The following is a 60,948-nucleotide window of genomic DNA, read 5'->3' as shown; positions in this document are numbered from 1 at the left end:
CCCTTCTACTTTACAAAAAGCACTAAACTTATTATAGATCGAATAGGTTCTCAATGCTATTTTGGTGAAAGTACACCTTCCTTGGATTCACATGTCATCTGAGTTCATGCATTTCCAATTAATCAAAGACAAGAAAATGCTAAAGCACCTCCCCGGCTGTGAATAATGTGAAGTGTAAACACTTCACCCAGTGCCGTCATTATACTAAGTCTTGCCATTTGTTAAAAATACTTTTATTTACACATTTGTAAATTGCACAATGTGAACACTATTGTGCTGACAAGTAAACTCAAATAGTAGCTGGATGTTAAGTGAGTGATAAGTGGATAGAGCCTGCCCTGTGTAAAGGAGGAGGGCACAGTTACAATGGAGTACAAGTGGATCATTTCAAACAAAACATGTCTGTTTCATGCGAGTCAGACCCTTACATGCAGCAACTGATTAATAAAACCTAGCAGCTGTATTTGTGTATTATCTCTGCCACTCCACAGAACCAAACTCCAAGAGCCGGCCTTGCACCCACCATCTGTAAAGAGGCGCTGCTAATCGAGGTATGCAAAGCCTTCCGTGACCAAAGCACCTACAAAGCATAGTTCTGCTACGATCTGTCACTCGCTGCTACTGAAACGGTCTGTTTTCTATCCAAGATTGGAATTTTTTAGTGCTGTAATTGGCAGGCGAGTGGGGGGGGGGGGAAAAGACACTCCTTTGCAGAAACATAATTGTTCAATGATGCCGATAGTAGCACTGTATCGGTCATGAAGAAATATGGACTCGATATATTACAAAAAATAAAGAAGAAATAACTTCCATTCTTCACATGTCATGGTCACTCTTATTGTGCTTGGTGCTGATTCCAATTGGCGGTACTGCCTTACAGGTTCGGTGGCTGCTTGTTTTGTGGGTTACCCCCAAACATTCCCACCAGCTTCTCCCAAGCATTTTCGACCTTTGTTTGTTTCACCCATCTGAAGATGATGTCTGCTTCCAGATTGCGAGCGTTTCTCACTGCCTCACTGTCCACTGGGTTATGGCTTCTGAGGGCAACAAAGAGAGAGATGATTAAATATTAAGGAAAACAAGTACAATACTAGCAATGCTCCCAAATTGGCTTCCAATTTACTAGTGAAACTTTTACAACCTACTTCTGTGTACCAAAGGAGTCATTTGGTCGCATCTTTTGATAAAAATATAATCCAAGCCTGCTAAATGTCATATTATGCATCTTGTTTGAGGGATCTGCAGAGCATCTGTAGCCTATATGGTGTCCATGCAAGGCATTTTAAGTAAGCAAAAATAGAAGGCAATATACCAAGGTATGCCATACTCTGTACCTCATGTTAATGCTCACTCTCTTTAATGCATTCTGTTTGCTTCCTAGTGGTAGTTGCCCCTATAAAAGACTACCTGTTTCCCATGAGAAGTAATTTTCAGACCTACTCTACAGCCTTGTGGATGAATAATTGTCACTTCTGGTTTAACATAGTATTTCTGTCTTTGCTATTTCATGAAATTAGGGCTAATGTGTATTACAATGACAAGCAAGACCATTTTTTATGCAATACGGGGAACGGGCTGATTCTCAAATCACATGACATCATTCAAATATATAATTCTGACATTGTCTTCGGCCTGCCTTTTCTGTACCCTGATACATACCTCAAGTCCAGCTGCTGAGCTGCTCCCAAAATGTTGATTCCGATCAGAGTAGAGCTGAGGTTATTCTTTACCTGAGCATAAGACAATTACGATAAGTTAGACACGGAGGACCAGACCGTATTTACAAAGCCCTCTACTGCTATAAGGCACCTCTTACTGTGTTGTCAGACAAATGATAGCCCAGTCAAGTCAATGTCTTCCAGTCTTGGAAGGGATATTATAGCAGGAGACGGCTCAGTAAACATGGGCTATAATCCTTCAGCGATGAATTCCTGCTAAATTTCAGCAGATGTAATTTTAAATGTAAAAGGTCGAAAAGTAGAGACTACAAAGTTCAAATTATGGCTACTAACATGTGAAGAAAAAAAAAACCCCTCAATGAAAAGTGAGATTGGGTAGATTATGATATTAATTTACAATTATTACATTCATTATTCTTCAGTTCTCTTGGCATAAAACAATGAGGTATTTTTCTGCAATTGTACAAACGTTATAGGGAGTTGGTATACTTTAAGAACTCTCAAGTACAGTACTGAGGTATTAAAAGAAACTGGACTGCAACATTATAATTCAAACCCGTTTAACAGTGGGCCAAACTATTTTTTCTCTCCCAATTTAAATAAATGACCAGTTTACACCGCTCATCAACTTACACCACAATTGGCCCATGGATCCAAAGCTCCGTTTGAAAAGATAATGTTGCTTCCTGTCTTCAGATCTGAAAAGGAAATATTGTGCATTGTATGCTGCTATACGTTATTATTGATTACATTGGCATGTGCATATATGTAATAATAGTTTTTGGCCTTGATAAGACAACTACCAAGTCATGTATAGCAATTGATTACGCCTTTCAGAGATGTTTGCTGTGCTACAGGGGTCTACGTAGTAAGCAGGAAAAGGTAAAGAAGGCAGAGCACGTAGTAAGGCAATATTGGAGCAGACTGTGACGGTGCTAGTCTCCAATCAGGAAGCGGACCCGCAGGGCTGAGGTAGGGATGCCAATTAACCGACCAGAGTCCTGTTACAGTATCCGTAGTCGGTAAGCAGGCAAAAGGTCAGGGCAGGTGGCAGTGGTGAAAAATCCAGGCAACAGGCGGAAGGCAGCGAGGTCAAGGTCACAGTCCGGGTTCAGCAACAGGAATTCCAAATGAACAGGGAAGCCACAGGAGTGGCTCACAAACAAGGAAGGCTTCGCAACAGGGGAGGCACAGGAACAAGGAAGGCTCGGCTATTAGAACCCAAGGTGGCCAGGGAAACATATACAATGCTCAGGCAGGGGCTGGAAAACACTGGCTGCTATTTAAGCCCTTGAAAAGGTGCAGCCAATATAGCAGGCTGCCAGTAATCAAAATGTCCACAGCAGCCAGGTAAGGGCGGGTTCCAGCCAAAGCCTGGACTGGAACCCTTACACAGAGAAAGTGTGTTCTGACACATTGCACCAGAAAGTTACAGAACCTTCACCTTGTCGTGTTTCGATGCAGATTGAAGGGTGAAACTGTGGCATGTAGAGGAGCAAATTCCTCAAAGTGCAGGTATCCTCTGGGGCAGAGGATACAAGGTACTCACAAGCTCATAGTGCAATTCTTCATTTATTGTGGCACTGAAGAACAGGAGAAAAACAACGTTTCAGGTGCCACATGGACCCACCATCACTTGATGAAAGGTCCATATGGGACCTGAAACATAGTTTCTCTGTTCTTCACTGTCACATTAATGTTTCAGGTCCCATATGGACCTTTCATCAAGTGATGATGGTCCATGTGGCACCTGAAACGTTGTTATGCCTCTGTTCTTGGCTGTCCCAATCAATGAAGAATTGCATTATGAACTTGTGAGTGGAGCTTTACTTTGTACCTCTGTCCTAGAGGAGACCGGCACTTTGAGGAATTTGTCTATGTTGTGTTGGCTGCACAAGCCGGATTCTCCTCGCCTGAGGCTGTTTCCCCGCACTTTGGAACCACATGTACAGGATCACTATTTAATAAATCAGACTGTGAATCAAGTAACATTCTTATTAGTTTCTTCTTTTAAATTTTTTTTAGTACATAGTATTGCAAGGATTTGACTACAATCAAAAAGAAAAAACCCTGATTATCAAGCAAAAACCCCCCCCAACCCGATTATTAAGCAAAAAAAATACCTTTTTGTTTAACAACTGGCATTTCTAAATGCATGGGTTTTGCATCAAAATTAACAGCCAGCCAATAAAGGTATTATCTTCAACTAATCGCTCGTTGGGTTTGTTTTTCAGGCATTATCAGTGATTCATTTAGATTTGAACAGGGAGGTCGAAGAATACAATGGTTCATTACCGGTGCCCCCGAATTCTGTTTTCAGCCAATCTAGTCTTGAACGGACCTGCCATCTGTTGAAACAGTAGTGTTCCCTCACTGTGTCTGTGAAAGGGATGGCGGGGAACATGTCGGTTATGTTGTTACTTGAAAACATAAATGCTATTTCTGTGCAGGTCTGGAACAGAGAGGGAGTGAAAATAATTTAGTTTCCTTTATAGAAGTTTAAATGTTATCTTAGTTCAGGGCTCTTCAACTAGTTTTCCAAAGAGTCCGGGCTAGACAAAATTAAGGAGCAGAAGGGCCACAAGCTGATTGTAATTTAATTTGATACATGGAAAATTATAAGCTGTAAACATTTAAAAGCGTATTAGAACATCTGTACTATCTACATTTACTTAAATAAATTACAAGTGAGTTTCAGTGGAAGAACCTGCACTTAAGATACTTGAGCAACTAGTATGAAAGTCCAAGGGTCACACCAAAGTCCTTTGTGGGCTGGATTTGGGACGCGGGCTGGCAGTTGAAGAGCCCTGTCCTAGTTAATGCTTTACAGATCTCAACAAATACATGATGAAACACAAAAAACAACCTGCAACATTAAGTGCAAGAGATCTGTGACAACACTTTTACTTGCCTGAAAGTGTTACTACTGAATCAATACAATCCACTGGACTAAAACTGGACTATGTAGACTTAAGGGGGCTATACAGATACAATTTATATCAGCCTGGATGGCTGCTTGGAAAATAAAGCACTGTCTTCTGCAGGGAGAGGCTGAGCCAGTCCTTTGTAAACACAATATATCACATCTCTTTAGTGTAGAGGTTGATCATACCTGTTTTATTCTATATATACTATATAAGAATATACTTGCATCATGTCAGGGGTGGCACTGGCATGTTATAGCTATTGTTACAAGCGCCCCAATTCTCTACTAGGTCAAGATGTTCTACCTGATAGTCCCAAGCTATAGCATCTGACCCAATGCCACATCCGGTGGGATCAGAGCACTGCATAAATTGATTGTGCAGACTGTAGCAGGCAGTAGTTCCGGTTGCATTGTAATATATTCCTGGAAGACAGATGGAACACTTGCAGCAACACACGTGGCAATTTCTCAAGGTATGCCCAAAATGTCCTACCTTCTATCAAGTTCAAAAACGTATTCCCTACACCGTCCCCCTAATCGGCTTCATTTTGTGAACAAACAAGCATATAAAAATCGCTTGTTTTAATGGTTCAATTACAGTACTTTTAAAAATGTTTTAGTCTCTTTACCAAATAATTATACAATATCCATTATGCATTCCTTAGAAACCCATATATATTAATATTGTTGGTTGAGTTTGCAAGTGTTTATGTAAATGAAGACCACAAAAATGGAGAGAAAGAAGTGGATATGCCCCTTTGGCAGCAAAGAGGTTAAAATAGGAAGTGCCCCCATATGTTTAAGTGTTATAGTATGTATTACAATGTATCAGATTACATAGAAAAGTGAGTGTTTAGAAGGATTAAGCTAATCATTAACCTGCAATAGTGGCAAATCGGGCAACAATCTCACAAACGTCTATTAAAGTCAATAGGAGTTTCCATAGGCTAGTGCCCCGATCAGCACTATCACAGGTTAATGAGTAATATCCAAAGAAAGGTATAAATTAATTTTCACTTCACTTTTCAATGCATCTTTTAGATAAATTGCACATACTGTAGAGGAAAAGAAAATTGCAATTCAAACAAGAAACTAGTACTGTTGACCTGCCTTATATGACATTCCTTTTGTCTTTGTAATAGCCATGCAAGCCTAGACTTGCACCTATTTACTACCTGACCCTGCTAAATCAATCAGGCATTTTCAAAACAAGCAACAGGGGTTATTGTGTTTCTGTTGTAAGGATTGGTGTGCAAGAACATTGCCAAGCACTGGAGATCTGGGAGATCGGAAGAAACTGTGAAGCATTCAAGGGCTGTGACCTACCAGACTAATCAGACAGGGCACAATATTTCTAAAGCAAACACATGCAAATGAGTAAATCTTTTGTTGGCTTTTACAGTACTGGTCTGTTGCATTCTGTCAAACTGGGTGGATTTAGCTTCCTTGAAAAGACTGACAAGTTATTCGGAGCACCGTGCAAAAGAGCAAAGAAGGGGTCTGAATTGCTTAATTTTCCTCCTTTGCTAGTGTGAAGGAAATTCTGCTGGCACAATATTAAGGATCAATGTATTCCAACATGCAGAATGGCTCTGATATCTACAGCTTTACCTCTGAAAAGTATCCGGAGAAATTGCTTGATAGAATCTGCCAGATTCGTTCCCAGAATGCTTTCTGTGATGTTACATTGGAGGCTGATGGAACCTTATTCCCTGCTCATAAGATAATACTTGCATCAGCTAGCAATTATTTCAAAGTGCTATTTGATTCTAAATCTGATGACACCATCAATCTCAGGGATGTAAGTGCTACGGGACTCAAGAATGTTCTTGGTTTCATCTACTCCAACAAGCTGGATCTATCCCTGGAAAACATTGAGGACACCTTAAAAGCAGCAGAAGTCCTGCTAGTTCGTGAAGCAATAAAGCTGTGCTTTCAGTTTTTAGAAGATGGTCTGACCCAAAACAACTGTCTGGGCCTCCTGAACATAGCCAAACAACATGGCCCAGAAGCACTAAAGGAGAAAGCCATTGGATGTGTGGGTCACCATTACAAACGCATATTGGAGCATGCTGAAGAGCTGAATGAATTGGATAAAGTTGCACTCTGTGAAATATTGGATAGGAAGGATGTCCCAGAATACAGTGAGCTGGATTTGTTCAATTTTGCAGTGACTTGGTTGCAACATGACAGTTCAAGGCTCAAGGAAGCAGGGGACATACTGAAGAGAATAAGGTTTCCACTGATCTCTCTGGAAGATCTCCAAAGATATGTAAAGGAAATGCCAATCATGAAAACAGACTCCAGCTGCTTCAGGTACCTGCAGGACGCGCTAAGCTATCACACCCAGCTGCATGTTCAGCCTGAGCTTAGCTGGGAGAACACCTCAATCCGCTCAAGTTCAGACAAGTTGCTGGTTCTCGGTGGTAGGACCACCGACAACCAAGTCTGTTGCAGTATGTGGGTTGGAGACCAGGGTGGCAGTACTTGGGGCAAACTTGGAGAGCTCAGCACTCCAGTGTACAATCACTGTGTGGCTGTCATTAATGATTTCCTTTTTGTTATTGGAGGACAAAGCAGATTTGACCCATCGGGCAAACATCCGTCAAATGAGGTAACAAAATGATACCCGAATTACATGCAAGAAAATGTTTTAAAGCAGCAGTTCAAGCAATATCGTACGTGTTTTTTTTTAAATAAATCAGTTCTGTACTATGAGAAAATACTTGTAGCATTTAAAAAATGTTTTAGGAAGACATTTTATAATGTTTCTAATGTAGGAAGCATTTCCAAAGTGACAGCCCCCTTCCCCTTTCTGATAGTCTCTGGCTCTTGAGACCCGCCCTCTCTAGCAGTGAACCAATTGTATCTAGTAACTGCCTAGTCAATCATATTCCAGGAAGCACTATTGCCCAAAATGCTGTGCAAGAACTGAATTAAATAGCCCAGAGCAAGCGATTGATTACAGGAGAACGGATCGATCTGAAGCTTAGCTAATCACTTGTCAGTGTGCAGATTGTATTTATGCACATATTGAATGAGAAAAAATATATATATATATATATATATATTAAAAAAAAAACCGGCAGCTAGAACTGCAGCTTTAATGCAGACATTATAGGGACTCTGCTAATCCAGGTGAATAGAAGTTTCCCAGTGGGACATCGCTTCACTGAAATATAGAAATATTGTAGCTTGAAGAGACCAGGTTCAATAAAAAAAGTTACTTTATTTCAACACCACATCTAAACATGGAGACCACCTATGCGTTTCTCACCATTCAGTACTTTGTCAAACGTGTAGGAGGTCTCCATGTTAGACCTGTTGTGGTTCAAATAAAGTAACTTTTTTTTATTGAGCCTTCGTCTCTTCAAGCTACAATCTTTCTAGTTTTCACTGAAGACGATGCCTCTCGGTGGAACTTCTATTCATCTGATTACTGAATCATGCATCAGGGAAACGCTGACTGGAGGTACGGAACTGCGGTACTGAATCACCGAGGCATGAAACACAGAATATACAGCCAGGGAAGACAGTCGGATAAAGGTATATGTTTACACTATTAGTAGTTTATGACATGACCTTGGCTTATGTGTCATTGCTTATAGTTGATATGGATTTATATGTTCAGTGCCAAGCACCCTCAATTGAATACTAAATCACAGGATGTTTGTAATTCACACGGTAACACTGCTTTCTTTATTTTTACTCTGCTAACAGATGTGTCGAAGGTCCTTCTAGATGGTTACACTGCTTTCAAACAATAGTTAGACGTGTGTAGAAAATAGTATTTCTCAGAAATGAAAACTGGATGAAAGAGAGTAGTTTGTAGGGGTACAGCAGAAAAAAATAGTTCTTTGTTTGTCAAATAGCAAGGTCTGCACCTTACAGCAAAAATACTGCTTGTGCAAGAAGATTCCAAGGAAATTACTGTCCAAGAAAATATGAAAAGACAATTGTGTTACCCACAGTGGCGCTTTAACCAAATCTGTGATATTTCTTATAATAAGAATATATACAAATATATAAATTAGAGTATATAAATGGTGATATTAGTGCTTAATTCAATTGATATCGGTGCATATAATCACATACAAATAGTGAGGTGTAAAATACAAAAAAGGAGTGTTAATCCAAATACAAACAAATGTGATTTGCAGCTGAAACCCTATTGTAGATTGCTTTCTCAATCCATACTTTTCTCAGATGTCCAGGTTTTTGGGGGGCCGTAGGTATTTGTGAAAGTAAAACTTAAAACAATAGTGCAATATTTTGTAAGATGATTTTTAGGAGCTTGTTTCTCCAAAATCCAACGGAGTTTGTACCAACAGATTTCCAAATCTTTTAGTGCATATCCCAATTAGTGGCAATGTAGTATCTTTGTGGTGCTGTACCCAATGTATCCACAGGTGTAGGGACCTTCGTAGAATAAGGTAAAGAGACCAGAGATAGTGTAGACTGATAAAAGCTTTATCTATAGTAGATATATGGTAAAACACACTCACATGGTGTCAAATCAAGGTACGCATTTAGATCAAATATCTTGCGCAGGCAGCTGGGATCCGAAGTGGTCGCCTCACTCTCCTCCTCAGCTGGGCACACGTCGCCGAAGCACGGAGACAGGCAACACGTGCCCAGCTGAGGAGGGAAGTGAGACAAACACTTCGGATCACAGCTACCTGCCCAAGATATTTGATCTAAATGCTTACCTTGATTTGACACCATGTGAGTGTGTTTTACCATATATCTACTACTAGCTGAGAGACCCAGCGTTGCCCGTGAGTTAAATTTCCTGCTCCCTCCTCTCCCCCCTATTTGTGTGCTCCCCCTCTCCCAGCCCCCAGAGGGAAGGAGGGACAGTGGACAGGAGGGGGGGGGGGACAGTGGACAGGAGGGAGGGGGGGCAGTGGACAGGAGGGGGGGACAGTGGAAAGGAGGGGGGGGCAGTGGACAGGAGGGGGGACGACAGAAGACAGGAGGGGGGGACAGTGGGAGGTGAGGTGAGTGAGCGCTGGGGAGGGAGGTGAGGCCTTTTTTATAAGGGGGCTGGTAGCCATGAGTGTTTATTATAGACAGAGGGTGGCCCTCACCCCACACAAAGCATGTCCGCCCACTCTGTCTGACATTGACACACCGACTGGCTATGTCTGGATTCTGATTGACCCCGCAGCGCGGGTAAATCCTGTAGCCTCTCTGATAGAGGGAGCAACCGTCACGCGCCAAGGGGGGGAGGGGGGGAGGGGGGCAGGGGGTGAGCACCCGGACAGTGACGGGTCTTTGGGCGGGAAAACACGCACCTGACAGGAGCTGGGCGGGAAGAGACCGCCTCAGTATTGGCAACGCCGCCATCTTGTGTGACCTTACGCGAGTGCCCAGCAGAGGGGGTGAGAAGTAGTGAATAATTTAACAGTTGAGCAGAGCGCATAGAGATATGCCTGTGCGGAGATATGCTGTTGCGGAGCGCAGATAGAAAACGGGACATAAATAATTGGTAAGTGCGTAGGTAAAGCAAGAAATGCACAGCGTGGCTGGCGGTGATGATTTAATGAAAATTAATAATATACTTTACACAGGATGGGGAATAAATAGAAAACGGGACATATTGTGAAAGTGGCCATTGAATGTAGCGACACTTGTGCATGAGCGTATAGAGAAAGGGACATTTGAGAGGAGCGCATAGAGATATGCATGTGCGGAGCGCACATGTCAGTTGGTGTTGCGGCCATTTTAGAAAATCTTAATGAAACAGGACATATTAAAATGTTAAGTGTGTGTGTGTGTGTGTGTACACACAGGGGTGAGCGTGTGAGATGAACTTACCAAGGACTCTGCAGGGCTTCTTTGGGGGTATGCTGTCAGTGCAAGTGTGTGACAGTGAAGTAGGTGTGTGTCAGTGATGTCAGTGTAAGTTTTGGCCAATGACAGTCGTGTGGGCGGTGTGTGTCACAGTCGGGGTGGCCACGGACCAATCACATTCACCGCAGCTAGTACCAACCTTTGATTTTATATATTAAGATAGATAAATCTTTTATCAGTCTACACTATCTCTGGTTTCTTTACCTTATTCTACGAAGGTCCCTACACCTGTGGATACATTGGGTACAGCACCACAAAGATACTACATTGCCACTAATTGGGATATGCACTAAAAGACTGGGAAATCTGTGAGTACAAACTCTGTTGGATTTTAGAGAAACAAGCTCCTAAAAATCATTTTAAAACATACTGCACTATTGTTTTTATGTTTTCTTTTCACATATACTTGCACTCCCCAAACAACCTGGACATCCGAGAGAATATGAAACATCTAAAATATGTTTATATGAGAAGTTCAAAGTTTGATCAGCTCTGTAAATCCTACAGAAATGTAGACTTGTTGTAGATTGTCATACCTTTTAATGGACCAACAGGACCGCTCATTAAATATTAAATAGTGTACAAGGCGTTTGAAACCTCAAGTGTACTTATGAAGAAGAAACCTGCAAGGTTTTCGAAAGTTCTCATGTTGGTCCATTAAAATATATCTGAACCAACAACAAACCTGATATGAAAAGAAATGTGTGTGAAATATTACCAAAGTTTTCCTTGGATATAAATGTTTAATTTGAATTTCAGATACCTATAACACTCTTTCATTCAGGTGTTTCGTTTTGATCCACGAAATGGATCTTGGCTACAAGTTGCAGGAATGCTGGAGAGACGGACACGGTTTCATACCGAGGTGATCTCTGATCACATCATCGCTGTTGGTGGAGGGACCTTACTAGGACACCTCACTCACACAGTTGAAGAATACCAGCCATCTGAAAACAAATGGGAATTCACAGCTCCATTCCCAATGGCTCTGGCAGATCATGCTGGCACAACCCATAAAGGCATCCTCTACATTTCAGGTGAATAATGAAATGTTTTCTAGAAAAAGAATATGCTATATAAACTACTAAAGCTCTCGCATTTACAGAAATAACATTGTGTGTTCCGACACGTAGACCCTTGCTTGGTTTCTTATGTTGGATTTGTGCAGTGTCACCACTTTTTACGTAAGACACCATTGTAGTTGTTTTCAAGAGATCAAAAGCCACCGAGCGTGGTTAGTAGAGGCTCAGACGTTATGAGTGGAAGAGGCTCCGATATGGAAAGATTCATAGAATAAAATAATTTCTGAATATAAAAGTTTCCAACCTATTTAACAACCAGAATATTCAGGCTTAGAGGTAATGAGGGACAATGTAGAAACAAAAAGGTAAAGTGGCTGCTCATTGTTGGATGGAGCAAACCTCGGGTTGCAGTATGGTCCATCCCAACAGCTAATCCCATTAGGTTTAAGGGTGGGGATGTTAGGGGGTGTTACATAGCGTGGAAATTGGTCCAGCCGCACAACTGGTCCCAATGGGGTTGGAGGGGTAGGCGTTGGATGTTAGGATTTTAGTTGCATCATTCATGAGTGAGAAAAGGCCGTATTTTGGCGGTATTTCGGAGGTGGCAGGACTTTGTGAGAGATTGAATGTGAGAAATAAAGGAGACATCAGGAGTTCCCTAGACAGCAGGCGTGAGGTGTTGATGAGATTGTGGTGTTCTTCTTGTACCGTGCTGCGGAATATGTTGGTGCTTTATAGATTAAAGGATGATAATAATAATAATATTTACTAGTTCAAGAACAGTAATAAGCTACCAGGCTACAAATAATTCTTATTCACATTCATAACTCCAGGGAAATGAAGGCCATGAACTATTACGCTATGGACGGGTTAAGCAGCTGGTCATCAAAACAAGTGATATTTAATGATCACTTTTTTGTTTACAGGAGGTTATTCCACAGGTAAAACTTTAAATGATGTATACAGCTATCTCCCAAGACTCAGACGCTGGGTCGTCAACCGTGCCATGATTTTTGCTCGATGTGACCATGGAATGGCTACCATAGGAGATAAAATCTTCTGCGTTGGTGGACGCACGTTAAATGCGGTAAGCAGGCAGGATGCAAGGACACTAACAATATCTTTACATCTATTACATTTTGGCTTTTTTTTATTTATTATAAAAACTTTAAATTGGGGGTGAAAACCATGGGGGGAGAAAAAGAATATACAGTGTAGTTTAGTAGTTCAAGGATAGAGTTAGTATTGATCATGGGTATAGAATACACTCTCAAACATCCATGTTTGTTTGGCCTTCAGAAAATACCTCTAGGTGATTCGAAATATGAAAAAAATTAGAAAGTGCATATAGTGTAACAGAGTTAATAGGCCCATGCATACCGGAGTTTAAATATGCCTGTGCGTCACCCAACACCGCTATAGGCGAAACGCATTGGGTGATCGCTTTCTCATCCGAGTCGACCGCAGAACCGGAAGTGAAGTCAGAGATTGGAAGTTCAGGAGCAAGTGCTGGACGACAGGGCTTTTGAGTCTCAGCAAGTTGGAATTTTAAACATTCTAAGAGGGGATAATATTATTATATACAAATATATTTGGGGACAATACAAGGAGCTTTCAAAATAACTATTCATTCCATGAGCAGTACAAACGACACAGGTCATCCCTTAAGGCTGGAGGAAAGGAGATTTCACCAACAACAAAGGAAAGGGTTCTTTACTGTAAGGGCAGTTAAAATGTGGAATTCATTACACATGGAGACTGTGATGGCAGATACAATAGATATGTTCAAAAAAAGGTTGGACATCTTTATAGAAAGGAAAGGTATATAGGGATATACCAAACAACTAAACATGGGAATAATGTTGATCCAGGGAGTAATCTGATTTTTGGAGCCTCTAAGGAATTTATTTTTCCCCTTTTGAGATATCATTGGATGACATTTCACTAGGGTTTTTTTGTTTGCCTTCATGTGGATCAATATACTATAAGTACAAATATAGGATAAGTATCTGTCATCTAAATTTAGCATAGGTTGAACTTGATGGACATATAACTTTTTTCAACCTCATCTACTATGTAACATTTTTATCTTTGAGAGTGCAATTGTGTTTAAAGTGCATCAGCATATTAAAACTCTGTTCCGCTATTTTCTTATTCCCAATCACCTGGAGGTGTTTTTTTTCTTCTCAAAATCAGACACACATGGATGTTTGTGATATCTTCTAAGTCTGTCCTTGAACTACTACACTATATATTTTCCTTGGTTTTGCACCCCCAATTTTGAGTTGTTGAAGTTTAGACTGGCAGGGTCTGGGCGAGCAGTAACAAAAGGTAGAACATTTTTTATTTTTGTTCATTGGTTGCACTATTAGGACTAGGTGTTATTAACAAGGTTCAGTGTTTTCATTTATTTCCTTGTACACAAAGTAGAGCTTTTAATTATGCTAGGGAAACAAATGACAGACAGGCGCACTAAGGGACTATTGTCCCTTAGTGCGCCTGTCTGTCATTTGTTTCCCTGTTTGTGAGCTCCCTTTCGGGAGGGGTGTGTGGGGGTGTGTGGAGTGTACAGGGGAGGGGAGTGTATAGGGGGTGTGTGGAGTCCCCCAGACCGACGGCAGCAAGAGGGACTACATGCAGTGACAGCCCTAGCGCGGAGTGACACTTCTGTTGTTCTTTTAATTATGCTACTTATATTAATTTGCATTTTTATCAAATTAATCGTAAATAGTAAGCAAATGGTTTATTATTTAACTAAAATATTCTCTTTCGTATGTTGACATTTCATAAGTGTGTGCATATTTCCTCTAGGCTAAGGAGTGGATTCATGTAAATGAAACCGAATATTACTGTCCTGCAACAGATCAGTGGAGCACGCTGAAGCTTTCCCCCTTTGACTGTTGTCAGTTCAGCATTGTTGCTCACCAGTCCAAACTGTATATTACTGGAGGAGGCTCTTTAAGACGCATGAACAAAGAAGATGGTGTGTTCATACATGACCCAGACGCAAAAACATGGAAAAAGGCAGGATCATTGCCTCAGCCGTTGGTGGATCATGCCTCATGTACTATTAAACTGTCATGTCTCATGCTAAATAAGCTTCATGGAAAAGAAGAGAAAACATCCTCTGGTTCAAGCAAAAAGAAATCCACTCTGAATTTGTTTATTACGGGAAAACAGGAATAAGACTTTTAATACTGGAAAGGCAAAAGGTACTGTCAATGTTTTTAAAGCTATTGTTTTATGCCCTGGAGAAAGATCATCTATTGCTTTCACCGACTCATTATTTGAATGGTGCATTATTTCAATATGTTTCTTTTAATAACTACCTTTATCTGATCCCAATCGAATAAATATGGTCACATGGAGATGTTCTGTACCAACGGGTAAGGTTTTTAAGTTAATTAAATCTTTTGGACTTTTTTTCTTTGGATTAGTATCCACCAAAGTGTGATTGGGAATGTCTTACTGTTTCTTAAATCAGTGTACTGTATAGATTGAATTGGCAATTATAGTTTCCCAAAATTAAACACAAGCCATTTAACCTTTCGTTAAATTTATCATGGTACATAAATCAGAACAAAACAGTCCTTTATGACACAATTCTCCATATGGGTCTGGATGGGCTCGCGGACCACTATCCCACCCATAGTAGCACTGCTCCTAAATGCAGCCAGTAGGTGTGTGCCAACCAGACCCTATTTCTTCTACAATTCTCCATATGTCCATTGTGCAGTTTTAAAGGGCTAGTGCCCCACCTAGTAGAAAGGCTAAGGCTACGAACCCAGTGCCTGCGCTGCACGTGCGCCTGCGAGGCTGGCAGCGCGTGCAGCCGAATTCCCTGGTCTGCAGTGAGCGGCAGGGGGAAGACAGGGGGGGCGTGACAGGGGCACGGCCATGACGTCGAATTGGCTAAACCGCCGGGGGGCGTGGCCTAGTGCTCCATGACCCATGTCCATCTCAATTTTCGTGTCTGGAAGAAAAACTCACCGCACCGCCCCCCCCCCCCCACTCGCAGTGGGCCCGGCCCCTTTGAGAGACGGCTCTTGTCCCCGATGTGGTATTGGATTGAACACTTGAAGTATTACAAAATATATATGCCTTGATGAATGAATGTCATCTTGTCTACAATCAATGTAAAACATCTTTGAGCCTGCTACGAGTACCCACTGCTTATTCTGTACAAAATATAGATGCTACTAAATGATTTTCTTTATTCAATATAGTGTAACACAATGCATTAACTTCCACTCAGTCGAAGTTGATCGTTAACAATGTTACCCCACTTCTTACCATATTAACTAAGAGCCTAAATTTGAAGACAAAATGATTAAGATAGATAACTTTCTTCTTTGGAAGAATCGTAATGTTTTTCAATCTGTCCAATGTTTTTAATGTCAAAAATGAAATAAATCAAAGAGATGGACAGTGTTTGGTGAGAACTCAAGGATGTCTCAATCATTTTGAAGCCTGTGACATTCAGCCAGGGGCTTTTCAATTAATGTACTACTATCTTGTTTCTTACTGTATATAATCATTATAAAGAAACATTACAATTAAGGAACACGGTTTGCATGGAATTTGTTAGGTATGTGAATATTCAAGCAATCTTTTTTTACAAAAGTCTTTTACAAACACTGTTTCCTGGGCCACTTATCATCGGAGACCCGGGTGTCCCTTCATAATTTGCAGGCTGCTCTGTGCTGCTGTCTGTGGCTTTTCCATCTGTCTATCAAAGTTTGAGAATAAAGTGCATTTATAGATATCACAATATTTCTCTCTATCTGATATCTCTATCTTTTCCTTCCCCCCACCTCGTTGACCATCACCTCATATCGGTCATCACCAGTTATTCCTCTCACGCTGTTCTCCTTGCTACTCTCATGACCTTCATTCCATTGGCCTCTTTGCTCTGGAATCTACCCTGAACTCTAACCTCCCTTCTCTTGTCATCCTCAGAACCTGAGAATCTTGTCAAATCTTATCATTCTAACCTCTCCTACATACTAGATATAAATGCCGCTTCTCTGCTATGTCACACCCTCCCCTCTAACCAGCGGCCTTGGTTAAATTTACCAACTCACTCCCGTTACATTTGCTCCCCAGTTGGAATCTTCAGACTCATGCTGATTTTCTTCAATATACATTTCTTATACATATACAGTATGTACGTCTTATACATGTTTTAACTCTGCCCTCTCTAATGCCAAACACTACTACTCCTTTATTTCCTGTTTGAATCCTTCCTCTTACCTTCTCTTCCTATTTTCCAATCCCTTCCTTCACTTCTACTCAAGCCTTTGCTGAACATTTAAATACAAGGCAGATTCATTTCACAGAGATATTTTTTTTCTGTCTCTTCCTCCTTGACTCAGGTTCTACCTAAACATCCTTTTACAGGGTTGAATGTTTCTCAACTGCTTTTCTCTCCTACCACTTTCCCTCTTGAGTCTCTTCCTTATTAGACCTCTTGCTCCTACCCTAGTCCCTATCCTCTAGCACTTTCCCCTCATCCTTTAAGCATGCAATTGTCAGACCTATTCTCAAAAACAGCACCCGTGACCCTTACATGTCTGTCTTTTTGCCTCCAATATGAGCACCCTCTTCTGCTTCAGATTCTACACGCTCTTGGTATCCATAAGAATGCTCTATCCTGGTTCTCCTCATACCTCTCCCACCGTTCGTTTCTCTTGTGCTAATAGATCTTTATCCCCTGTTGATTTGTCTGTGTGTGTGTACATCATCGCTCTGTTCTGGGACCTCTCCTTATCACTCTCTACGCATCACATGACAATGTTGTAAAATAATTTGGCTGTAGATTTCACCTCTACACAGATGAGATGCAGACATATCTATCTATACTTACCTGCAATCAAACAGCAAGTCTGGCTGCCTCTTTGCTATATCCTCGTGGATGGTGCTCAGCTACCTCAAACTTATATCTAGAATGGATTGCCTTATATTTTCATCATAAATCTAGCCCAAAATCTACACCCTACTGCTCTTTCTCACTTTAAACCTTTTCCCCCCTCACTGCCCTTACCTGTGGAACTTCCTCATATTCCATATACATCAAGCACATGCTCGCTCATCCTTTAGGTAAAACTTAAAACACAACTTCTGAAAGGCGCATTTCAATAGGCTGGACATAGCCCTACAGTCACAATTAACAACTATTGTGATCCAGTGCTGCCATCTACTGCACTTCTTCGCCTACTGTCTCTGTGAGTCTCCTAACATACCACTTAAATGGTATGTTTAAAAGGGCAGGGATATCCTTAACTATTGTCTGATTTTATATTTGTAGTATTTATCGTATTTTAATTTCCTGTATTGTATTGTCTCTTTTTTGTAAAATGCTGGCCAATACAATTAAAAATACACATGCACACATGCAATACAGCTACAGTCTCCATGACCAATACAGCTCAGCATGTGGACAGGAATAAACGGTAAATCACAATGACCTAAGAAGATTTGTTCGAACTAAATATGTCTGTTTTTGCATTGTGCTATATCTATAACCTGACAGCAGATATGAATCACTTGGACCACCTAGTCTGCCCAGGTTCCTATATATTGCAAAACCGAACTCTGGACAAGACTGTTTTATTATCAATTTCACAATGAGTACAAAATGTAACTTACCGATGGCATCTCTTAAACCTTCAATGCGGTCCGCATTCAGGAGCAATCGTTCACATGCAGTCTAAAGAGAAAAAAAGCTGAAATGGTGTCTATTAACTTATTCTCTGCTGGAAACCACTGTGTTTCTTTCAAGCACGATAAGTACTAGCCCCAAATGGTATTTTTAAATGCCTTGTGGCATCCCTAAATTTTATGTACCCTACTCCGTATTTTTAATGAAAGTGATTTACATTTGAAATGTGTCATTTATTCATGATACGGGCTTCTCACTTTCTGTGCAAATAACTTGTATTATTAGCAAGGTTCCCACTGCTTTCCAAAGGAAGCAAAGTTTCAATGTAAAAGAGGGGCCTGGAAGATGATTTTAGAAAATGCTATTAAACTTAAGATGCATTTTTCAACTATTTAATATCCAATTGCTGCAAAATAGGCTGCAGCTGAAATATATTTTCATATTTGCCAATATTTAACATTTACAATGTATTTGTACCCTTAAGCAGTAAATTGTACACTGTGTATTTTATACTGTGTTCTTATATTGCTGGTACAGCAGATCATTTTGTTTAGTAAGTGAATTCAAATCTGAGGCACTATAAAAAGGTCAACAACGTTTACATAGTCAAACTACATTAAGTGAGAACTACATCAATCGTTTATATCATACTCTGCCTATACACCAGCTGTCTGATTTTGTTATTCAATGCATGGAAAGGTTAATAAGGAGAAAGTGTATAAAGTGTTTCTCCTGTAAAGGTCTTACCTTGATGGAGTATGGAGACCAAAATCCCATTTTATCTGTTTTAAAAGGATAGTTCATCACAGCTATTGCGGTTAAGGCGTTTCTCACAAATTTATACAGCAGGTAAATATCGTCCTTGTGCTGAAGATTCTCACACATGCGCATTCTAAAAGTAATTGAGCGGAAATCTGCAAAGGACAAACACTACAAATTGTTCATGTATTTTTGTTTCCCTTAATGCACTTCGATGTCCCCAGTATTATAGGCCCGGTAGATACATGAACCCAAAAGTTTGTTACTATCTCTGGATTGGAAAATCTTACTCTGCTCAGTAAAGCTGCGGTCGGTATGTCCATTAAAATAATTCTTGTAGGGGCGCATGCGTGGCGCAAACCTACATGGTAGCATAAACCACGAGCTCCGATCCACACTGGGCTTTAAACGCATTTAAAGAGAGGAAAATCAACATTATCTCCCCCAAACCAAGAGGGATCTTCCTCTCAAAGTACTGTGGCCCCAACAATCGGTTGACAAAGTGGAAGACTTCATGGGTCAATGGCTGACAAAAACCCTCCACGACTTTACAGAGGAATCTTTGCGACTGAATAGATGCCACAGGGACCTGAGAGCTAAACCTAGACCAGGAAAAAGACCCTGTGATGTGGGTGCTAGATTTTATTACCAGTCTAAGGAAGTATTTTGTGCAGCAACCAAAGGCTCAGGCGACCTGAATTTTGAAAACTCAGTCCTACACGTTTTCACGGATCTCTCTCCTATCACGCTCAACCGGAGACGAAACCTCAAGGAAGTAACGGCCAGCCTTCGCGCGGCAGGGATTAAATACCGGTGGGCCTTCCCCTTCAGGCGCCAAGTGATGAAGAAAGGTAACATTCTCACCATAAAATATCCAGAAGAGGGTCCGATTGTTTTGAAAAAATTGGACATAGCCTCCCTTCCTACCCAGGCTCCACCAACAGGTCAATCTGGTCATTGCCAGAACCCAAGTGGGCCCGGAGCGACACAGACCCCTGCAACGAAGATCATTCCTGCGGAGCCCAAGTGCAGAACTCCACGGTGAAAAGGCAGTAGACGTACCAGTGATGGACCATTTCCCAGATGATAGCAGATCCAACCGGACCTCTGCGGACCGGATGATAAATGACATTCATGATGCTTCCCTGTAAAATGGGAGTTGCATCCCACTTGTAGACCTAACCAGCTACAAAAAGCAGCACAGACGAACACGGGCCATCCAGACGGCACAGTCCAGTGATATGATGGAGGGCCCCTGGGCCGAGTAAAGAGTCCCCTACACACCATGGGAACTAGGCGAGCTCCCGAGATTGTTTGCTGGCCGACAGGAGAGCCCTTCCACACTCCTGCCAATTTTAGAGAAATTGTGGGACACTTTTTGAAACACTCCGATATGGTCCTGTGCGATATACTTTTGCTACTTTCAGAAGGAGGGAGCCTTCGCCTCCCCCCCCCCCATGAACATAGCCAAACTTGTATGGTCTATCCAGTCGCCGGTTGTTTGGGGGTGCCCCTCCCCTCCCGGGGTACTGTCTTGTGTAATATATCTCCCCAAAGACCTAGTTATTGTTATAGAGGCCTTTCACAAGATAGCGGTCTTCGGGGGCCCTCCAGAAGAACTTTGGGCAAACATTGCTCTCTGTTTAAACTGTTGTTAAAAGTATTTTCTACTAACAGGTGATATAATACGAATAATTAAGGTTAAAAATAATGTTGATATACGTTGTGATAATATTCAAAGTTATAAGGATATATATAACAGGCAGTCCAATTACACTTTATTTCTGGCCTCGCCTGAGATCGCTAGCCACAAGGAATATAATGTGAGACTACAGTGGTCGGGCCCAGAACCGAGCTCAGTTGGCGAGTGAAATCGCTCGTTTGAGGGGCGGACGGAGTCTCGGGGGAGGTTTAGACGAGGACCTGATGGTATGCTAACTAAAATGTCAGTATAAGCTGCCCCGTGAATACGGAAGGAGTCTGATCCAGAAGCCTTCTGTATACCTAGCTGTGGCTGCAGAAGCAACCTGATAGTTGGCTGCCTTTGGGGCCCCTCCCCCGGGAAACGGCTAACAAAATAAGTCCAAGGAACTGTTAAAAATATAATTTCACCATTAAGCATTTAAGTACTAATAACGATTGTTAAAATTGATGTTGGTTTTTATATATAAGGTTTTAGATCCAAGTTGATATAAGTTATGTAGTAATGTTTAACTCTAAGCTAACGAGAATGAAGTATGAAAATTCTATTGCCTAGGGAGGAGACGTGGTGTGGCAGCACCGGGTTCATGCGGCACATGACCTCAACCACCTATCGCCAGAATTGGCGTCGAAGCCCTTATATCCCTTTTTTGTTCTCCCTCCTCTTTCCTCCAGTCCCCCAGTTATGGGCTGAGCAACAAGGGGTCTTAACCCCCATGCCAGCTCCCTTGCCCCTGTTCCACCCCAACCCCTACCTACCCACCCACAAGAGTACCATTATACTAAACAGGTCTACTCCCAACGATTACTCACCCAGTCACAAGGAAGTCACCAAACGACCTAGAAACAAATGACCGTATAATGACCATTAAAATAATATCCCAAAATGTTAGTGTTTAACTGTTCAAAAAAAGACGAATGGCCATGAAAGATTTCAGAAGAGAAGGAGGGGATATTATCTTACTCCAAGAAACCCACGTCAGAAATACCAATACTCCCAGGTATTTTGACAAGGCTTATAGGAATATTTTTCTATCTAGTGCTCCAGAAAAAAAGAGAGGGGTGGCAAAACTTGTAAACAATAAAATCCCCTTTAATGTTAAACATAAGAGACTGGACAAAGACGGTCGATACCCGATATTGATAGGAGACCTTCTAGGCAGAGAAATAACAATTGCAAATGTTTACGCCCCAAATGACAACAGAGCAAGGATCTTCAAATCCTTTTTTACAACGCTAAGAAAAGTAGCAATAGGCCAGGTTGTATTGGGTGGAGACTTTAATTTGGTATTAGACGAGGCAATAGACAGATCGACCACCCACACTCTCCCCTCTAGCTCTGGGAGACGCTCGGAGGTGAAAGTCCTAAAAAACGAACTAGAAACCTTACAACCAGTAGACAGATGGAGAGAATTTCACCCTCAAGAAAGGGACTATATGTTTTACTCCCATCCCCACCAAATCATACTCTAGGTTGGACTATATTTTTGTGAGTTCCAGATTGGTCCCTCGACTCTGACACAAAGATTCACAGTATAACGGGGTCTGATCATGCTCCAGTGGAAATAACTCTAGATAAATTAGATATTAGATCGACGGGACCCCACTGGAGACTGAACAAATTATTATTACAAATTCCAGTTGTAGCCAAAGATATAGGCCGAGAACTAGTCTCCTTTTTCCAAATTAATATAGGGAACGTAACTTCCCTCTCAACAGTGTGGGAGGCACAAAAAGCTACAATAAGAGGGAAATTTATAGCAATAGCCTCCGGTAGAAAAAGAGAGAGAACTACAAAAATACAAATCCAAGCTAAAATAGACTCCCTAACCGCAATTCATAAAAAAAAAAACACTCTCCCAAGACTCTGGAAGAGCTAAAAGAAGCAAAAGCAGAACTTAATATTTTTCTTGTGTCAAGATGATGTTGCAAGTTCTTCGGGGCAGGGACTCCTTTTCCTAAATGTTACTTTTATGTCTGAAGCACTTCTCCCCTTTATGTTTTATTTATATTATTTGCTATTTATATGATTGTCACGTATATTACTTCTGTGAAGCGCTATGTACATTAATGGCGCTATATAAATAAAATACGATAAGATTCCCAACAAGCTCTGAGAAACCCCAACCATTACCACATATTTTTGTCACAATTGAAGTAGCTTTGGGCATTTTTGTTTTTTGCTATATAAATAAAGACATACATACATGTTGCAGGTTACTCTGGCAGTAAAGAAGAAATGTGTCTGTCGTGCGCTCAGGGGTGCGCTGTAGAAGTGCCAAGTGGCTGTGACTGAAACGGGGGGAGGTTCAGCAGGGATCGAGCAGGTAGTGTATGTCAGTCCTGGAGATATCAGTGACACTGCGGTCACTCTCCAATATGGACAGCTTCACAAACCTCAGGGATTAAAGTTCCGTTGGGGACCCGGGTATGGGATGCTGGAGGCAAGGAAAAGGACTTCTTACCTCCTAATGCAGAGCCTTCCTTGGTCCCGCTTCCACAGTAAATGCAGACCGCACGTCTGCGGTGAAGGAACAGCCCCTCCTCCCCCTCTCGTGGTGCCGCCGACAGCGAGTAGATAGAAGCAGCAAAGATGGTGGATGTCAGGGCACTCTAACAGACTCAGGAACAGCCAGCAATGAAAAAAATTATAAAAACGGGTACCAGTAGGTGCCAAAGTAAAAAAAAGGCTTTATTTGAACAAAAAGTAGCTGGCAGACAAGACAAAAAAGGACCTTTTTTGTCTTGTCTGCCACCTACTTTTTGTTCAAATAAAGCCTTTTTTTTACTTTTGCACCTACTGGTACCCGTTTTTATAATTTTTTTCATTGCTGGCTGTTCCTGACTCTGTTCGAGTGCCCTGACATCCACCATCTGTGCTGCTACTCTGGCAGTAAAGGTTTTTGAAGAAACTAGCACATCTAGCAATGTGCTAGTCACCTGGTAAAAGGGTTAAACGGTCCATGTTTATTTTAGAATTGTTAAATTAGAACAAATATATCAATTTTACCTTGGCCCAAAAACATATTCTTGATTTGGTTGAAAGCATCTCGGACAGCCTCAACACATTCAGCACTGCTGCTCTGGTAGCTCTGAGAAGAGACATGCACGTGCATTTAATAACAAACAAACTAATATAAATATGTATTATTGCTCATGAGTACGACTCCATGCGCTGAATTATGATGAAGGCAGATCAAATTCACTTGAAACCAAGATTTTTCCCTTTGGGAGCTGCATTGAGATTTATGTGAATGATGAATTTATGTTAATACATTGTGATATTATTCTTATTTTTCCTGGAATAAATTACTGGCGTTGGTCAGTACACAACATACAATGATAATACCAATAAATGGCTAACATTACTAGACCTACCGATAAAAAAAAGATTTCCAACATTGACCAAGAACAGTCCATGCGCTTTTGAACAGTATGCTAATAATATTGGAAATGTCACTGCACTTCAGAAGTTATCCACTTACAGCTGTAACATCGCCAAAGAACTTGTAGGCATCTCCTGTTCCAGCAGCAGAATACAAAGGTGAACTGGAAGCCAAGGCGCAACATATCATATTTGGATACTTTAATCTGATGTAGGCACTCAACATTCCTGCATAACTGAGAAAAGAAAAAGCATGTGCTGTCAACTAATGATCCACTACTGTCATTCATCATTTTAAATTGCCTTTGGAAGTTTGGTTATAGGGCGGTATCGACATGTAATAAAACCTATTTCACTCCAGTAAAACAATGGGATGTTCAATTAAAAAAAATGTAATCCACCATGACTTCCTGAAATAGGCCAACCAAATGCACTGGCTCAGTCCTTACACAGATTGTTCTACAGTGCTGATAATAAACAGTGCACTTATCTAGCCAGAGAAGAGGCTGGTTCAGTGGATCTTCAAAACATTGAGACACGGAGCAAGTCCTTTAGCATGAACAGTTTGAATTGTGAGCAAACTGCCCAAGTGTTGAGCATAAGGTTACCAGAGCGAATACAATTTGGTGGCCTCCAATTTTCAGCAACTTTATTGTTGAATGGGTTGGAATTTCATGGCAAAAAATGGAGAATTAAACCGTAAATCAGCTGCAAAGCAGCGTATTACAGGCCAGAGCAAGAATATAAGATTAAAAAAACAATTGGCACGCAAGAACACTGTTACAGTATATTAACTGAATGTGATCTTTCAACGAACTCCTGCTAAAAGTTTATATTCTTGTAGCCTTTCGTTGACACTGCATATGAATTTTACAATGCAATGCAACAAAAACATGACGTAATGTACAATAATGTGTGGGATTTACCCGCCTCCAAAAGCAACAACAGGACTCCTCCCTGCTTTGTATTCATGCTTGATGTTTTTTATCAACATGACGTAATCCGCTAAGACTTGCTCGATGGAAAGCATTCCAATATTTTCTCTCTCAAATGACATATTTCCAAATGGTAGGGAATTACCATAATATCGCTAAAAAAAAGTTAACAGGATATCTTAAGTTAACAAAGCATTTGTAGTAAATGGTATCAGGTTTATTGTTTTTAATGAATTAAGAATTATTTGCAAGATGCAATGTGTTTTATTGAACAAATGTGAAATATACATGTGTTATAATTCACAAGCTTTTGACTCTAAGGGGAACGTGTATTAAAAGTCTCCTGGTTGCAAAACTGCAGCTAAACAGGAGCAAAAACCCCACCAACTTTATCAAGATAAAAATGCCATTTTCTCCCATAGGATTTTTTTTCTTTGATAACTTTGGTGCAGTTTGTGCTCTAGTTTTGCAGCTGGAAGACTGACACATAACCACCCAATGCTTTCTCTAGATAGAGAGGTAAGTGATGCTTCTTTGACAACAGATGAACTCATTTATATTTCATTTTCTCGTTAGTCTGATCAACATGGGATTGAAAAGGTTCAAATAACAAGTTTTTTTTTAAAATATAATGAAAGTTAATACATGGTGAGTAAAGTGAGATAACATTGAGTTATATCATATAGTTGTAGTTTACAAAATCGCAACACTTGATTTTAAGAGTCCTTATTTGCATCAATATTTCTAAAATAAAAATGTAACTATTGAATAAAGGCACAAATTATGTGATAAGGTCAATTTAGTTTGTATACTGTTATGATTATTCATAGCAACATTATAACTTTTCTGTAGAGGTGGATCATTCAAACAGGAAACACTAGGTCATGTGGCTATAATGGTAAAAGAAAACTTCTGCCTGAGAGAAATTTTACATTAAAAGCACATTCTAAGTAAATGAACCCCTTCTTTCAGCATAGGGTCTCCGGAGTTGAACTGCATTAAGTTCAACTCTGCAGTGCTTCCAGAGATACTTATCTCTGTAGGTACTGCCAATACTTGCTGCTTCTTAAATCTCCTGTGTCAGGCAGGTCAATAGGAAGCCACAACGGATGATGTTGGGCTTTCCTATTTTCCTGAGTGCTGCGGGAGATTTAAAACGCCATTTTGTTTCCCCAACAGGGGATGGTACTGGGGGCAACTACAGAGGAAAGTAGGAGGTCCCCGGAGCTGAAATGAACACTGTTCAGCTCCGCAGATCCCCTGCTTCCCACCTGGGCTGAAAAAATAAATGGGTAGGGGGAACCATACATACCATAAACACAGGCGGGTAGTAAACCTTGCAGAAACAATGTCTTATGCAAAACCCTAGGCCAGGGGTGGCCAACTCCAGTCCTCAAGGGCCACCAACAGGTCAGGTTTTCAGGATATCCCTGCTTCAGCACAGGTGGCTCAATCAATGGCTCAATCATTGACTGAATCACCAGTGCTGAAGCAGGGATATCCTGAAAACCAGACCTGTTGGTGGCCTTTGAGGATTGGCGTTGGCCACCCCTGATCTAGGCCAGTGATGTGCAAACTGGGGGACGCGACCCCATGAGGGGAGGTGCAGAGTAAAGCTGGGTCATGATAGAAGCAGGTGGTGGGAGATGTTAACGGCGACGGCCGTGGCCTGCCAGAGTGAAGCAAAGGAGCAGCCGGCAGTGGCGTTAGGAGTTGCACGGAGGCAGAGCAGGACGACAGGAAAGGAGCGCGCCCCAGAGGTCCGACAAGAAAGTCTTTCTTACTTCCGGTGTCTATGCTGCTACAGCGCGCTCCTCTCCGGTCGTCCTGCTCTACCTCCGTGCAACTCTTAACTCCTCTGCCAGCTGCGTATCTGCTTAACTCTGGCGGTCCGCCGCCGTTATCTCCAGGTGCCCACCTCTATCACCACCCTGTCCCACAGGTAGACATGGAAGATGGGGAGAGAGCTGAGGAGGGATGGGGAGAGATGATGAGAATGAGGAGTAGGGAGAGAGAGGAGATAAGGGAAAGGATGAGGAGGGAGAAAATAAATTGCAGTAAGTATTATTTTACACTACTATGCTGATTTATTTAAAAACCAACCTATAACATGTGTCATGTTTTACTGTTTTCAAAATATTATACCGATTCGCCCCTGGTCTAGGCAACAGACAGAACTGTGATCTGACTGAGAATAACACCAAAAAAGTTTTAGGCCCTGGTGATCTGAACCACAGGGTTACAAAACTAAGAAAGATACTCATACATGTTCAGCAAAAACAACCAGTGCATCCTGATCATCTGCCAGTTCAATAATGAAGCCTGACTCTTCCATGCTCTTCCAAATGTCGTGTCTGCCTCCGGTGTAAAAGAACAGTGGACCAACTCCTTTATTCCAATACTGAGCTGCAGAAAATAAAAACAATGTTAACAGAGCAAATAGGACACCAGGACAGACAATCCTAAACGTAGAAAACCAGGGCTGTTTTTTGGGGGATTGGAGACAAAACATGGAGAGGACCGTAAACCCAAATGCGAATATAATAGCCCTTGACGTTCATCTGTACAAAGGAACAAAACAAACAGGACAAAGGAAGATGGCAAAAAAAAAGCCCTAATTTAAAAAAACAAGTGATTTCAGCTCAAGTGCACAGGCAGTGGAAAGGTTTCCAAAAGCCACACTTTTTTTTTTTTTTTTAACACATTTCAAACAGTTTTTACGCTCATCTGGTGGAATAATAAATACTAAACATGACCCAGCGAAACACTGCAGACCTCATTTGCATTTCTGGGGGATTCGTGTCCCTTTGTCAGATGTGACCTGGCATAGGAAGGGGATTCCCCCCCAAAACGTGGGCACTTGTCTGTAATAAACTAAATAAACACATTGCTTTATGTGGCAAGATACCCTGTTTTGCGGTGACTTCCTTTTTTCTTCTTCATTGACCATTAAATATATACAAGAAATAAGTAAGAAATAAAACAAATAACTGACGATAAACCACCCGCAAAGAAACACAAGAGGGCAGTATAACATTCTGGTGTGAGGAAAGGAGCAGTGACGGGAAAGTGCAGAGCTAAAAATAATTATCTAAATTGACACCAAATTTTTTTTGGATTAGTGACTCTTCTCAGGTAATAAAATAAGCTATGAGCTCCTATTACCCTCTGAACTTCTCACTATAGAAATTCATTCAATAACAAAGACTGTTACATATTAGGCCGCACTTATAGTCCCGGCGATGACTGCGTGATGTCATCCGTCGCCGTTGTAATAGCGATTTCTGCTTATAGTGTAGGAGACCAGAGATGGCGACCGGGGTGTGTGGTGGGGGCGTGACCGTGAGCGGTTCGCCCTCATTGGCTGAACCGCTCACGTGCCGCTGACATCACGCGAAGGTCGCCGGAAAAAAATCAATTTCCATTGACTTCAGCGATATTGGTCGCTGTGTCGCGCCCACTATAGGCACACGCGACGGATTAAATCACCTTGTTTTGAGGTGACGCGCCGTCGCCGGGACTATAAGTGGCGGCCTTAGATCCATGTGCCAATGAAGGCATTACAGGTAAAATGACATAAATAAATAAAATCATACAATTTAGATCTGGAGTACAATATTTTTTTTCTACCATTCTCCAAAGACCGATATATATAAGGAATGCTACAGCACAGGAAATATAAAATGACACTGCGTAGTGCTGATCTATGGCCACAGATCTATGTGCTTTAGAGAGCATTACTTTTTCCTTAAGACAAATTTATGGATTTCTGGTTTCATTTCTTATCGAATTTGGAAATGCATAACTCAATCATAGCGAGACCAGATAATGCTGGGAGTTATAGTATATAGATTATAAAAATGATAAAAAATATATATTTCTTTCTTTCTTATAAATGTATAGATTGATTTGTTCTGAGATGGTGAGGTCTCGGATATCGGGATGGTGTCTTGTTTTGTGGCAATGTCTGGTGTTCTTGCATAATGTATGAGCTGTGTGGGGGTGGGGGGGGGGCGTTGTAGGAGTGTGGGGGTATAGTAGTTGTTAAGTTGTTTTTTTTCTCCATGAATTATTCTATTAAATTGTTTTATGTTATTAAAAAAACTAATAAGATTTCTTTTTTTTAAAGTTGATCTTTTGGTGTTATACTACCATTTACAAATTATTTTCACCTTTGTACAAGTATTAGTAAATAAGATGATTAATATTTTTTATGGGGCAGTCCCAATTTGAAAAACACCCATTTATTTGTTGATGTGACCTTCTGACAAACCTGTACAGACGTTTACAATTCACACCAGAAAGATTGCTGTAGTTTCATTCAGTTTGCAATGACTATCAGTTTTATATTTACACTGAACACTAATGGGAATTTTAGAACTGGAGACTATGTGAAACCCAGTGTCTTTAATGCCTAAAGGTGATTACTGTATTTATGTGTGGTGCACTAAGCAAAATAAATCTTTGAAACGTAATAAAATGTAATTGTTCACATTGCTGAATGCAAATAGCCCCCTTTTCCCAAACTTTTTAGATTGTAACTATGTAGATACCCTATATCAGGGGTGGCCAACTCCAGTCCGCAATCGCCACCAACAGGTCAGGTTTTAAGGATATCCCTGCTTAAGCACAGGTGGCTCATTATAACTTAGCCACCTGTGCTTAAGCAGGGATATCCTTAAAACCTGACCTGTTGGTGATCCTTGTGGACTGGAGTTGGCCACCCCTGCTGTAGATGTATTCTGGCCCTTAAAATACAGTACTGGCCATCTCCCACTTTAAAGGTTAGCACCTCGTCTGTAAGGTTAACGACTGGCCACTATAACAAAGTCTTTATAGGAATTCACTTATGTTCATTCGTATCTCTGTATTGTACTCCGTCCTCTTGTTTTTTTTACTATTTGGATGTTTATACTGTACAATCCTGCATTGACTTGGCACTTTAGAAATGTATTAATACCTAATTGAGCACATACTGTATATGATCAATCTAATACCAACAATTATACATTTAAAATGTATAGGTTGGAAGAACATTAACTACAACTTTTAAATCCCCATTAAGAACAGAAGTGATACTCAGTGCTTGGGCTGGACTGTAGATACAGTATATGATCGACTATCGCCCACAAAACTGTTTTAGGAAAAATATTCCTGACCTTTTCAATGGGCCCAATGGGACATTCCTATTACACTGTTCTCATTGCTAACTCCAGTAGTTGGGAAATCTTTGTGTTACATTTACACCACTGGAATTCTAGTAATTGGGAATCCCAACCGATAAACCACCAACTACGTGATAATATTCTAGAAATCCTGTCTTTTCCGTACAAATGGATGCCACTCATATGCGAAATTCTCACGGTAACACCCTACCTATTGTGTGCCCCTCACAGCAGTAAATTATTTTCGCAACGTTGCTCCCCATTATTATCACACCAGAGGGTAATTCTGGGTTTCGAGGTCTCAATCCTTCATTGAGATATATCGTGATATTACTATTACCAACCAGAATGCACTGGGACTTGCATTGAAAAAAACAAAGGCAATACTGCAGTAACACACTACCAAGTGCTTATAATGGCATCTTCGCTTGGAAAGTCCACTTATTAGTAACACCTTGCCAATGACATGCCACCAGTTACAAAAAAAGCTGTGTGTGCTGTGCACGCGCATAGTAAGTGAAACTTCTTTGACTTTTGTCACAGAAATTGATTATAACGCGCGTGCTCGGCACACATGTGTCAGTCAGTGTATGTGTCAGTCAGTGAGTATGTATGTGTGTCAGTCAGAGAGTATGTATGTGTGTTTGTTTGTGTGTGTGTCAGTCAGTGTATGTATCTGTGCCGGTCAGTGTATGTATCTGTACCGGTCAGTGTGTGTATGTGTGTCGGTCAGTGTGTGTATGTGTGTCAGTCAGTGTGTGCATGTGTGTCAGTCAATGTGTGTGTGTGTGTGTGTGTGTGTCAGTCAATGTGTGTGTGTGTGTCAGTCAGTGTGTGTGTGTGTGTGTGTGTCAGTCAGTGTGTCTGTCAGTCAATGTGTGTGTGTGTGTGTGTGCGTCAGTGTATGTCTCTCTCTCTCTGTGTTGTGTGAATGTCTCTCTGTGTCGGTCAGTGTGTGTATGTGTGTCAGTCAGTGTGTATGTGTGTCAGTCAGTGTGTGTATGTGTGTCAGTCAGTGAGTGTATGTGTGTCAGTCAGTGTGCGTGCGTATGTGTGTCAGTCAGTGTGCGTGCGTATGTGTGACAGTCAGTGTGCGTGTGTGTGTATGTGTTTATTGGCAGCAGTACCAGCATCATGAATGTTGAGCGGGTGGGGGAGCTCACAGGGGGGGGGGGGAAGGAACAGGCACATCATTCAGAGGCAGTGTTCGGTACATTACTGGGGTGTGCGTGCGCGCGTCAGTGTGTGTCAGAGTGCGCGTGCGTGCGTCAGAGTGTGTGTGCGTGCGTCAGAGTGTGTGTGCGTGCGTCAGAGAGTGTGTGTGCGTCAGAGTGTGTGCGTGCGTCAGTGTGTGTGCGTGCGTCAGTGTGTGTGCGTGCGTCAGTGTGTGCGTGCGTCAGAGTGTGTGTGTGTGTGTCAGTCAGTGTGTGTGTGCGTCAGAGTAAGTGTGTGTGTGTGTGTGTCAGTCAGTGTGTGTGTGTGTCAATCAGTGTGTGTATGTGTCAGTCAATGTGTGTATGTCAGTGTGTGCGTGTCTGTCAGTGTGTGTGTGTCTGTCAGTGTATGTGTATCTCTCTGTGTGTACACACCGTATGTCTCTCTGTCTGTGTCCTGCCCCCTCTCTCCTGACTCCCCCCACCCCCGGCGGAGCTGCGGACCCGGGGGGCTCAGTCTGAGTCTTCTGAGCAGATACCGCCCCCACCCCCCGGCGACGCGCTCAAGCTCCTCCCTTCCCCACCCCCCCGGCGGAGCGCTCAAGCTCCCCCCTTCCCCACCCCCCGGCGGCGCGCTCAAGCTCCCCCCTTCCCCACCCCCCGGCGGCGCGCTCAACCTCCCCCCTTCCCCACCCCCCGGCGGCGCGCTCAAGCTCCCCCCTTCCCCACCCCCCAGCGGCGCGCTCAAACCCCCCCATTCCCAGGCTGTTAGGAGCGGCGCCGGCGCCAGCCTCCCTCCTCCTGTCCATCGGCATGGCAGCGGGCGGGGAACGGCGCCGCTGCCAGCTGCTTCTGCGCATGCGTGGCGCGCGGCATGGCAGCGGGCGGCGGAACAGCGGCAGTTAGGAGCGGCGGCTATCGCCGCCGCATATGTGAGCAACTGGGTGTGGGGTGTGTGGGAGGGTGAGGGGTGCGGCGGCGATTAGGAGCGGCGGCGATACGTGTGAGCGGAGCGGCGTCCATTACGTGACGTCACTTCCGTTTCACATTTCGCCCCCCATCTATCCATTTTTATCCCATCAGAGGTGCCACTAAAGAAGTTTCACTTCAAAAAACACACGTTAACACTCGCTAAAGGCATGCCGTTAGTTTGCAAAATCAACACGGTATTGCCAATGACCTCCGATATTGTGTTACCGCCGGCATGAGTTTTAATGCGCGATTTCTCAGGGTTCCCAAAGTAAAACGACACCATTTTGCATACAAAATCACATGATGTCGCGCATTACTGTGCAAAAACAGGAGTCATAACACCTGTATGAGGCCTGAAAAAAAGGGCAGCCAATGTTTCCTGGTGAAATAGAAGAGGACGTGCCTGTGATTAAGTATCGGTGGAAGAATGTCTTGCTACCGTGACTGGAAAAACTAAAGTGATCTATCAGCTGTTTGAAAAACTTCTCTTCAAAACTGGGCTCTGACTTGGATGGACGCTCGGGGGTCGATGCCACGTGGAAGAAGCCCCAGGGCTTGCGTGGCGTGTTGACCAGGAGGGGGGGAGCTGGAGTAAAGGGCTCCACAATGCCTGGGAATTGGGCGCTGACGCCTCCATCTGAAATGGGGTTGAGACGTAGCTCTGCAATGATGGGGGGATAAGTCGCCCCGGGAGGGGGGGCTGGGAATTGGGCGCTAACGCCCCCACCAGAAATAGGGTTGAGACGTAGCTCTGCTCCGATGGGGGGATCTGGGAATTGGGCGCTAACGCCCCCACCCGAAATGGGGTTGAGACGTAGCTCTGCTCCGATGGGGGGATACGTGGCCCATGGAGGGGGGGCTGGGAATTGGGCGCTGACACCCCCATCCAAAATGGGGTTGAGAGGTAGCTCTGCTCCGATGGGGGGATACGTGGCCCCGGGAGGGGGGGCTGGGAATTGGGCGCTGGCACCGCCATCCGAAATGGGGTTGAGAGGTAGCTCTGCTCCGATGGGGGGATACGTGGCCCCGGGAGGGGGGGCTGGGAATGGATTTTCCGCCATGTCCTCTAAAGTCAACGGCCGCCGTAGCGGAGCCACTTCACTGGGGTTCTGGTAGGCCTTTTCTGCGCCACTTGTCTTTGCCGTGAGTTTCAAGATGGACACCTTGAGGCCTTCGCTCTCCCTGAACCCTGTGTGTTGGGTCATGGGGGGAAGTGTCATGGGGGGAAGTGTCATGGGGGGAGGTGTGATGGGGGGAGGTGTGATGATCTGACTGATGGGTGGTCTGGGGTTGGTAACCATGGTGATGTATATGGTCGCCAACGTGCTTGGGGGGGCAGGGATTTGGTTGCTCATGGGTGGAGACCAAGTGGGGGGGTACAGGATGGCCAGAGAGAAGGGGGGAGGGGCTGCTGCATAGATGGGTGGTGTGCTGCTTGGGGCCCAGGCCTGGCTCTCCACTCCAGTGCTTGAGGAGACCACGAGGAGGAGAAGGGTCGGCAGTAGGAGCTGTTGGGAGCTCCCCCTGTTCATTCTCAGCTGGGGGGGCCCATGGCGGCCTCCAGGTCTCTTTCAGAACCTCCGTGCTGACGTCACAAGCCGCGAGCGCGCGGAGCCAAATGGGCGGGAAAGCCGTGTTGCCTGGGAGACGAGCCGCGCGAGCATCAGCCTCTGGCCCGAGTCCGACGCGTCTTGGGATGTCGTCGCCATGGAGACTGGAGGCGGGTGCGGGTGCGCGCTCGCATGTGTGTGACCGCTTTTGCAGCCACACTGGGACGTGCAGCAAAAGGGGTTCAAATTACCTTTTCCGGTTACAGTTTGAATCCAAACATGTCACTCGGGTGTGGAGATCTGGGTATCCTGGTCAGTGTTCCCAGAACTCACAGCACAGGCCCCCATTACCCATATGAACACCACTGTGACCCCCCTAATTGCAAGGGGGTCTGACAATGCATTGTAATGGGGTCAGGAATCTGAACCAAAAGATGAGGCTTCCATGGTTTTCAAGGGGGGACTTCCATATGTATGGGGATGCATTGATAACCAATGACTGGGATTTAAAATGAGTGATACTTGACAAGTCTGAAATCATATTATATATATAGATATAGATATATAGATGTAGAGGTATCTGGACTGTGTTAGCCACTCTTGGTTATTAAAGCTCAGCTAACGAAATGCATTTATTTGTGCGAGCTTTGAGATACACTGATCTCTTCTTCCGGCGCTGTTACAATGGATAAAGCAAGAAAGGTTTTTTACGTATAAACATGCATCTTGGATTGTATCTGTGACTGAAGCCTATCCCTCCCCCTGTGCAGTATGCGATTTTATGACTTGAGGTGTTAAATGGCCCCTGAATGTTGGTGATGTAAGAGTGTGTGTATGTTTATAAATATAAATGTATACAGCGCCCAAAGTGTATACAGCGCATTACAAAAGTTGTGCGTGGAGTGGGAGTGTATACCAATGGTGTGGGTAGGTGTAGAAATGTAAGTGGGTGTTGCATTACTATTGATGTGTGTAGAGACTATGTGGTCCCTATTGGTATATAAGAATAGAATTACATAGTGTATTAAAGGTGTAAGAGACAGCTGTGTGTGCATTCATATAGCGCAGTTTGTAGACACATGGCCTTTAGCACTCATGGGAAGAGAGTTCTCTCAGTAGTGATTCATAAAACTGCGGTCTCGGTTTAGTCCACCGCTAACTGTACCGAACAGTCCCATCTAACCCCCACCCTAAGGGAAATTCTGTCTGCTACCTGATGCATGATGGTGCACTGCATACCTGTTAGGTGGAACAGAAGGCCTGAGAACTCTGCGATGGTATGGGGAGGCATCAGGACAGGCTCTCAGTGATGGTTCTTCTGTCAGAGCAGTGCCTCCATCCTATGAGGATCCTGGTGTAGCCAGGATGGTCCTCACAGGCGACTCTTTTCACAGATCACGCAAAGGATAATTCAACGGGACTTTATTTGGATACAGCATAGTCATTTCAGGCTCCATTTCCCTGAAGGCAGTACCCACGGCTTGAGGCCCTAGACACCCCTCCTCAGCACACCGTACCCCCCTAACAGGGCAAGGCCTCTGCCGACTCCTAGCCAGGATAGGCTATACTGGTGCTTCCCCCGCGCAGGGAGGTGAGCACAGCACTACCTGCTAAATGCAAACCTTAGAGGAAAACCCCCTCCATCCCCTAGGAGTCTCTTGTGAGCTGGGCTCCTATCAAGCATAGGCCCCTATAGCAGGGGAGCACAAACTTTTACTGCTGCGCCCCCCCTGTCTGGCCTGCTCTGGAGCTCGCGCCTCCCCTCCTACCTTGCAGCTGCGTCAAATGACGCTCTGGGGTCATGTTACGTCAGGGTCAGTGCTTCTACTCAGTGTGCTCCTTCAACCCAAGATCCTAACATTATAGTAGTTAAACTCATATAGGCTTCTACGATGGATTGCTGGTTTTAAGGAGCCGCCTAGGTTTTTTTTTTTTTTATTACCCCAGCCAGCCAGGAAATTTGAGGCATAGATTATTTTAAATAGTAGTAGTGATTATTGCACGTATAATATATGTGATGCAATTACCTTAAATAATACAACAAATAAGAACGCAGTTTCCCTTCATCTCTATATTCTAAAGTACAGATAATCTTCTTTCAAATCGGAACAATAGATAGGGTTGCCAGAGATAGCTTCTCCAAAAATACTGGACACAATAGTGAAAGGTGTGATGCATTCTAGACGGGGACACACACACACCCTCTATCCGCTTCATGCTGTTTCCTCCTCTCATTGGCCCTACCCCCAGGTTCCTGACACCTCCTCCTGATTGGCTGCATTACCCAGCAGCAGCAAATCAGGATGGAGGAAGCTGCCCAGCCCCCTAGCAGCAGCCCTGCTGGGGGAAATCCTACGGTCCCCCCAAAGCCGGCCAGGTTACTATGTCCAGAGAGGTAATGTCCAGTATACACATACACGTCCAGTATTACCTCTAATGTTTTACTGGACGGAGTGCCCAAATACAGGACAGTTCTGTTCAATAGTGGACACCTGGCAACCCTAACAATAGATATGGCATGTGCATCTATTACAGCACTGAGAACCTGGCACATTTAGTTTAAAATAAATGTAATTTATATCTGTGTAAGTGGAGTATTATGACTAACCTAACTGTACCTTTTTATCTGGTACGACTTTGCATCCGTTAACACTTTTACTGAGTAATTTAGCCTATTTTTTCAATTGTTGAAACCACAAAATATGATTCTGAATGCCGAAATCCATGTTAAGCCATAATGGGGTATATTCTATAAGCTGCGAGATCACCACTTCCATGTCAGATCGCACCGATCGGTGATATCGGCGCTTATAGAATATACCCCAATGTCGGAGACTACTTGAACTATGCTTTTCCAACCCCAAAAAGTTCAGATTATTTAAAGAAAATATCAATCACTCATATATATGGAGTGATTACGGTGTGTGTGTGTATGTGTGTGTGTGTGTGTATGTATGTATATATATATATAACAGTGTTCAACAAACCTATACATTTGCTTGCCCCGGACGAGTGGATTTAACCCCCGGGCGATTAAATATTGGCCCAAGCAGCACACGTTTGGTACTAGGTGGCGAGTAGATTTTTTTGTGTGGCGAGTAGATTTTTTGGTGATTTGTCAACCACTGTATATATATATATATATATATATATATATATATATATATATATATATATATATATATATATATACACATACATACAGTATACAGTATGTATATACAAAAAAGGGGGGATAGAGGTGCTTTTCTCAAATTATTAGCAGGAAAATATTTATTAGGCTACTGCCTATTAGACATATGTGTAACAGGGACTTATCCCTGTTATGATAAAGCTCCCTCAGAGCTCTGAATTCAGCAGGGAGCTGGTTAATTGCAGCCACTCAATTAGCCAGTCTCCACCTGGACTAATGAGAGCTCTGTAAAAAGCCTCATGTGAGACACAGGGCAGAGATTTTCCTCAGACCACAGCAGTGTTGACATGAGGAGAGGGTCTTTAATATACATGAGGACTGTATATTGACAGCAAGACACAGGGGAACCAGACCTCTTTTCCTGGACGCAGGATATTGGATTTTCACGATGAATTCACGTACCCCTAATGGGTTAAATGAACATCTTGATGTCCGCACAATTGTTTAGTCTAATCCAGTTCTCAATATATTGGTAGGTGAAAAAGGCGCAAAAAAAACTCCACCATATAGCATATAGCAAATAAACTGCTTCCCAACTCTCTTCCTGCCTTCCTTGGCTCTTTTTCCGTTGTCTCAGAGGAGGAAGTGCCATTGCTGATCTCCTCTCCCTCTACCACTTGCCCTCTTGACCCCATTCCCTCCCATATCCTAAAACCTTTTGTTCCTACTACAACCCCTATGCTCATACACAATTTGAACTCCTCCCTCTACTCTGGTACCTTTCCCTCCTCCTTCAAACATGCAACAGTTATAACATTATTCAAAAACAGCAAGCTTGACCCTACCTGTTTTTCTAACTATCGACCTATCTCCCTCCTATCTTATGCCTCTAAACTCCTTGAACGTCTTGTATTCTCTCACTTGCTTCACTTTCTCAACACCCATTCTCTCCTAGACCCTCTACAATCTGGCTTCCGCACTGCTCACTCGACTGAAACAGCCCTCACTAAAATAACTAATGACCTCCATACTGCCAAAATCAGAAGTCATTACACTCTGCTCATATTACTCGACCTCTGTGCAGAATTTGACACAGTAGACCACCCTCTTCTTCACATTCTCCATACTCTTGGTATTCGTAGCAAAGCTCTATCCTAGATCTCCTCTTACCTCTCCCATCATACTTTCAGTGTCTCTTCTGCTAACACGTCCTGGGACCTCTTCTCTTTTCTCTGTACACACTTTCTCTAGGTGACCTAATCACATCTCTTGGGTTTAAATATCACCTCTATGCTGATGACACTAAAATTTACATTTCAACCCCTGACCTTACACCTGCTGTACAGACCAAAGTTTCTGAATGTCTCTCTTCAATATCATCCTTGATGGCCCTACGCTGACTTAAACATAACATGGCAAAAATTGAGCTCCTCATATTTCCTCCCAAACCTGGCCCTACTACATCATTCCACATTATTGTTGGTAGTACTATCATTCACCCAGTAGCCGTAGCACGCTACCTAGGGGTCACACTCGACTCCTCTCTCACATTCGCCCCTCACATTCAAAACGTTTCTAAAACCTGTCGCTTTTTCCTCCGCAATATTACAAAGATACAACCTTTCCTCTGCTGCTCGACTGCTAAAACTCTGACTCGGGCCCTCATTCTCTCCCGTCTCGATTACTGTAACCTCCTGCTGTCCGGCCTTCCTGCCTGTCACCTGTCTCCCTTACAATCTATCCTAAACGCTGCTGCCAGAATCACTCTACTCTTTCCTAAATCTGTCTCGGCGTCTCCCCTGCTCAAATCACTCTCCTGGCTTCCTATCAAATCCCGCATCTCATACTCAAATCTCCTCCCTTTTAAAGCTTTACACTCTTCTGCTCCTCCTTACATCTCAGCCCTAATTTCTCACTATGCACCATCCCAACTCTTGCGTTCTGCTCAAGGATGTCTTCCCTTTACCCCCTTTGTATCTAAAGCCCTCTCCCGCCTTAAACCTTTCTCACTGACTGCCCCACACCTCTGGAATACCCTTCCCCTCAATACCCGACTAGCACCCCCTCTATCCACCTTTAAGACCCACCTTAAGACACACTTGCTTAAAGAAGCATATGAGTAGCACCGTGGATAATACTAGACACATGATACATAAAGCTTGGCCCCCTGCAGACGCACTTACCAGAATTCCCTCCTACTGTCTCTATACGTTCTTCCTACCTACCAATTAGACTGTAAGCTCCTCGGAGCAGGGACTCCTCTTCCGAAATGTTATTTTTATGTCTGAAGCACTTATTCCCATGATCTGTTATTTGTATTATTTGTTATTTATATGATTGTCACATGTATTACAACTGTGAAGCGCTATGTACACTAATGGCGCTATCTAAATACATACATACATAAAAAGATCACTTGTGAGCACATTCACATGTCTTAGACAGGTCTGCAACCCTGCCTTTCACCATTATAACCTAGCATGCAGTTCTTCCACTTAGGCAAGTGATTCTGGGAAATTACATGCAAATGAGCACACTATCACATTTTGCCCGAAATCCATTTTTACATGGAACCCTTACAAGCTAATGCTCGCTGTTCACGCAGCTTTAAAGCACAGCATGGGATTAGATGCAAAGCCAGTGAAACCACTCGCAAACAGCTGTTTCGACCTTTTGGGTGTCATCAGTGTGAGGCTGTTTGTGAATAAGGCGACAAAAAAACCTCCGCTGTATAGCATATAGTAAATAAAAAGATCACTTGTGAGCACGTTCACTAAGTGTGAACTGAGTTTTTTCCACGACAATTCCAAGAAGGATCGAAGACTCTCCAATATCTGCACTCAATGCGTGTACATAATGGAATTGAATGAATAGGACTAAATTAGTCCATCAGATGTATTATCTGTAGAGGCTGTCGAATACGACTTTGTAAATTATTTAAGGAGGATCTCGTTAGAACATTACTGCCAGCATTATTTTAACATTTCAACTAATTAGACCAACAGTGAATACAGACAAGTTTTTAGCTTCACATATTTTAGTTGTATGAGACAGCAATCTGTTCAATATTTGATTACATAGCCTGCTCAAAAGCCTGGGAATGTTATAACATGCACTAGGTTAACTTCATTTTAAATGTAATTTTTTATAAAGCATTTTCCAATGGGTTGATGTCTCTTCTATGAATCACTTCACATTTTTTACCTGTGCAGTTGCTGAACACCTGCACTTAATCATACTAATAATAAAAGTATTTAGTGGTAAGCAGCACAACAATTAAATAGATTTTTCCTTCTCTTCTGGGTCTTCACTCAGAGTGGGTGGAGTGGGTGGGCCTCATCTGTCCTTGCTCCCTGATTGTTTTGGGGGCACTTTGTTTCCGGAAGCAGTTGCCCCACCCCTCGGGTGGAGGGAGCTAGGCATCGCCGCCCTGCTTCAAAGGGTGCTGCGCGACTGAACCACTGTGCGATTCTTTGTGCATGGCAGTCATCGTGTCCATTGAGAGAGGCCTCGTCTTGTGCTCCAAGGAACTCGGCTTGTGCCACGTTGAGGCGGTGGTGGTTGGCGTGGTTTTCTCCGATGGCACGAATTCGGTGACCGTTGCCCGCTGGGCACTGACCGAGGATCTGGACTCCTGGCTGTAGCCCGTGTTGATCTCCACCTTGCGCCGTGTCGCTGGGGTCTTTTTCACAGAAGCAGGGAACCGTGTAGTCAGCGCCGACCAAGAAACCAGCACTGTCGAGGATTTCTCGAATTCTTCTTCAGTCTCCTGGGCAGAGAGGAGCAGGGGCCCCAGCAGTGCGAACAGCTGTATTAGCAACAGCAGTGGTTGCTCTCTGATCATATTTGCAGACCCATGAGAGGGGGGTGCCTCAGGCTTATGTCTCCCTTTCTCTCTGTATAGGTCCTGCCTTCCAGAATGTTCCGTACTGACATCACAGAGCACTGTGTTATGGTGCTACAGGTGGTCTGGCACGTGGCGTTACCATGGAGAGAAGAGAGCTGAAGCTGACCTAGTCCTAGTGACTGGTGTATGTGTGTGTGTATAAGATGAAGATACCCAGATTAATAATAATTAAGAACGAGTGTTATTTATACCCAATGACACAGATGGATGATAAGGCCGGAAGCAAAACGCAAAAAGAAGCACTCACAATAACAGCGCGTATGTTGCCACGAGTGGACGTCGCTCCACTCAAGGAGAACATTAATGCCAAAGATGAAAAATATCAAAGGGCACTGCACTGGGCTTAGAAAAATAGCAAATGTATTATATAGCTAAAATTATCAACTTTTTCAGTCCCTCTATCAGACTTTTAACAAATGTCTGATAATGGGACCGAAATGTTGATCATTTTTGCTGTAATACGTTTTCTGTTTTCCTAAGCCCACTGGAGTGCACTTTTACTTTTTAAATCTTTGATGATAAGGCCTGCTGTGCTCATAAGATCCAGCATGATGTATATAGCTGAGAAGTGGATAAGGCAAAGTGAACCATCGTTTAGAGCAGGGGAGTGCAAACTTTTGTTGCTGCACCCCCCTACTTTGCCTCCCCCAGTGCTCCCACCCCTCACCTTGATGCGGCATCAAAATACGCTGCAGGGTCAAAAGACGTTTTGTTGCCATGGAGACGAATCTTGGAGCCGGATACTCCAGTATTGCTTTGTGTTGCTGAATGTTCATTGTCACCATGTGTTGAACTACAGTAGTAATGCAAGTTTGACACCCATTCATTTTCTTGTAACATTGAAATGCTTTGGCAAAATCTTTTGTCCTCTTAAATTCCGAGACCGTTTTCTGTGTTTTTTGCTATAACCTTCTACTGGCCTCAACACTATAAGTCCTGGTAAGAACAGGCAGTGTTGGAGTTAAACTCCTGTGCAGGGCCTAGCCTGCAGTTGCTGCCGGGATGGGTACTATGTAGCTTATCCAGGGGCAGGTCTGAACCGGCAGTTAGAGTTGCATACCTGGGGTGGGTACTGACTGGGTCACATGAATATGGTGTGATGCCTGTCAGTACCTAGACCTGCCCTGTTATGGGGTGGGGTTACAAGCCCTTCCCCCCGGGTATAAAAGCTGACACCACCAAATTGAGGGGGTTGATTATGGGACAGTGTGATACCCTTTTCCCTACCAGAGGGTCATGGAGATTAGGAGGGGCTCTTAGGGCCTCAAGCCTCTGGGGTCTTCTCCAGGGCTGGAGGACGATCATGCTGTTATACAACAAAACTGCCGTTGGACCAACTATGGTGTGTGATTATTGGAAAGGAGTATTGCCTGTGGGGACCATCCTGCATCCAGCAGGATCCTCATGGGATGGAGGCGCTGCAGAGTAAAGAGATGGAGAAAACCTGCCCTCTCGCTGCTCCCAAACTACAACTGCGGAGCCACTCAGTCCTCCTGAACCAGCAGGTGAGCTTCAGCACCGGGGACAACACCCACGTAGTGGCCAGACCTCCCGTGGCAGGGAGGAACAGGTGATATATATTATATATATTAAATGATGCCATATTATAACTATACTGTTTTTGTGATAGCTTAGTTAGGCTAGAGTTTTGCAGAAGTGGAAGAAATGTTAAAAGGGTCCTGCGGTTCCCAGAAGGCTGAAAATCCCTAAAGTAGTGGATTTCAAAATTCTGTGTCAATCTGATTTATTATGATTATCATTTATTTCTATGGCACCCGTGCAGTGCATGTGGGATGGAGGACAATAATATTGTATCACAAAAGAGTACATCTGATGAGAACGGTTTGGAGGCTAATCTAGTACTCTTTATTGGACAAACATAAAATATATTCATAGATGCACGTTAACTTTCTAGACCACAGTGGTTCCCTAAGATATTACACATGACGTGGGGACTGTATAACTGCATTAATGTGCAATGTTCTTGTCGATGCAGTGAAACATTGCTCACTTTGCAAGGAATCCAATTATATCCTGGACCAATAAAGAGCAGCTGGAAGTGTGAATTATTAAACTCAGGCATGTCAAGAAGCTTAATAGCAGGAATATATGTCTGTCTTGTCACCATTTATTCATTTATTATTGTAGTTTGCCTTTGCTGGTTTTTAATAAATCACATTCATTGCAGACAGCAACATGTGCAAGCCTGCTATAACATTGTAAACATAGTCAGTAAAATGTAAATACAAATGTGTACTAGCAGACATATGTAATGTGAAAGGGGCCACATTGGCAAGCATCCAACTCAATGATTATTAGCCGCATTGTAACATTTGCAACTATAATTGTTATTAAATCTGTTGTGAACTTTTTTTCTGGAATACGCGCAGACGTCCCCTTACTGGGTTAATCCCATCGCTGCCGGCAAAGCAATGGGTTAATGCGGTTTAGGTGGCTAATTTAAAGGCGCAATTCCTCCTACTTTTGTTTTACCTCCCTCGTTTTTTCCCCGTATAGATGGAGCAGGGGATCCACGATGCTGAAATGGGTTATTTTCAGCTCAGTTATGCTGGGTCCATGGTGATCGTGCGACCGTGCGCGTGACGTCACCCTCGTTTTAGTTGCAGCGATTTGTGGCCTGGGTAGACGCGATGGGGAGGCGTTGGGGCGTGTCCGTGACATCACAGAGCTGGTTCGCCCTCATTGGGTGAACCGCTCACATGACCTGGCCGTCGCGCTGCAGAATCAAAAGTATCTGATTCTTCATCCACAGCGCGCCCCATCGCGCTGGCGAACACGCGTGGTCTATGGCTGCGATCATTGCCTTAAAGCATTGTAATCGCGCCACGTGCGCACTCCACACGCTCTCACCGACCATGGACGTGGCCTTAGTTTCCTGGTTCCCAAGACTCTTACCACTGAAGGTATCTTCAGTCCGTGTCATCCATTGTGGCTTCCTATTGGCCCACTTGTCACAGGGGATTTAAAGAACCAGGAAGTTCCATCGACACCTTTCCCACAAAGATTCTCGGGCGCCATAGGGTCTCGGAAGAAGGCATGAACAAGGTTCAGCACCAGAGACCCCTGCTTTCCACCCATGTAAAAAAAAAAGGGAGTTGAGGGAGGGCAAAGGGGAAGCAATATGTTGCTGCAGCATAGAGTCAGTTAGCTTAATAGAGAAATTGAGGTCCAAATCTGTAATACATACAAAATATTACCATGGTTCTCTACTTCTGATACTCTACTGCCGATTAAAAAAAAAATATATATATATATTTATATATATTCCCATTCAATATGTGCATCAATACAATCTGGACGCTGACAAGTGATTATCTAAGCTGCAGATCGATCTGTTCTCCTGTAATCAATCGCTTGCTTGGGGTTATTTAATTCAGTTCTTGCACAGCATTGTGGGCAATGTAGTCCTGGAATATGATTGACTGGGCAATTACTAGATACAATTGGTTCACTGATAGAGAGAGGGCGGGTCTCAAGAGCCAGAGCCTATCAGAAGGGGAAGGGGGCTGTCACTTTGGAAATGCTTCCTACATTAAAATGTCTTTAAAACATTTTTAATTTTTTTTTCTAAATGCTACAGGTATTTTCTCCTAGAACAGAACTGATTTATTAAAAACAAAAAAACACATGTAGGATATTGCTTGAACTTCTGCTTTAATTAAGCACTATTCTCCTCTGAAATTAGGAAAACTGTGGTTCTTCATGATACTTTTAACTTCCTTGCAGATGTGCTGATCTCTAAGTTCTGTGTGTGGTTGTAATGAATCTATTGGGAACCAATTAATGACTGCTTCACATCTGTAATTATTCACTTTGATACATTGCAGTAATCAAGAGGCTGAGTTGCACAATCCCCACATGCGTACTAATAAATATATCACCAACCCAAATCCCATAGAAGGAGACAATTTTATGTTGACATCTGCTCAGACTTGGGACTTTTGAATCTTTCAAGATACGGCTTGTGGTTTCAATAGCAGTTCTGCAGGAGCAGGGTGTTTGGCTCAAAGCACTACAAAATTCACACTGTTATATATATATATATATATATATATATATATATATATATATATATATATATATATATATATATATATATATATATATTGTGACAAACGGCTTACTCCGGGGCTCCGTCGTTTGTCCGGGACTGTTTAGAACACGGTCTTTTAGGGTAGGTTAAATGATGAGGCGTCACGTACTGTTCCTTTAAACAGGCTATGCCTGGTTTATTCAGTCCCAGGCACTGAGACTGCCACAGTGCATACAACAGAAAACAGATCAAAACAAAAGCTGCTCATCTGAGCGATAACTTAACTTAGATATCCCTGACTCAGGGTTGGAAGTGGCTTTTCCACTCCCAACAACAAAACAAGGTACTTTTGCAGTCTTATACAAATGAACAGAAAGATTGAACCTGTTAGGGGAAGAGGCTTCTCCCCTCTGTAGTTCAGCAGCCTTCCAGCCTCCTGGCTCTTGTGGAGAGACCAGAGCAAACAGGAAAACAGTCTTACATACCTGATTCCTAATTAGCATGACAGGTGACAGAAATCAGGCAGCAGACAAACTCTGGTCTGGATCTCTCATCCCCTCAGTTCCAGCGCTTGCCAAACTGTGGGATGGAGTGTATGTATTATAAGGCTGCACTCCCAGGCCAAACAGGATAGAAACTGTTTAGTATCCTGGGAGCCCTATATACGGAATTTATTACCATCCCCTGGTTTCTGTCACAATATATATATATATATATCTCCTTGGCTGTAGTGGAAGCAATGTATGCTAAGATATAATGAGGAAATGCAGGGTTGCCGACCGTTCTGAGACACGCAAATGTACCCACAAGTGGTATTTTTATTTGCTACAGTATATAGATAATGGATTTAGTATTTATTTATTTATACAGCAATGGGGTATCCGTGTGTTTGTAAGGGGAGATCCTGCACAACTGAAATACAAGTGTTGGAAATACAGTATATAGGGCCATCTTTACTAGGCCATAAACTGCCTTAAGTCTCAGCATCACTTAGTGACCAATTCTACATGCTACCACGATTAGCCGAAAATTCCCATTGTCTTGAATAAGAGTTATCGGCTGTTCGGAGTGCAATCTGCATTTTTGGAGATTATAAAATAAGCCCCATAGTGTATATACTGTAGCCCATGATGAAGTCACAGTGCGACGAAACGCATAGGGTTTTTTTTGCCCAGGGACTATTGATTTGGGAGCCAGTGTATCCTGAGCGCACCTTGGAGCTGACCTATTACAGCGGCGGAACCTTTGTAGGGCAACCCATTATCCTGGAGGACTGGCTTTGGAAGGTACACTCGATCGCACCCTGACTGGAAACGGAAGTACGTCATCGCCTGGACGTGGAGTTCTGCCCCAGTCAGATCATCCGTCGCCGACGCTGCTCGTGGCTCCCTGTCTTTATTTTTGTGGCTTATTGTAACGCCTGTATGCCCGCAGACCTGGCCAGTCCCCAGTATTGAGCTGGGAAGGGTTTTAACACACACCCACAGCAGTGAGGGCGTGCCTGGAGTGTGGAAGTGCGTTGCCGGGCCTGTAGAAAAAGGCTTAAGGTATACTTGCAACACCTTGGGTTTCAGAGTTTGGATAGTGATGTCCGTGTGCCAGAGTCCAGGGGTGATAGAGAGCAGGATGGTGATGTCCGTAAGCCAGAGTCCAGGGGTAACAGAAGACAGCGAAGTCGTATCCGAATGCAGGGTTCAAGGGCAGGAGAGAGCAGGGTAATCCAGTACAAGCAGAGTTTAAGCCAGGGAGATCCAAAGGTAAGCAGGGACAGGAACAAACGCGGAAAGAGACAGGAGAGTCAAGCATAGGACTGCACACACAAGGGTCACAAGAAGCTATGTAGAGCAATGAGTAAGTGGACAGACAGGGGTTATAAAGGAGGGAACACCAATGGGAGAGAGAGGAGGAGCAGAGGGTAAAGTGAGAGGCAGCAGGGATAGGTGAGAAGGAGAGAGGGAGGAGACAGGTAAATCGGAGAGGCAAATGGCTTGCACAGCATGGGGGGCGGAGCCAGAGGTCTGGGAAAGCCTACAAGAGGAACGTGTGCGCACGCCCTCTGTAAGGTTAGGGTGCGCGCGCACAGGCTGTGTCAGGAGGTGCATGGAGCGTCGCGCTGCGGGGGCACCCGCCAAGGGAGGAGAGGGAACCGGAGGAGGGACTGAAGGAGGTAAGGTGACTGGAGGGGAAACAGAGGGACGCCGCGAGCAATGAGCACCACGGAGGGGATTGGGAGCCTGGGGACATGTGTGCGCCCTGCGGAGAACGTGAGTGGCCACCGGGAGCGCGTCAGGGCATGCCGCAGAGGGACAGATGCGGGAGGAGGAAGGGAGAGACGAATGAGGAGGCAAGGGGGAAAGGTCAGAGGCAGGGGAAACAGCGGTGACGGGGACACATGGAGAAGCAGGAATCCCCTGAACCGTCACAGTATCCCCCCCTTGAGGATCGATCTCCGGGCGATCCTGCCATGGCTTCTGGGGAAATTTCCGATGGAATTGCCAGAGGAGTCTGGGAGCGTGAATGTGACGAGCAGAAATCCATGAACACTCCTCTGGGCCATACCCCTTCCAATGAACGAGGAACTGTAGGTTATTTCTGGACCAACGGGCGTCAATTATGGAATGAACTTCATATTCCTGCTGTCCGTGAATGGTCACCGGGTTGGGTTTTCGGGAACGGTCCGGGAAGTGAGAGCTCTGAATAAATGGTTTGAGTAAGGACACATGAAACACAGAAGGAATCCTCATGGTGGGAGGAAGTGCCAAACGGTATGCGACTGGATTGATCTTCTCCAATATCTTGAAGGGACCCAAGAATCTCGGGGACAATTTCAGAGACGGGGTCTTGAGCCTTATATTTTTTGAGGACAACCACACTCTGTCTCCGGGTTTGAATGAAGGGCCCGGTTGACGACGTCGATCTGCCTTTGTTTTTTGTCTTGAGACAGCAGTTTGTAGAGTCTTAAGGATCTTCCTCCAAGAGTTCTGGAGAGTAGAAACATGAGAATCCGCTGCGGGAACAACAGAAGGGAGGGAGGAGAGGGGAAGACTGCTAGGGTGGAATCCGAAATTGATGAAGAAAGGGGACTCCTGCGTAGATTCATTTTTAAGAGAGTTGATAGCTGTCACGGTAGCATATGACAAGATATAATGAACACCAAATATCTGGGTTGAACTGAACGAGGCTTAGATATAATAAAATATATTTATTCCTTAAAAAAGGTGAACACAGCAATATAGTACAATTAACAGACAAGAAGGTAACACTTACTTAGGGTTGGGGGATGGAGAAGTATCAGCTAGCAATTCTCCAGCAATCCGGTGACATTCCACGTGGAATCAGAAAAACAACTAAAAACTGTAGGGTTGACACAGTTTATATACCTGTGTAACCCTATTCTTTACATTGAATACAGACTATTGGTGAACAATTATCTGTATCCAATCCCTAATGTGGAGACACAGATTAACCCATGCCCCCCAGCAAATTAGCCCATGTGTACTGGGACTTTGAGGGTCTTATTTCTGTAGCCCCATAATTAAATCAGGGGCGACGACCAGTCTAAAAAATGAAGTAGCTGGCAGGAGCTTCATTGTTTGTAGGTGTAGACATAACACTTACAAACCACTCCAGTTTGATGTTCCTCCGCCCTCAGGTAACAATTAGAGTGGCATAGTCGTTTGACCAATACTTGGTTCCTAGACATTGGGTAAACAATCAGGGCAGTTAACTTTTTGATCACAGTGCTTAGGCTCAATCAGCTGGCTGCCCTTCATGACCTATTAGCCTAGCAGATGGTGTCTGCATTTTCAGAACAGATCCAAAATACCATACATATACACTTTAATATCTACACATATTAATAAGTTCCATTCTGGTGGGCTCAGTGGGTCGAAATTTGCCAGTTTTTAATGCCTACAGTGACTCCACATATTGGCCAAATATCAACTCTCTGCGACCTCCAGAACTGGAGATACAGAAATGCACTTTAAAACATTAAAATACAGGCTTATAATGAAACATGGGAACAGGGGAACATACATTTTCCTGACATGACAAGGTGTAAGCCACATTCCTGGACCGCAGTCCAGTTAACCCCTTGCCTTCCTGGTGAGGTCAGGGGGTGGCCATATGGGGTGCAACCCCTTTAATACCGGGCCAACCCCCCTCTCCCTCTACAATAGCAAATTCAGCCCACGGTAATAGGTCCACCCAGTTGTCCTGAGATTCGGAGACGAAACATCTGAGATCCTGCTTTAAGGTCTGATTCATTCTTTCTGTCTGACCATTGGTCTGAGGGTGATATCCAGAAGAAAAAAGAAGGGAAATCCCAAGTCTCTGAGAAAACGCACGCCAGAATTTAGAGATGAATTGAGAACCTCTGTTAGAAACAATCGAAACAGGAACACCGTGCAATCTGAAAATTTCTTTAGAAAAAATATCGGCCAAAGTAGCAGAATTAGGGAGGCCCTTGAGGGGAATAAAGTGTGAATGCTTAGAAAATCTGTCTACAACCACAAGAATGGTATTCATTCCTTTAGAATTGGGAAGCTCGACAATGAAGTCCATAGAGATGTGCTTCCAAGGTTGCTCCGGAATGGGAAGAGGCATGAGAAGGTCAGAAGGTTTGTGATGAGCGGATTTACTCTGGGCACATACCGGACAAGCACTGGTGAACTCAAAAATGTCCTTGTTCATCCTAGGCCACCAAAAGGTCCGTTTGATAAGATCCGCTGTCCTCTTGAAGCCTGGATGGCCGGCTGATCTAGAAGAATGTCCCCAAAGTAAAATTTTGTGGCGGAAACGTGGAGCTGAGTATAAGCGTCCCTCTGGTACCCTGAGTCTCCTGGGAATGTGAACCTGGCCCTTGTTGATTTCATCCAAAACATCAAAATTATTGGCAGATATTATGCACCTGGCGGGGAGAATAGATTCAGTGGACTCATTGGATTCGTTCTCCGTGGTGAACTGGTGAGAGAGAGCGTCTGCTTTGATATTTTTGGTACCAGGAATATAAGAAATGGTATAGTTGAAACGGGAAAAAAAAAGAGACCAATGAGCCTGAAGAGATCCTAATCGTCGAGCCCCCTCGATATACAGTAAATTTTAGTGATCGGTGAGGATGGCAATAGGCTACTTGGTACCTTCGAGAAGATGCCTCCACTCCTGAAGAGCCAATTTAATGGCCAATAGCTCCCGATTCCCAACATCATAATTTCTCTCGGCAGACGAGAATTTCTGAGAAAAAAACCACAGGGGTGGAGTCTCTCTTGGGGAGAGGATCTCTGAGAGAGTACTGCACCGGCTCCCACATCCGAGGCGTCCACTTCTAACGTGAAGGGTAGTGAAGTATCAGGATGTCGTAGGATGGGTGCGGAAACAAAGGCTTTTTTGAGAAACTCGAAGGCGTCAATGGCTTCGGGAGGCCAAGTCGTGGGGTCAGCACCTTTTTTAGTCAAGGCGCTGATGGGTAACGCAATGGAAGTAAAATTTTGGATGAATTTCCAGTAAAAATTGGCAAGCCAAGAAAGTACTGCACGGCCTTGAGAGAGTTTGGCAGCGACCAGTCGAGAAAAGACTTCAATTTCTCTGTGTCCATAGAAAAACCTTGATTAGAAATAATATAGCCTAGGAAGGCAGTAGACGTCTGGTGGAACAAACACTTCTCCATCTTGGCGTATAGGCGATTAGCACGGAGCCTAGAAAGCACCAACTTGGTATGGCGAATGTGTTCCTCTAAGTCCTTAGAAAAAATGAGAATGTCATCCAAGTATACGATAACAAATGTTCCCAATACGTCTCGGAAGATATCGTTCATGAACTCTTGGAAAATGGCAGGAGCATTGCATAGCCCGAAGGGCATTACTAAATACTCATAATGTCCAGATCGCGTATTAAACGCGGTTTTCCATTCATCCCTTTCCCTTATATGAATGAGATTATAAGCCCCTCTTAAATCAAGTTTGGAGAAGATAGAGACTCCTTGAAGACGATCGAAAAGTTCAGAAATTAAGGGAAGAGGATATCGATTTTTTATCGTGATTTTGTTGTGTCCGCGAAAATCGATACAGGGTCTTAGAGATCCATCCTTCTTCTTCACGAAGAAGAAGCCTGCCCCAGCGGGGGAGGTAGAATTGCGGATGAATCCTTTCTCCAAATTTTCTTGGATGTAAGACGTCATAGCCTCAGTTTCAGGAACGGATAAAGGATATGATTTCGACTTCGGGAGGACGGTACCTGGAATTAAATCAATAGGACAACCGTAGGGACGATGGGGAGGCAGTACTTCAGCTTGTACTTTGTTGAACACATCCAGGAACTCGTGATACACGGTCGGAAGGATCAACAGGTTGGCAGGAACGGAATCCAAACCGGCGAGCACAGCAGCAGGAAGAGTAGTAGAAACTGGCTCAGATATGGAAGGCCATTGGATAGGTAAGGCGCCGGTCCAATCAATGCGCGGATTGTGGAGTTGCAGCCAAAGCCAAGGCAATCCGAGGATAACCTGAACGGTAGGAGAATGGAAGATATCAAAAACTATTACCTCTTTATGACCGTCCGCCAAGGTCAAAGTAAGAGGAATAGATACCCAGATGATGAAGGCTGTACCCAGTAGAAGCCCCTCTACCTTTACTGGGTGTTCCCGTTTCCCGGCTTCAGGGGACAGTTATGGAGACGATGTTCTGGGGAACCACAATAGAAACAAAGTCCCTTCTGACGGCGTCGCATTCTCTCCGCAGCCCGAGGTTGTTGGCTACCAATTTGCATCGGTTCTGGGGCATCCAGCGCCAGGAAGGGCGAAGGAGAAGGAGAAGACCTGTGGGAGACAATCGAGGAAGAGAGAGAACGGGAACAATGTCGCTCATGACGTCGTTCCTGGGTACGTTGATCCATACGTATGATGAGAGTGATCAGTTCTTCCAGAGAGGATGGCCGGGCGTGAGTTGCAAGATCATCTTTCAAGGTGTCGGACAGACCGTGCCAGTATGCGGCGGCAAGTGCCTCGTCGTTCCATTGAGTCTCCGCGGCGAGGGTGCGAAACTCTATCGCGTACTTGGCAGCAGATCTTCGAGCCTGTGAGATATGAAATAGAGAAAAAGCGGCCGTTTCCCGACGTGCGGGAGTGTCAAACACTTGTTGAAATTCACGCCTAAATTTAGGATAATCCTGGGTTAATTCAGATTTGTGCTCCCAGAGGGGAGAAGCCCAAGCGAGGGCATCGCCGGTGAGTAAGCCATAAATGTAAGCCACCTTGGAACGGGCGGTAGGAAACAGAGTGGGAGGCATTTCAAATTGAACCTCGCATTGGTTTTAGAATCCGCGGCAAGCGAGAGGGTCCCCATCATACCGGTTGGGAGGTGGTATACGTGGCCCAGGATTACTGTAGGTCACAGAGACAGGGGCTGACTGAGCCAGTGGGGTTTCCTGAACAGACAGATTAGCAAGATGTTGCGAAACAGTGGTCAGTTGGTTGCTGATGAATTGTAAATGTTCCAAGGAAACACCTTGACTCACCTCAGGGGGGTCTGCATTTATTGGGCTCTGCATAATGTAACGCCTGTATGCCCGCAGACCTGGCTAGTCCCCAGCACTGAGGTGGGAAGGGTTTTAACACACACTCACAGCAGTGAGGGTGTGCCCGGAGTGTGGACGTGAGTTGCCGGTCCTGTAGAAAAAGGGTTAAGGTATACTTGCAAAGCCTTGGGTTTCAGAGTTTGGATAGTGATGTCCATGTGCCAGAGTCCAGGGGTGATAGAGAGCAGGATGGTGATGTCCGTAAGCCAGAGTCCAGGGGTAACAGAAGACAGCGAAGTCGTATCCGAATGCAGGGTTCAAGGGCAGGAGAGAGCAGGGTAATCCAGTACAAGCAGAGTTCAAGCCAGGGAGATCCAAAGGTAAGCAGGGACAGGAACAAACGCTGAAAGAGACAGGAGAGCCAAGCATAGGACTGCACACACAGGGGTCACAAGAAGCTATGCAGAGTAATGAGTAAGTGGACAGACAGGGGTTATAAAGGAGGGAACACCAATGGGAGAGAGAGGAGGAGCAGAGAGTAAAGTGAGGCAGCAGGGATAGGTGAGAAGGAGAGAGGGAGGAGACAGGTAAATCGGAGAGGCAAATGGCTTGCACAGCATGGGGGGCGGAGCCAGAGGTCTGGGAAAGCCTACAAGAGGAACGTGTGCGCACGCCCTCTGTAAGGTTAGGGTGCGCGCGCACAGGCTGTGTCAGGAGGCGCGCGGAGCGTCGTGTCGCGGGGGGCGCCCGCCGGGGGAGGAGAGGGAACCAGAGGAGGGACTGAAGGAGGTATGGTGACTGGAAGGGAAACAGAGGGACGCCGCGAGCAACGAGCACCGCGGAGGGGATCGGGAGCCTGGGGACATGCGCGCGCCCTGCGGGGAACGCGCGTGGCCACCAGGAGCGCGTCAGGGCATGCCGCAGAGGGACAGATGCGGGAGGAGGAATGGAGAGACGAACGAGGAGGCAAGGGGGAATGGTCAGAGGCAGGGGAAACAGCGGTGACGGGGACACCTGGAGAAGCAGGAATCCCCTCAACCGTCACACTTATGTTCTAGTTACCTTTGTGAATGGCCAATTTTATTCAACCTATTAAAGTCTGTTTTATATTGATCTGCGCTATGGGACTTGCACTCTCCTCTTTTGTTTTCACACTGTAGCCCATATTACCATAAACCATTACACAAACACCAGGGAGGTCGTAATGTGATCTAACTCCCAGGATAGCAACACTTTCAAGACGAGCAGATGTTTCCCCATTTCTTATTCATACAAGAGATTATCCGAAACAGAACACAGTGAAAAGTTATTGCTCCTCAAGGATGCCATTACCCATCAGTAATAGCAGTGTCAGCAAGAATGCAAACCATTGACTAAACAATGGGAGTTGCTTGACATGTAATATAAGGATGTTTATCTGTTGATGGTAATTTTAAACTGCTGGGGTTCTCTTCTGAACCTAAAAGGGGACCCTATTATGTCCCATGGGTGTTGGCTGACTCCTTCCCAACCCTTTTCATAGTCTCTGCCTAAATCACAAACCATCACAGAATGGGATGTAATAAACTCTGTGCTCTTTGTCTTTGTTTTTTTTTAATACTCATATTTGATTGATTTTGGAATATATTCTGAAAAACATACAGCAATGAGTTCACACAAAGAAAAAAGGAGGGGGTGAGGGTATGGGGGAGAGATGCACAGAAAATAGAGAATTAACGAGGGGGGGGATAGGGGGGGGGATTCTCAACTTGGATCAATGGTACAATTACATTGGTATGAATTAACAAAGATAAAAGCTTCATAGGTGCAACTTATGGTTCAGGCGCACTCGGGTAAGATGACACCTGGACCGCACTATTCCGGGGGGTGGTAAGGCAAGGTACAGTATGGCCTCTTGGATGAGGAGATTTGCTGAGTGTTTGCCTGGAGAGGGATTTATCTGTCTGGAGCCACCCGAGCCCATGGTGGGGGAATTGCATATAGTGTGGGCCTCTCCTTTCTGCACCCTCACAATCTCCTGGACTGTCTGTCCCTTGGGGGCATACCTCGAGATCCCGTGCACACTTCGACTCACACCCCCTCTCAGAGCAGACCGCGGGGCTCGCCTGTCTCCTCTGTTTTCTCCGGGGCCACAGCGCTCCTAGGGTCTATCTCGTGAGTGCAGTGCGAGGTGGGCCTGATGTTCAGTCGCGGGACGGCGCTATTTTGTTGTGCATTCTTAGGACTCGGCTCCATGTGGTGTAGCAGGCCTCCCTCGGTATTGTAACGGGTACTCACCACAAACAGGCCGGAACTGTGAGGCCGGGGTAGGGATATCGATACACCGACCTGGTGCCGCGAAGCCACGTCCAAATGTGGGACTCGTCGTGGGTAGCCGGGTCAGGGTAGGAGAGAGCAGAGTAGTAGGACAGCAAGCCGAGGTCGAAGAGTGGAGAGGTTCGGATCGTAGGGGTCACTAGCCGAGGTCAAGTATTGGAGAAGTCAGAGGGGTCAAAGTGAGGCGAGGCAGAGTGTTTGCGACCAGCACATGTCACAAAAGATTATGCTCAGCCAACTTCCTGGTGGAAGAGGCTGAGCCCAAATAGCAGGGAGAGCCAATCAGGCGCAAAGCTGCACAGCAGGAAGGAACAAGGCTGGAGCCAATCAGACGACCGGAGCTTGAAGGAGACGGAGCCTGCGCCCGAACCTCACAGGTATCCTCAGAACTCCGATCACTCTCCAAGACTGTGCCATGCCTCAGGACCCTCCTTCTCTCTTACTGTCTGCGTCAGGTGGATAGTAACTACTCAGACCTCAATAGGGATCCTGTTCTAAATGTGCCACGCGGCCCTGGTAGCCATTTTCAGTTGCCTCTGTGTGTGTGTATGCATTTTATGTATGCAAAAATTTTACTTTTTCTCTAAGTGTAGACACATTGGTCAGGAGCAGGGTTGCCACCTTTGACTGCAGGCCAACTGGAGATTTTTTTCTTCCTTAAAATAAAGCACTTGCCTCTGGCGTCCTCCCGGCATCTTTCCCATGCAACCCACTTCAATATGGCTGCGCCGTCGCGTTGTCATGACAACGGAACACTGTAACGCCATGCGTTGCCATGACAACGTGGCACCGCATGTCTTCGTGATGTCATGTAGCATCTCGTTGTCCTGGCAACGGACGTCACGTGATGCTGTTATGTCACGTGGCATTCCCGTTGGTTTGGCAACACGGCGCCATTTGCCACTGCGCAGCCATATTGCCAGTATATACAGGGGGAAGATGCTGGGAGATGCTGCCGCCGCCACCACCCGCCCAAGATTGCCAGCACCCACAGGTTTACTAGGTAAACTATAGCCCAGAGATACATGGCCAAAACCCGTAGTCTCCGGGTGAAACCCGTAGTGGTGGCAACCCCGGTCAGGAGCTCAGTACCGTACCCATGTTGCTGCAGCAGCAGTTATGCATATATTGCATGAAAAGCAGTGTCAACCTCTTATTTTCTTGTAATTAAGGAGTTCATAGATAAGCCACTGGCCTTTAATAAAACAAAAATATTCAACATATACATTGCAAAAATATCCTTCTATTTGCAAAGAAGGGATTACATGTATCAGTGGCCGCATTGCAAACCATAGTGGGATCATTTGCATTTCTTCGTCAGCAAAAAATCTAGAGCAAAACCTATGTTTCTCCATCTATTGGATACAGTATATATTTGGGGCAAAGTCTTCGCCCTTGTCGATCTCCAGCGCTTAATAGAGAGATGGGTGAACGATTCAACTTTGTCAAGTCAAAACGTTGCAACAGAACCATTGTGACCATCCTTCATGTAGCGCACTGCCGCAACAAAGGGACCCAAGAGGAGGAGAGCGCGGTCAGGAGCCCGTGGCGAGTTAATGATTAACTTTGACAAGCACTCTTTGGATGTCTGTTTGTGAGTGCTATTTTGCTTGTGGAATTGTATTAATAGTAAAACAAAATGACATTGTCTGTTGTTCTGTGTCTACATTTTTAAAGCTCCTAAAAGAAGAACCCTACCAGAAGAGCCTATTATTATACACTAAAAGACACACACGTTATGTTTTACACTGTTTAAACTATATGTTGTATTTTATTCTTTATTATATACACTCTGAACAGGCTGCACTACAGAAGAGAAGAATTATGTTCTGAAATATTTATGTACAGTGCTACTATTCCACTCACTTCAATCATTGTACTAGATAATATTCTCATGATGCTGCCAGCTGGCACTGTACATGGTATTGGTTGAGTGCCAATTAGAATACCCTTTCTTCTATGTCTACCGACAAGTGTCATTCTAGAGCACATGTCTCCTTTAGAGCACATGCCTGAGCTTTGCATGCATTATTATAAATATTTCTTGTGAGATATTTGTTATTTGAGAGAAAAGGTTGATGGATAGCAGGACAATTGTTGGAAATGTTGCTTGCTCACTATTTAGTAAAAATATTGTCATTATTCTTATGTACAGCTGTACAGTCTGGCACTGGGTGTGTTTTTAAACATATACAAATGGCATACGTTTTCCAAGAAGTGTGCTTTCCCTGCTAATGGTGTTAACCCATCTAATTTAATACCGACCAACCTTAAAAGTCACCTTGCAAAATAAGTATTCCAATAGCCTGCACTCAGGGCTACTGTCCCACACCCACAGTCTCTCCTATCAACCATTGTGGACAAGGACCGCCATCTACTGCACTTATTCCTCACCTGCTGTCTCTGTGTCTCCTAACATTCCACTTAGATTTGAGGAGGAGGCAGGAGCCTGGGGATGGGGCCAAAGAGAAGAGGAATCAGCATGGAGCAGAGAGGGGTATGTGTGTGTGTGTCTTGAGCGCGTTGCACCTTTCACCATTGTGTCCAGTATGTTTGGAGAAGCCACTTGGCAACCCTACCAACAGGTCAGTTTTTTAGGATATTCCTGAGTCAGCACAGATGACTCAATCAGTCCCTGCTTCAGCACAGAGCAAAGATATTTGGGAAAATAGCTAGTGAGCAATAATCAGCAGTGAGCATAAATAAGTGTTGTAAGAAAGTCCAAGAGGCGTCCACATGAAAAGATACAGTATACAGTGAGTCCCAGTTAGTGATACCGCTGATAAATTGTATCCAATAGATGGAGAATCATTGGTTTTGCTCTAGATTTTTTGCTGACGGGGCCTCTCTTCCCCCTCCCATGATGTTATCATCCCTCCATTGTCTCTCTCCCCCCATCCCTCCATTCTCTATCTCCCTCCACCCCTCCATTCTCTCCCCCCCATCCCTCCATTCTATCTCTCACCCCACCCCTCCATTCTCTCTCCCCCCTCCCTCCATTCTCTCTCCCCCACACCTCTATTCTCACCCCCATCCCTCCATTCTCTCCCTCCCCCCATCCCTCCATTCCCTCTTTCCCCCTAGCCCTCCCTTCTCTCTCTCTCCCCCATCCCTCCATTCTCTCCCCCCCTATCCCTCATTCTCTCTCTCCCCCCCACATCCCTCCATTCTCTCTCCCCTCCATCCTCTCTCCCCCATCACTCCATTCTCTCCATCCCCCACTTCCCTCCATTCTCCCTCTCCCCATCCCTCCATGCTCTCTCTCCCCCATCCCTCCATGCTCTCTCTCCCCCATTCTCGGTGTCTCTCTCTCCCCCCCATTCTCTGTGTGTGTCTCTCTTTCTCCCCCATTCTCTGTGTCTCTCCCCATTCTCTGTGTGTGTCTCTCTCTCCCCCATTGTGTGTGTGTCTCTCTCTCTCCCCCATTCTCTGTGTGTGTGTGTGTCTCTCTCCCTCCCCACGCTGTCTCTCCCCATGCTGTGTGTGTGTCTCTCTCTCCCCCATGCTGCAACTCTCTCTCTCCCCATGCTGTGACTCTCTCCCCATGCTGTGACTCTCTCCCCATGCTGTGTCTCTCTCTTTGTCTCCCCCATTCTCTGTGTCTCTCTCTGCCCATGCTGTGTCTCTCCCTCTCTCCCCCATGCTGTGTCTCTCTCCCCCATTCTCTGTCTCTCTCTCTCCAACATGCAGTGTTTCTCTCTCCCCATGCTATGTCCCTCTCTTTCTCTCCCCCCATGCTGTCTCTCTCTCCCCCATGCTGTGTCTCTCTCTTTCTCTCACCCATGCTGTCTCTCTTTCTCTCTCCCATGCTGTCTCTCTCTTTCTCCCCCCATGCTGTCTCTCTCTTTCTTTCCCCCATTCTCTGTCTCTCTCTCCCACCATTCACTGTGTTTCTCTCTCCCCCATTCTCTCTGTGTGTCTCTCTCTCTATCCCCCCATGCCATGACTCTCCCCATTCTGGGTCTCTCTCCCCCAATCTCTGTGTGTCTCTCTCTCCCCCATTCTCTGTGTGTCTCTCTATCCCCCATTCTGTCTCTCACCCCCCTTGCTGTCTCTCTCTCTCTCTCCCCCCCATGCTTTGTGTGTGTGTCTCTCTCTCTCCCCATGCTGTGACTCTCCCCCCCATGCTGTCTCTCTCTTTCTCTATCCCATTCTCTGTGTAACTATCTCTATCCCCATGCTGTCTCTCTCCCCCCATGCTATGTCTATCTCTCCCCCATGCTGTCTCTCTTTCTCTCCACCCCATGCTGTGTCTCGCTTTCTCTCCCACATTCTGTCTCTCTCTCCCCCTGCTGTGTCTCTCCCCCCCCCCATGATGTGTCTCTCTCCCCCATTCTCTGTGTCTCTCTCTATCCCATGCTGTGCCTCTCTTTCTCTCTCCCCATGCTGTGTCTCTTTCTCTCCCCCATTCTCTGTGTCCCTCTCTCATGCTGTCTCTCTCTCCCCATGCTGTCGCTATCTCCCCCATGCTGTGTCTCTCTTTCTCCCCCCCCCCCATGCTGTGTCTCTCTTTCTCATCCCTATTCTCTCTCTCTCTCTCTCTCTCTCTCTCTCTCTCTCTCTCTCTCTCTCTCTCTCTCTCTCAAACATGCAGTGTCTCTCTCTCCCCATGCAGTGTGTCTCTCTCTCTCCCCATGCTGTCTCTCTCTTTCTCTCCCCCCATGCTGTGTGTTTCTCTCTCTATCTCCCCATTCTGTGTCTCTCTTTCTCTCCCCCATGCTGTCTCTCTCTCCCCATGCTGTATCTCTCTTTCTCCCCCGATGCTGTCTCTTTCTCTCCCCCATTCTCTGTGTGTGTGTCTCTCTCTCCCCCATGGTGTGTCTCTCTCCCCATGCTGTGTCTCTCTCCCCATGCTGTTTCTCTCTTTCTCCCCCGATGCTGTCTCTTTCTCTCCCCCATTCTCTGTGTGTGTGTCTCTCTCTCCCCCATGGTGTGTCTCTCTCCCCATGCTGTTTCTCTCTCCCCCATGCTGTCTCTCTCTCCCCCATGCTGTGTCTCTTTTTCTCCCCCGATGCTGTCTCTCTCTTTCTCACCTCCATTCTCTGTGTGTGTGTGTCTCTTTCTCTCCCCAATGCTGTGTCTCTCTCTCCCCCATGCTATGTCTTTCTCTCCTCCATGCTGTTTTTCTCTCTCTCTTTCCCCCCCATGTTGTGCCTCTCTCTGTCCCCCCATGCTGTGTCTCTGTCCCCCCATGCTATGTCTCTGTCCCCCCATGCTGTCTCTCTCTGTCCCCCCATGCTGTTTTTCTGTCCCCCATGCTGTGTCTCTCTCTGTCCCCCTATGCTGTGTCTCTCTCCCCCCCATGCTGTCTCTCTCCCCATGCCATGCTGTGTCTCTCTCTGTCCCCCTATGCTGTGTCTCTCTCTCCCCCCATGCTGTCTCTTTCTTATGTGTGTGTGTGTGTCCATTCTGGACCCTACCTTTCCTGTGGAGCATGAGTGGGGGAGGGGGGGGGGGAGGAAGCTATCTTGAGCCCTGACAGCAGACACCTCACTTCCAGGTCTCATTGCTGGGGCTTAAGCTAACCCCACCCCCACCCTCTGCAGCTATCCCCGCCCCCACCCTCTGCAGCTCAGTCCCAACCTCCGCTCTCCTGCTCTCTGCTGCCCCCCCCTGCTCTGATGGTCAAAAGTGGGACAGTCACAAAAAAACAGGACATTTTAAAGAATGTCTGGCAGCCGGGACACACATTAAAAAAACAGGACTGTCCCGGATAAACCTGGACATCTGGTCACCCTAGTCATACTTACTGTAAAGCCACAAGACATTTTAAGGTTAAAGAAAGGGACTGAGAGACAGAATATAATAAGAGAAGTGTACAGATCCCAGAACTGAATCCCCCAAACTCCCCAAATTATGTTTAACACAATAATCATTGAAGCAAATATAGAAAAACCTTTTATTTAAATGAATTATGACTACAACATATGTTAGAACTATATACAAATAAAAAGCAGAATTGCAAAGAGAAAAAAGAATATGTCTTTGATTATGATGATACAATTTCTAACATTTCCTCTTTTTCTGTTTTTTCGCTGTGCAGGGAATGAAACATCTCCAAAATGACACTTTTGTTTTCTTCTCTGATCTCTTGCTGCATTTTGAGGTCATAGATGTAATTTCCATATTGATTTCGGATATATTGACATCCTCAGAGCATGTCTGCCTCATCTGAATTGGATGCCCATATAGAAACACCTGTAGTTCCTTCTGCTGAGTTTCCAACGCTTCTCTAGTCTTAGAGATCTCATCAGACAGAGT

At 44.5% G+C, this 60,948-nt stretch overlaps 2 protein-coding genes across 3 annotated transcripts; one reads left to right on the top strand and one right to left on the bottom strand.

Moving 5' to 3' along the window:
• Positions 1 to 217: 217 nt before the first annotated feature.
• DPP7 (dipeptidyl peptidase 7) lies at positions 218 to 33,854 on the bottom strand. Of its 2 annotated transcripts, XM_075579061.1 has the most exons (12): positions 32,619 to 33,851; positions 27,191 to 27,330; positions 24,916 to 25,079; positions 24,090 to 24,225; positions 23,615 to 23,696; positions 18,892 to 19,058; positions 18,132 to 18,192; positions 4,910 to 5,028; positions 3,975 to 4,131; positions 2,313 to 2,377; positions 1,660 to 1,730; positions 218 to 1,037 (listed from the first exon to the last, which is right to left on the bottom strand). In XM_075579061.1, exons 1-12 carry the CDS (start codon positions 33,745 to 33,747, stop codon positions 875 to 877), a joined length of 2,454 nt encoding a protein of 817 aa, XP_075435176.1. In that variant the 5' UTR covers positions 33,748 to 33,851; the 3' UTR covers positions 218 to 874. The 2 variants fall into 2 exon arrangements, 1 of the variants encoding a protein (XP_075435176.1); XR_012789621.1 differs by lacking the exons at positions 218 to 1,037; positions 1,660 to 1,730 and having other exon boundaries at positions 2,324 to 2,377; positions 3,975 to 4,058; positions 32,619 to 33,854.
• Positions 5,830 to 15,027, top strand: LOC142472190 (kelch-like protein 9). The gene is made up of 4 exons (XM_075579064.1): positions 5,830 to 7,219; positions 11,246 to 11,498; positions 12,410 to 12,570; positions 14,295 to 15,027. Exons 1-4 carry the CDS (start codon positions 6,173 to 6,175, stop codon positions 14,667 to 14,669), a joined length of 1,836 nt encoding a protein of 611 aa, XP_075435179.1. The 5' UTR covers positions 5,830 to 6,172; the 3' UTR covers positions 14,670 to 15,027.
• Positions 33,855 to 60,948: the final 27,094 nt, after the last annotated feature.

This window comes from Ascaphus truei, chromosome 21 (genome assembly GCF_040206685.1).
Source record: "Ascaphus truei isolate aAscTru1 chromosome 21, aAscTru1.hap1, whole genome shotgun sequence".
NCBI classification, from domain to species: domain Eukaryota; kingdom Metazoa; phylum Chordata; class Amphibia; order Anura; family Ascaphidae; genus Ascaphus; species Ascaphus truei.
Note: the sequence above shows the minus strand (reverse complement) of the source record. Positions and strands in the feature narration are given on the sequence as shown.

Excerpts from the sequence above, each read along its gene's own strand:
- LOC142472190 (XM_075579064.1), top strand. The coding sequence starts at position 6,173 with ATGTATTCCAACATGCAGAATGGCTCTGATATCTACAGCTTTACCTCT. Across the intron at positions 7,220-11,245 it reads GCAAACATCCGTCAAATGAG|GTGTTTCGTTTTGATCCACG; the intron begins GTAACAAAATGA and ends TCTTTCATTCAG. Across the intron at positions 12,571-14,294 it reads GTGGACGCACGTTAAATGCG|GCTAAGGAGTGGATTCATGT; the intron begins GTAAGCAGGCAG and ends TATTTCCTCTAG.
- DPP7 (XM_075579061.1), bottom strand. The coding sequence starts at position 33,747 with ATGAACAGGGGGAGCTCCCAACAGCTCCTACTGCCGACCCTTCTCCTC. Across the intron at positions 5,029-18,131 it reads AGGTTTAAGAGATGCCATCG|GAATATATTACAATGCAACC; the intron begins GTAAGTTACATT and ends TCTGTCTTCCAG. Across the intron at positions 1,731-2,312 it reads ATCCATGGGCCAATTGTGGT|GTAAAGAATAACCTCAGCTC; the intron begins GTAAGTTGATGA and ends TCTTATGCTCAG.